Here is a 71,218-nt window from a genome sequence, read left to right as displayed (position 1 = left end):
CACCACCTCAGCCTTGTGGTGTTCATGCTCATGTGTCTCCTCCTCTGGTTTTCTTGAATCAATTGAATGAGCCCCCACCTTCACCCCAGAAAGCACCCGACAGTGCTCTCTCAAGCCCCAGAGAGTAGATTCGTGTGGATATCACTCCATTATGACTCAACGTGCTCATTTTGTCAACAGTGTTGAAAAGCATTGTTTTTAATAAATTAAATAGGAAAAACAGGGCTGGTAATACGCCCTAGGCATTAGGCAACAGATCTGAGAAACCCTAAAAGCACATTTGGTTTTTTTATGTTTGCTCCCGAAATAGGCGACACCCTTTTAGTATAAACCCTCGATGTGTATCCGCTTAAAATCATTCGTTTGAAGCCATCTCTGAAGGTGTCACCTTCTTCTGGAGAACAACCCATTGGCCACCATGAAGCGAGAGAGGAGGCCAAGTTGGGGGCTCCCGCCCTGTCACCCACCGAGCCAGGGGCTGTGAGGGACATGTCTGCAGCTAAGCTAGCCCTCTGCAGGGCCAGGCTCGGACGTGCCGTCTTTCCTCATCCCATCACCCTCCCTGCCTTCCTCCTTCTCTCTGCCTCTGCCCTTAAACCCCTTTCACGCTGTCACCCAGACGCGCTGAGAAAAGTGCACACGATGTGATCGCCCAGCTTGTGGACTCTCTTTCCCTGACCTTCCTTGGCACCGGCCCAGGGCTTGGTCTTAAAGGGGAGCCTCAGGACGCGGCGTGTGACTAGACCCGCGCTGCGCTCCGTGGAGCTGCGTGTGGGCTGGCGTGAGCGTCGCGTGTGGCAGGGCGGGAGACAGGACGCCAGCCGGGGGGACTGCAGAGCCCCCGCACCCAACTCCTCGCCCTGGCTCCCACTGTCACAGCTATGAAGCACATGTGTGTGGGTGCGAGCCTCGGCGGCCCCCACGCCCCGCCACCTCTCCCCAGTCTTCCTTGGGATGCCTGGGCTCCAGAAGGCCAAGAGACAGCAAGTCCTGTTTAGAAAACCATTTGGCCTCCTGTCTTCTCGACTCCACGTTCGGTCATTCCCCGTGAGCGCATGGGTGTCGGATGAGGCCTCACCCAGGGGCAGGCATCGGCGGAGGGCCTGGATTCCTCTTTTTCCAGCCTCTCTCTGGCAAAACAGGAAAAGAGACCCCCTCCCCCTGCCCCCACCGCCACTGGCTGGCAAGAGTCCCCCACAGCTCTAGCTCCTCTCCAGGCAACTAGGATGCTTCTGGAAAGCCAAGTGGCTAGGAGGAGAGCCCAGTTTTTCTCCTGACAAGGCACCTCTCAGAAGCAGGGGAACGTTGTCCGATCACCCCATGCCTGAACCCCGTTGTGCAGAGGAGAAAGATGCCTCCCTTAGCTTGCCTAGGCCATCCGAGACATCTTGGCAGACTCACATCCCAGGAGTATCTGATGTTTCTCGTACGTGCCCCATGCGCTGGGCACTGTGCCAAGCATTTTCCATAATTATCTAATGCTCACAACCACCCTGCAAAGCGGGTTGTCTCCGCCTGCATTCTGTTCAAGAAGAAACTGAGACAGAGGGCTGAAGAAAGCTGCCCAAGATAGGCATCCAGCGACCAGTGGTGGAGTCAGGACTGGAGGACAAGCCAGCTGTCCTCACCACCACACCATCCCACTTACAGCACCATCCTGTCGGGGCCTCGGCCGGACATCCCGGCCGATCTGCTCACACCAGACAGACAGGAGCACCTTTCCGATGGGCTCCCACTGAACCTCTTTACATTTAAAGAGCTGTTTAATACTGCAAAGTCTTAAAAAAAAAAAAAAAAAAAAAAATCAAGTGCCCAGCACAGGCTCCTAGAACAAAAGGTAAATATTAGTTTCCTGCCCCTTCCCTTCCCTTCCTTCCTGCCCTCCTTCTTCCCCATTCTCCATCTTTTCTTATTGAGAACAAGGTACCAGAAGGTTTATCCTCTGCACGGAGTAGCCCTCCCCATCCCCCAAAATACCAGGGCCTAGGACGTCACAGGCCAGACACAATGACAATGGGTCACCTCTCTGCAGCAGTGAGGGACGAGGGCTAGGGCGGTTTGGCTAAAAGCCTCCAGTGAGGGCCCAGGGGAACCTCACCTCTCAGTGGGTGCTCCCAGGCTGCTCTTGTGTCTTCTGTCTCGGTGCTCTTTGCCAGTTGGAAAGGGCCGGTCACTTTTATGCAGGTGGATACGAGGAAATGCTGTCAAGGTTTACTGGGTGGGTCCCCCCCTTGGGAAATTGTTTTTTTTTTTTTTTCTCCCTTGTTTCCTTAGCATCTCATTTCCTTAATTGTTCTCTTTTCTTGCTTCCTTGAGATATAGCTGATTAATCATTATTAAGAAATGCCTGTTTCTTCTGGGTCTTGACAGGCGGCTTCTAGGAAGAATAAACTCCCGATTTCCATGCAAATGAGAATTTCTTGCAATTCTGTGTCCAGGCAGAAAAATCCAAGTTAGGTCACTTTCCTGACTGCTGTGGCATACCACCAACTGTACCCTGCAGGCAAACTCAGGAAAGTTCTCTCCTGATGGCCACACCCTGACAGCAGCCAGTCTCAGGAGACTCTACAGGTGCCCCTGGTCCTGGCTCACTCCATCTGCCAGATGCCTCGTACAGCTGTGGAGCACCTCCTTGTGCGAGACGCTAGCTAAGTGCTCTGCCTGCGTTATCTTGTTTAACTTTATGAGAAACATTTTCTTCCCCTCGGAAATGCAACCGTGTATTTGGACATTACCTCTTCCCTCTTTGTCATTTCCCTTGGAGAGCTGCTTCGTTTTGATTCGTGCAGGGGGAGAAAATGAAGCTAGGACGTAGAGGGGCTGAGCAGCCAGGGGCAGGGTCAAGAACAGAGCCTCCAGTCCTTGCCCTTGGAAGAGAAGAGCCTCCATCTAAATCACTTTATTTTGTACACACTCTACACCATGACTTCTCCAAGGACCAGGGTTTGAAGTGATGGTGAGGGAAAGAAGAGATGTAAAAAGTTCCCTCCCCAAACATGAAATTCCAAACCGAGCAGAACTTGTTTCTACCAAATGAGGCAATTCTAGGATGGGGTGCAATTATAAGAGACCCACTGGGCTCCTCGGACAATGGGCTGGAGTAGACCTTGCACGTAGCAGACTGGGGAGTGATGGGCAGATCACTGGCAGAAAAGAAAGAGTCCCTGGCGGAGAAGAAAGAGGGACAGGGAAGCCTGGGGACTTTTTATGGGGCAAGAGCAAGGGAAAGGAGTTCTGGGGGCTAAAAATCTTGTTGTCCAACATCTTGGACTCAATGAAATAATATGTGCTGTAAGAAACAGTGGATTCTTGTGGCCACAGTGTGGCTGTAGATTTATGTGGCCACAATGTGGCTCTAGATTTAAGTCCTCACTTTCCCTCTTCTCTGTTGGACACCAGACAAGCCAGTTGAGACTTTTCTGAAGCTCAATAAAATAGTTAACATAAACTATGAGGATCTAAATGAGCTAATGGACTTGATCCATGGTAAGTCCTCAATAAATATTATGTATTCTGATGCTGTGTGCCAGGTACCTGGCAAAGGACAAGACACCTTCATTGGGAGTTAATAGGTTTCTCTCTGTTCCTTCCGACAGGGAGAAAGAAGCTCTTCTGAGTCTAGAGCTCTGCCCCCCACACATCCCTGCTTCCCCACAGAAGGGGTGGACAGGAAGGTGGGTGCTGTTTTCCCAGCACAGCCTGAGCTGCCTGGGTCATAGTTCACAGATGGTGACCCAGCTCCACCTTCTAGATGATTGCAAAACTGTCCATGCTGGCTCTCACCCTGTATTCATCCCCTTGTGCTCAGACTGAATGTCCTGACCCAGCTTACATTTCAGGGCAGAGATGTCATATCAGGAAACTTGCAAAGGAAGGAAGAATATGTGATATGTTTATAGCTCCCCTCCGGCACACAGCGTTATCATAGCAGCTGGGACCATTGCTCTGCAGGCAGCCTGGCTTAGGCTGAATGTCAGAATGAAGGCAAGCCAGCTCATCTGTGTGCCTCTGTGTATGCATCTGCAAAGTGGTGTTAATTGTGCCTACTAAATACTCACCATGTGGGCAGGGTGTGGAGATTGAGTGATTAAATATATAAGCCCTTAGCACAGGGTCTGGTACATAATAGGAGATTAAAAAATGATAACTTGCCTTTTAATTTTACGGTCCCTTTTTGAGCCCCTAAACTGGGAGTGAAGAGGGACAATAAGAAATTATTTTCCTCCATCCTAAGCCTTGCTGCCTAACGGTTAATATAAAAAGTAAGAATATAGATTGAAATGGAATGGTATCCCTTCCAGGACAGCAGTCAAATTATAGATTTGATCCATAAATCTAGAGCTATGCCTAGCCTTAGAATTGGGTCTTCTAGAATCAGTTGACTCAACCATTGGAATACCAGAGCTCCATTTTCCATTTGGTACATGGGGAAGCAGAAAGCATGTGAAGGAAGGCTTTTGAGCCAGAATGGAGAATGTTCTGAGTTTGACATGTGCTGGGCACAGCTCTCTCATGCCTTCCAATCCCCTGTCCCTACCCACTATCCACTCCAACATCATGAACCATTCATGGTAATGCAAGGACGATTTCTTCTCCATAAAAGAGTGCAGTCAGCCCACTCCTCTGAGTGCTAAGTCCTGGAGCTCAGACAAAAAATGAGCCAAGCACTGCGCAACTCCAGAGGGCACCATGCCCATTGCCTTTTACGGCAGTGAGGCTCCATGGTGTTGAGTAGTGTGGCCCTACTGAGTGATCTGGACAAAATGGATTAGGTCTGTATGAATAACTTTGTGCATATCGTTGTGAGGACTTTACAACACTAGAAAGAATGATAGAGAAATGATCTGCCAAAGAAAGAAATGTTGATGTTGATGAATAGATATTCCATCTGGGAAGTAAATAAGAACTTAAAAACAGAAAGAATATAAATGCTTAAATGTGTTGATGAATACATTTGGATTGTAAGGATACACTTGGGATTTGTGTATAGCTTTGAAGATAAAACAAACAAAGGATAAATCTCCCAGTTCTTGGGGACTTTAAACCTAAAAATTTTCTCCTTTGTTTGGGATAGAGAAAGAAGAGTGAGAAACGATAGCAGAGAGCACCCAGCTCAGCATTCCCATTATAGCCATGAACAAATGGAGGCATGAACCAGCCCTCCTGCCACATGCCAAGGAAGTGTCCCTCTGTTCTCAAACCTCCATCTCTTGGCTTCTAGCTCAGTGCCCTTTCTAACCCCATGCTGCCCTCTCATTTTAATAGCAGGTGGAGTGGAATAGAACACAAAGCTATGGGGAACCTTAAGCTTGTTTAGCAGGGGAGGTGATGTAACTCTCCCAAGGCAAGCTGTACAGACTTGCCTTCTCCTAGGAAGTCCATGACCTAAGGAAATTTGAACTGGCTGATCCTGCCTAGTGGGGGAAGGAAGGACAAATTGGGCACCTATGCCACAAACACCTGGCCACGCCTTCTTTTTCACCCGCAGGGCTCTCAGTCAGGTCCTGCTGATCTAGAGCCACCTTATGCCAATGGATTCTATGGGTCAAATGGCATGAAACAACCTCTGTAGAGACTGGAGAGGAGAAACCAAGGATGGGTAATGGAAAGAGTCCAAGCATTGCCTCCCCATTCCTTTCCTGGATCACTGATCTGGTCTCATTCCCAACAACCCATCGTCTCCCAGGCAGCCAGATTTTCTAAAATGCAAACCCAGTCTTGGTGCTGCTCAGTCTAAAACTTCCAGCATGCCTCCCACGGGCCACCAGGATAAAGGGTAAGCCTCTCTCCATAGAACTTTAGAACTATCACAATCAGGACCTTGTCCACATTTCCAACCTCATCTCTCTTGAGAGCCCCAGACACCTCACTGACTCCTTTCACCTAGAAAGCACTCCCCTTGCTTTTCTGCTTTGCAAATGCTATCCAGCTTTCAAGACTTAACTCTGGGTGACTTCCTGTGTGAAGTCTCTCCCTTCTTCCTTTCTCTCTGCCCCCTTCTCTCCTCCACCCTGCCTACCTCCACCCTGGTTGAGTTGATTCCTCTTTCTTTCATATTCCCACTGGATGGATACGAGATGCCGAGTTAACTTCGAATTTCAGATAAACACATTTCTGTGCTTTTCCATCTGAAATTCACAGTTAACTGGGCTCCTGTATTTTTATTTGCTAAATCTGGCAACCTTACACTGAACCCTCGATAGATAGATGGTCAACCCCGGCCAGGGCCAGACCCAGTTTGTATGAGGCCTATAGCTCATATGATCAGGGAGGGAGAGTACTTGTGAAGAAAAGAAATTTTAAAATAAAAGTAAACAACTGAGACAAAAGTGAATCTTTATTTAGAATGATAAAAGAGGGGCGCCTGGGTGACTCAGTTGAGCATCCAACTTTGGCTCAGGTCATGATCTTGCAGTTAACGAGTTCAAGCCCTGCATCAGGCTCTGCGCTGACAGCTCAGAGCCTGGATCCTGCTTTGGATTCTGTGTCTCTTGCTTTCCCTGCCCCTCCCCTGCTTGCGCGCGCTCTCTCTCTCTCTCCCTCAAAAATAAATAAACATTAAAAATTAAAAAAAAAGGGGCGCCTGGGTGGCGCAGTCGGTTAAGCGTCCGACTTCAGCCAGGTCACGATCTCGCGGTCCGTGAGTTCGAGCCCCGCGTCAGGCTCCGGGCTGATGGCTCAGAGCCTGGAGCCTGTTTCCGATTCTGTGTCTCCCTCTCTCTCTGCCCCTCCCCGGTTCATGCTGTCTCTCTCTGTCCCAAAAATAAACGTTGAAAAAAAAAAAAAAATTTATAAAAAAAAAAAAAAAATTAAAAAAAAGAATGACAAAAGAAAAAACAAATTACAAATTTTAAAAGTTGACAAGTACCACATACAACGAAATCCAGGAAGATAACTGAACACTTTTATAAATTAACTATGTAACATCTCTTTGTTTGCTTCTTCTCTGGCAATGATACTTTTTTGATGCTTTTATTTATTTTTGAGAGAGAGAAAGCAAGCTTGGAAGGGACAGAGTGAGAGGAGGACAGAGGATCCGAAGTGGGCTCTGCACTGATAGCAGTGAGCCCAATGCAGGGCTCGAACTCACGAACTGTGAGATCATGACCTGAGCCAAAGTCTAACCCTCAACCGACTGAACCATCCAGGCGCCCCAACAATGATTTTTTTTTAGTGTTATTTTCTATGAAGAGAATAAAAAGATAAGTCTGTATTTCCTCTGATATGGTTGTCCAGAATCGGGTTTTTGTTGATGATAGGTGGAATGCATGACGTATGTGACAGGTTTGTACCCTACAAACATGAAAATTCTGATAATTTCTGTTTTACAAGGTTCCCATCAGAAGATAAAAAAGTATGTGATTCATTTCTAATCATATTTATTATTGAATAAGTATTTCTATGTTGACTTGATTTTAACGCAAACCCAATCTTTGGCTTCCAGTCTGATGGCCGGAAGAATTTTTAACACGCTTCCTTCTGTCTCCATACATCTCAAACCTTGTTTCTCTTCTACTTTTTGCATACTTCCAGTAACAAGAGTCGACACTGTGGGTGGAAGGACTGTCTCGGGTGTTGTTCTCACACCAGGATGGCTAACAAAATTTTAACCACACACAGATGTGATTAGAAGCCATGGAAATATATATCGCTAAAAGCCAAATGCATCCCCAAATCAACTGCTCCTTAGCCAGATCTCCCACATACTGTGGCTTCTCTAACATCACCTGCCAGGAGGGGAAGTCAGAATGAACAAGGACACTGATCTTAACTGATTACAGCTAACATACCTTCCTCTCTTGAATTTTCTGAGACCATATGACATGTGAATACATTGCTAAGACTCCTCCAGAGACTTGGAGGGAGCACATGCAAGGGAGAGATCCAAAGCTTAAACTTCCTTAGCTAAGCAGTAAATCCCCACTGACCACAGACTCTAAGATAATACATTTCATTTATTTGTATTTGGAATTTAATTTTAATTTTTAATCAAAGATTTCTGCGTATATAATTTTAGAAGGCATATATGTGATGAAAACTGCAAACAGTTGCCCCAGCTCTCTCTACCCTCTATTCCTATGCCCTGTAGGCAACACCTGTCAACATTTAGCTTCCTCTTCTGCTACACAGCTCCGTAATTCCAAAGGACACGCATTTATCGCTATTTCATACTCTTCATTTTAGAAATGATCTATCAGCTAACTACAATAGAAGATAAAAATGTAGTTCTTGTACAGTACCCCATATAAATATGCTTGCTTCCCTGCCCCATCCCACCAGTATAAACATATCACAATTGCACTTCTTTTGAGGCAACTTGTCACAAAAGTCTACCCAAGGAGGCATGAGCCATTGGGAGAAGGCAAAGTCCTGCTCTCTGGCCCTTCTGTCTCAATTTGCTCCAGGAAGAACCAGAAGAATAGTATCAGATTCAAATGTTTGATGTGCTTTTCATTGCACTACCTTACATTTCTCATGGTCCAGACTCAGAATTCACAGACTGAAGGAGCTAGATTAACAAGAGTAGCTAACAACTATTAAGCACATTTATCACCCCGGGCACGGTATTAAGCACCTATAGGCACTATCCCTTTTGAAGTTCTACCTGTTCCACGAGGTCCATGCTATGTTTGTGTGTCTATTGTTTTAGCTGTGGAAGCTGATACCTGACAAGTGCTTCGCCCAAGGGCAGCTGGGGAGTAGGTGGCGGAGTTGAATGCCATTGAGGCAGCACCCCCACTCTTAACCACTGCATTCTACCAGCCATGAAGAAGCATCTGGTCCAGGCTTCTCATTTGCAGATGAGGAAACAGCTGAGGCTCAGAGAAGAAAGAAGTGTCTTGTCTGCTGAAAAGTGGTGGATTGGGGACCCATATCTCTGAACTCTCAGTCCAGTGCTCTTTTCCTTCACATGAACTTTATCACTTATCACTTCTGGCTTCTTCCTACAAATACAGAAACTTCCTACAAAGAAAGAAGAAAGAAAGAAAGAAAGAAAGGCACCTCTTTCCTCCAAGCAAAGAAAAGCGGAACAGCAAATGGTATACAATATGGCTTGAGAGCACCCTTCCCAACCAACAGATCCAGGCGTGTCAGCAGAAACTGATTCTGTAGAAATCGGATGTGGTTTTTCCCTTATTGGTAAAATGAACCATGTCATCTAAAGACAGCTGTTCCCACAGGCACTGGGAACCAGGGAGTTCCTGGGGAGAGCTTCTTCTCAGGAGACCTGAGGGGAGGAGGAGGTTGGTCTGGTGGCTGTTGGTTTACTGCATAGTTATAGTTAACAGGCAACAAAGTTAACAAAGTTAACAAAGTTAACGGGCTGATGGATCTGAAATACTCTGAATATAGGTGGGAGAGCAGGCAGGCACGAAGACCCCAGCCAGTAGCACTCTGTTGTGGTATTATCCCAACTCTTAGGATCCAGTCTATCCAGAAAGCCAAAGGTTTTGCTTAAACTTACTAATCCTAGAGGATTATTCCAGTGGATGGGTTAAACCTCCGCCATATTCCAGGTATGGATTCATTCCATTTGGCATGTTGAGTGGGAGCCAGCCATTGGTATCTCTTAGAAGTGAGCTAAGATTTTCATCTGAAGGCTCAAATTTAAAGCATGTTGCAATTCCTCCAGAAATCCTCTTGCTGCCCCCCCCCCCCACTTCATTCTTTTCTGCTTGGTCTCCTCTCAGCACTGTTTCCTTCATCAGAGGACTGCATTCCAGCTAGCAACTAGATGGTTCTCCTTTGGTAAATCAATCTTTCAGTTAGAGAACATAAGGTCAAGTTCTTGCTTGGGTATAAATTCCATAATGTCAGAGATCTTGTCTGTCTTGTTCATTATTTTGCATCCAAAACTTAACACGTAGTAGATACTGCATAAATGTCTATTGAATGAGTGAAGGAATGTATGGCAGATAATAGGAACTTCCAAAAGCATACATGATTGCAGAGTTTTTTCGTGTTTCCCCACAGGCACCTATAAGTTAGGGTGAGTTTAATGCAAAGAGCTTGCCCACTAAGTGGGTTGCCCAGTAGGAAAGGGCTCCTGAATTCGTTCCATAGAAACACTTTTCTTTGGTGCCCCTTAGGTAAAGTCCTAACGTAGAAAAATCAGAGAGGTCAGGCCCAAAGGGTTTACATGATTCTCTCCCAGTGTCCATGACAATCAGCCCCTGGGAAGAGGTAGAGACAAGCAACCTTCGCTATGGAAGAGTTGAATTGTATAGTCCTTTCTCTTTCGGTGTGTGCACCTTTCTTGGAGATTAAACCAAATGTGGTACCGGAAGAAAAAAATTGTGAACATGATATTTTACAGATACTAAAGAATTATCAAACAAGAAGAGAAAAAAATTCAATGTAACCAGTCGTATCCAAGTAAAATTAATCGCTTTGTCCAATGCACTTGAAGCACAATAACACTGAAGCACATTGTAAGTGTCAGAGTAACTTGCCATCCCTAAAGCTTGTGGCACCATCAATGTTTAAACACAGAAAAAGTTAATCATGCCCAGACTACAGATCCAAGATGTCTGCTATGTTCCTTTGAGAAATTCATGAAATATATGGAATGAACCCCTCCAATGTACAGAACATACAACCTTTCTGATGCCCACGTATGAACATTCAGAAGTCCATAAACTCTAAATTTTAAACCTTAAAAGACTTGGCTTGGGTCTAATTTTGACAGTTGTTGGCTCTGTAACTTTGGACAAGTGAACCTCTCTGTGCCTCACTTTCCTCATTGGGAGAAATGGGGTTGACGATTCTTGCCCTGTGTTACAAATCATGTGCTGCATACATGTGTAAGGGTTGACAAGGTGCCCAGGGAGGGGCATTCATCTGGAAAGGAAGAATTGCCTTTTCTCTCTACCTATTTATCTAAGAGCAAGCTATAACATGCTCTGTGATGGAAGTCACAGAAACAGAGACACAAGTCCGATACTGGGAGGGAGCCGCCACTTGGCCTCTTGGTTGAGTTCCTTCATGTTAGTCCTACCTGTAGAGGGGTCTTCCCAAGGTGGGGAACTTGAACCATCCCTCCCTCAGGAAGAAGCAGGTGAATAATTTCTGGCTCCCATGGGTCTAAAGCCCCACCAGGAATCAAACAATGCTGAATTATGGAATAAGCCCCGAACTCGGACTGACCAACCATCCCACGTTGCCTGGGACTGAGACTTTTCCTGGGACATGGAATTTTCAGTCTGAAAGATGGAAAAGTCCTGGGCAAACCAACACAAACTGCCCACTCCGAGTCAGACTGAGAAAAACGGGCCAGATTTGAGACCTGGCTCTGTGGCTTGCCCGCTGTACAACCGTGGGCAAGTCCCATAAGGCTGGCTTCTGTTAGCCTCAGTGTTCTCATCTAGAACTTGGGGCAAATGAGGACGAGACTACATAATATATAGGGCCGCTCCTAGCTGAAGGGGGGAACTCAATAGACATTTTCTAATTTGAAAATGCAAGCAACAGAAGCATAACTCCCTAAGGGGAGCCCATGCTTTGCGCTTCTCCACCAACACTCTTCCCCTTCACCAACGGGAGTCTGTCACTGTTTCACACTCTCCAAAGCATTTTCACATATGGTATTGCTTATATTCCAGATTCCTCAGATGTAGGGAAGATGTTCCCATCATCATTTTCCAGGTGGGAAACTGAGGCTCAGTGACTGGAGGGTCATGTAGCCACGTAGAGTCAGCCCTCCAACATGAGCACCCCAACTCTTAGCCCAGGGGCCTTCCCTCCAGACCACTCTCCTTCCTTCCCCCACAGGCAGCCCCTAGTGCTTCCCCGAGCCTGGGTGTCGGGTCTCTGGAAACTAATACTCTATGGCCACCAAGTGGCAGTGTCCTGGTGGGCACCAGGAGACATTTCACTCCTCGCCACACATGTTTATGCTCCTTGCTGAGCACCACAAGATTTAGGGCTGAAAATACCCTTTCCCTCTAAACACATGGAGATTCTTTTATTTATTTTTTTAAGTTTCTTTACTTATTTTGAGAGAGAGAGAGCATGAGCAGGGGAAGGAGGGAGAGAGAGAGAGAGAGAGAGAGAGAGAGAGAGAGAATCCCAAGTAGGCTCCACGATGTCCGTACAAAGTCCAATGTGGGGCTTGAACTCACAAACCATGAGAACATGACCTGAGCCGAGATCAGGAGTTGGACTTTTAACCGACAGAGTCACCCAGGTGCCCCCACAAAGATCCTTTTACAGTCAGATCCTGCTTCAGTCAGATCCTTCTTAAGAAAAGCAGGAGCCTCATCCCCATGGCTTTGTGCTTTGAGAATTCCCTTGTTAGGAAGCAGCTAGTGAGACCTCCGAGGGGCACTGGGGGGCTGAGAGGGTGATGGGCAGGAGTGCAGAAATAGGATCCATTCCCCGAATTACCTACCCACGTGTTTCCTTCAGTCGCTTCTCCGTCTTGTCCCTTCCAGATCTTGTTCAGTGTTAGGTTTGTTTAACAGCATTCTCTCTCTCTCTCTCTCTCTCACCCTCTTTTTCTTTTTTGTACCGCCTTCAGGATTTTATTAACATGAGTTTTTATTTTATTTTATTTTATTTTATTTTATTTTATTTTATTTCTTTTAGGGGCGCCTGGGTGGCTCAGTTGGTTAAGTGTCCAACTTCGGCTCAGGTCATGATCTCACAGCTCATGAGTTTGAGCCCCGCGCTGGGCTCTGTGCTGACAGCTCAGAGCCTGGAGCCTGCCTGGGATTCTGTGTCACCCTCTCCCTCCCTGCCCCTCCCCTTCTGGCTCTGTCTCTCTCAAAAAATAAATAAAAACATTTACAAAATAAATAAAATACAAAATTTCTTTTAATGTTTATTCAGTTTTTAAGAGAGAGAGAGAGAGAGGTTGTGAGCAGGGGAGGGGCAGAGAGAGAGGGAGGCACCGAATCTGAAGCAGCCTCCAGGCTCTGAGCTCTCAGCACAGAGCCCCACGTGGGGCTCGAACTCACGAATCTCGAGATTCTGACATGAGCTGAGCTGAAGTCAGACGCCTCACTGATTGAGCCACCCAGGTGTCCCTTAACATGAGTTTTTAAAAAAACAAGCGTCCTTGGGGCGCCTGGGTGGCTCAGTTGGTTAAGCGGCCGACTTCGGCTCAGGTCATGATCTCACAGTCTGTGAGTTCGAGCCCCGCGTCGGGCTCTGTGCTGACAGCTCAGAGCCTGGAGCCTGTTTCAGATTCTGTGTCTCCCTCTCTCTCTGCCCCTCCCCCGTTCATGCTCTGTCCCTCTCTGTCTCAAAAATAAATAAACATTAAAAAAAAAAATTAAAAAAAAAAACAAAAAACAAAAAACAAGCGTCCTTACCAGTGTGGGCCAGTGAGGGTGGGGAAAGAGGGGATGGGAGAGGAGGGGGAAGACATTCTGCTCTACTGGAAACAAAGCTCTACGAGAATATTCTCTTTTTTAACCATTAGAAAAGTAATCCTTGCTCTGCTAGGGAAAAATTGTGGAGACAACAGAGAAAAAGAAGGAAAGAAAAGTGGTTGCTCACAGACCTTCTATCCAGGAATAACCTCGATGTCTGTTGTTTTTTTTTTTTTTTTAACTTGGGGTCACCGAGAGAAAAATGGAGGGTGCACACAGTGACCTATAACCCTGTGCCCCAACCCCCACAAGGGCCCTAACCTGAGCTCACCTTAGTCACTTATGCAGTCATTCAACAAATACCCACTGGGCCCCTGTCATGTGCCAGGCACTGTGCTAGGTTCTGAGGATACGGTAGCAGACAACACATGCAGCCCTGGCTCCCCACAGGCCTCTCAGTGGTAGAAGAAACAGATGGTTGACCAGTCATTGCCATCACGTTGCCCTTACCACTCAAGAGCTGACTTCTGAGCTAAACACTTTCAATGTATTGTTTTATTTCCTCTTTATAGCCCTGTGAGGAGATACCATTCTCGGCCACATTGCACAGATTGAGGGAATTTAGGGGAAAAGAGCTTAAATATTTGGACAAGGGCCATAGAGCTAGTGATGGAGAAGCTGGGGTCTGCACCCACAGCGTCTGACTCTGGCGTGGGGTGAGGATTAGAACAGTGTTGCCCTGGGAGACCCTGTGTGATCAGAGAAGAGCTCCTGAGAAAGTGAGGTTGACCTGAAAACACAAGACAGAAGTACCAAATCCCATTCTTTCCTCCAGATCACCCACCAGACTCTAGCATCCGTCCTCAGGAGTCTCCCTCTATCTTTGCCCCTAGCATGGTTCTTTAAGACCCTCCATCTGCCATTCTCACATGCCTTCCTTCTCAGCCCTTCTCTCCTGGGGTGTTTCCCCATCAACCCTTCTCAGACCCCCTCTCTGCACTCAAGCTTCTTACCCAGGACCCTGTCCTCTTTCCTGTCAGGGCCATCTTGGAAATTCCCCTTTCCTCCCCTCATCCCCAAAATTTCAAGCTTAGCTCGGAATTCTGGCTTTCCCAACACCAAATATTAATCACATTTCGGGCTAAAACTGCCATGCTCAAGTTTCCCCAAATTCCTGGGAGGGTGGGGCAGGAATGGTATGAGGAGGAATCTGGGACTTTTCAGCACTCGGTCACCCCAGAAAGGCAGGGCAAGAGTCAGGCCTGAGGAAACTTGAAGAACCTGGCACTTCTTCCAAAGTGAGGTGCAGACCAAGCCTTCTCTCCAGGGGTAACTGGCTTTCATTCCAGAGGGTCCACTGGAGAAGGTGGGTGCTGATTCCAGGGTGGCAGATACCAGGGACATGTGTCACTGACTCGCACCTGCCTCTCCTCAGCGCTGCCAGGCCTGGGGAAGCTCAGAAACACCCGGCAGGTGGAAATGCCCGCATCCACCTGCTGCAATGGAAGCCAGTAGGAGAAAGAAGCCGACGGCACTGGCACAGGGACTAAGCTTTTGCCAAGAGAAAGACACACCCAGACTGTAAGCCTTGAATACTTCCTCTTCCAGAGGATTCCTCTTTCGGGAATTCTAACCTCAGGGAACTCCCAGAGCCTGAGGAGGAAGAGTAACAGGTGGAAAGGTGCTGAAGTCACTCACTCAAGGTCTCATTCTAGGGAAACGCTTAATGGAGGAGCAGAAAGAATTTTTAACAAGGTCAGCTCTTCCTCTGAAGACCTGCTTACCGCACATGAAGCACTGCTCAAGAATGCTTTATACACTTGAACTCAACTCATCTTGGGTCCAGGAGAACCTGCTTCACTGTGGCCTTTTACAGGTGCTGGGCGCTGCTGCTAATCTGGTATTTTGACACCATTTTCATTTACAGAATCTCTTTTATAGTCACATCCTTCACTGATTCAGCATACTGAGCATTTACCATATCCCACACACTGAGAAGACAAGTTTCTTCTCTTAAAGAGCGGAGAGTCTAGTGGGAGAGACAGGGAAATAAAAGGAATAATCCATTACAGAGGGAGAAGTGCTTTAAAGAAGGGAAACACATGCTGTGGGAATATAATGGAGGGTTACTTAATGCAAACTGAAGTGTGTGGGGATAGGGGGTATCAGAGGAGGCTTCCTGGGGGAGGTGACACCTTGACTGAGTCTTCAAGGATGCATAGGAGTTAGTCAAGGAGAGAGAAGAAAAAACCATGTTAGACCGAGACCTGGAGATGCCTGAGAATGGTAAGTCTGGGAAATACCTGTTGATCAACATGGGTAGAGCTTGGAAGTGGGGTGGGGCGGAGGGTGGCAGGATGAAATGAGGCAAGATTACGAGACCCTCAGAGTTTGTACTTAATGAGCTTGTGTCAGAGGACCCTCACTGTGCCAGTCCCCAGCTGTCCTTCAAGCCACCCCAGCTGATGCCACGTGGAGTGAAAACACTACTGAGCCCCTTATTGGGCCTATTGCAACTGAGAAATGGAAATTTTAATTGTAATTAATTGTATTGTATGTATGGACATATATGCTTTCTTTTCTCTTGGGAAAATGGTTGGATCATGTTGTAGATGTCTGTTTAGTTTTTAAAGAATTTTTGGTGAAGAATATGTTCAAATTTTATGCTCTGTTTTTAAATTGAATGTTTCTTTTCTGTTTTTTTTTAAAGATTTTATTTTTTAGAAATGTTTATTTATTTATTTTGAGAGAGAGAGAGAGCTCACCACCGAGCCTGATGCCGGGCTCAATTTCACACCTGTGAAATCATGATCTGAAGCTGATATCAAAAGTGGGACACTTAAGGGACTGAGTCACCCAGGCGCCCCCAGTTTTTCTTTCTTTTTTTAAATATGACATTTACCGTCAAACTGGTTTCCATACAACACCCAGTGCTCATCCCAACAGGTGCCCTCCTCAATGCCCATCACCCACTTTCCCCTCCCTCCCACCCCCTCATCAACCCTCAGTTTATTCTCAGTTTTTTAACAGTCTCTTATGGTTTGGTTCCCTCCCTCTCTAACTTTTTTTTTCCCTCCCCTCCCCCATGGTCTTCTGTTAAGTTTCTCAGGATCCACATAAGAGTGAAAACGTATGGTATCTGTCTTTCTCTGTATGGCTTATTTCACTTAGCATCACACTCTCCAGTTCCATCCACGTTGCTACAAAAGGCCATATTTCATTCTTTCTCGTTGCCAAGTAGTATTCCATTGTGTATATAAACCACAATTTCTGTTTTTCTCTTTTAATGTGAACCCTTTATTGCCCTGTGAGGTCATGGCATAAAAAAAAAAAAATGGGACACTTCACAGATTTGCATGTTATCCTTGTGCAAGGGCCATGTTGATCTTCTCTGTATTGTTCCAATTTTAGTATATGTGCTTCTGAAGCCAGCACAAATTGTTTGTTTCTTAATATAAAATTTAGGGGGCACTTCATGTTTTCTGGATACAAGTCTTTCATTAGATACGAGCTTTGCAAATATTACCTCATGTTCTGTGGCTGGTCTTCACATTCTCTTATTAGAAGTGACTTCTGAAAAGCAGAAGTTTTTAATTTTGGCAAAGTCCTATTTATCAACTTATTCTTTTTATGGACTGTGCTCTTGGTATCGTATCTATGGGATCTTGGTTAAGCCAAAATCACAAAGACTTTCTGCTATGTTTTCTTCTAGAAGTTTTACAATTTTAAGTTGTATACTTAAATTTATGATCCATTTTTGTGTATGATGTGTAGTAGGGAACAACATTTATTACTTATTTATTTATTTATTCAAAATGTTTATTTATTTTGGAGAGAGAGAGATAGAGAGTGAGCAGGGGAGGGACAGAAAAAGAGGGAGACAGAGAACCCAAGGAGGCTCTGCACTGACAGTGATGTGGGGCTTGAACTCACCAATCGTGAGATCGTGACTTGAGCCGAAATCAAGATTTGGACGCTTAACCAATTGAGCCACCCAGGTGCTCCTCCCCACCCCCTGAAAAAACAATGGATATCTAATTATTACAGCCCCATTTGCTGAAAAGACTATCCCTTCTTCACGAAAAGACTTTACGTCTTTGTCGAAAATCAGTTATCCATATGTATATAGATGTATTTCTAGACTCCTTAGTCTGTCTCACTGATCTGTTTATCTCTACACACTGCCTTGATTACTATAGCTTTATGATATGTCTTGAAGTCAGGTTATGTTAGTCCTCTACATTTATTCTTTTGCAAAGCCATTTCAGTTACTCTTAGTCCTTTGAATTTCATAAATTTAATTTTAATTTTATTTATTTAAAAAACTATTTTAAATGCTTATTCATTTTTGAGAAATACAGACAGTACGTGAGTGGGGGAGGGGCAGAGAGAGAGGGAGACACAGAATCTGAAGCAGGCTCTAAGCTCCGAGCTGTGAGCACAGAGCCTGACGCGGGGCTTGAACCCATGAACTGTGAGATCATGACCTGAGCTGAAGACGAATGCTTAACCAACTGAGCTACCCAAGTGTCCCTGAATTTCATAAATCAGCTTGTCAATTTCTATAAAAAGTATCTATTGGAATTTTGGTTCCAATCTATTGGAATTTTGGTTGAATCTATAGATCAATTTGGGGAGAACTGCTATATTAATAACACTGAGTCTTCTGATCCACAAACAAGGTACATCTTTCCATTTATTTAGGTCTGCTTTCTAGTTTTCACTGTAGCTTTTCATATCTTTTGTCAAATTTAAACTTTGGTATTTCACATTTTTATGCTATTGTAAATTGCAGTTTTCAACTTCAATTTCTGATTGTTCATTCCTGGTATACAGAAACACAATTGATTTTTGTACATTTAGAAACACAATTTTTTTGTGTATTAATCTTGTATTCTGCAGTCTTGCTTGACTCACCTACTAGTTCCATAGCCCTTTGTAGATTCTATAGAATTGTCTATGTAGGCTATGAATAAAGACAGTTTTACTTTTTCCTTTCCAATCTGGATGCCTTATTTTATTTATGTTTTTGCCTTATTGCAATGGCTAGGATCTCAAATACAATGTTAAAGACATGTGGTGAGAAGGAATATCCTTGTATTGTTTCTGATACTGGGGAGAAAGTATTCAGTCTTTTTTCATTAAGTATAATGTTAGCTGTAGGTTTTTCATAGGTGGCCTTTAGTAAATTGATGAAATTCTCTTCAAATAATCACTTGGTGCTATAAATTTCACCCTAAGTATTGTTTTATTAGCATTCCACAAATTCTGAGATGTGGTATTTTTGTATTCATTCAGTGCAAAACACTTTCTAATCCCTCTTTTGATTTCTTCTTTGATCCAGGGTTTTGTTGTTGTTGTTGTTGTTGTTGTTGTTGTTGTTTTAGAAGTACCTGATTTACTTTCCAAATATTTGTGGATTCTTCAGATGTCTTTTCTTACTGATTTCTAATTTAATTCCGTTGTGGTCAGAAAACATATGCATGTGTGTGTGTGTGTGTATGTGATCTTCAATTTACTTTTTACTAGTATTAGTACAGTATATCTGTGTGTTCCTTGTGGACAGCATATGGTTGGTGTTTGTTTGTTTGTTTTAATTTTTTTAACGTTTATTTATTTTTGAGACAGAGACAAAGCATGAATGGGGGAGGGTCAGAGAAAGAGGGAGACACAGAATCTCAAGCTCCAGGCTCTGAGCAGTCAGCACAGAGCCCGATGCGGGGCTTGAACTCACGGACCGCAAGATCGTGACCTGAGCCGAAGTCGGACGCCCAACCGACTGAGCCACCCAGGCGCCCCTTGTTTGTTTGTTTTAAATCCAATCTGATGAGTACTCCCTTTTAACTGGAGTATTTAGACCATTTACATTTCATGTGATTATTGATATGGTTAGGTATAAGTCTACCCTTCAGCTATTTGTTTTCTATTTGTACCATCTGTACCATTTGTACCATCTGTTTGTTAATGCTTTCCCCCCTCTTTTTCTGCCTCCTTTTGATTTCATTGAGTTTATTATTATTATTATTCCATTTTATCTTCTTTGTTGACTTATTACGTGTAAATCTTTGTTTTCTTATGTTCGTTGTTGCCTAGATTGTAGCATACCTCTGAGTTATTACATGCTTCCTTCAGATCATATTATATCACTTCATGTAAACTATAAAACCATACAGTAGCAAACTTTGTTTCTCCCTTCCCAGCCTTTATGTGATTATTGTCATGTTTTACCTGCACTGATGTAATGAACTCTAAAATAACATCTTTGCTATTTTGTAAATAGTTATTGTTTAAAGAGAGTCTTAAAAAAATAATCTGGGGGTGCCTGGGTGGCGCAGTCGGTTAAGCGTCCGACTTCAGCCAGGTCACGATCTCGCGGTCCGTGAGTTCGAGCCCCGCGTCGGGCTCTGGGCTGATGGCTCAGAGCCTGGAGCCTGTTTCCGATTCTGTGTCTCCCTCTCTCTCTGCCCCTCCCCCGTTCATGCTCTGTCTCTCTCTGTCCCAAAAATAAATAAACGTTGAAAAAAAAAAAATTAAAATAAAAAAAAAAATCTGATACATTTATTTATGTAGTACCATTTCCATTGCTCTTTATTTCTTTGTGTACATTCAGATTTCCATCTGGAATCGTTTTTCTCCTGCCTAAAAGACTTTAACAGTTCTTCTAATGCAGGTCTTCTGGCAATGAATTCTTCTAACTTTTGCATTTTTGAAAAAAGCTTTATTTTACCTCTGTTTTGAAAAATATTTTCACTGAGTATAGAATTCTAGATTGACGCATATTTTTTTTTTACTTTCAGTACTTTAAAGATAATGCTCTGCTGTCTTTTCGCTTGCACTCTTTCCAATGAGTGACCTGCTATCATTTTTATCTTTGTTCCTCTGTACATAATTTGTCTTTTTCTTTTTCTTTTTTTTTTTTTTTACCTGGTTCCTTTTAAGCTATGTTTGATTATGGTTTGCCTTGGTGTCAATGTTAAGACTATTTTTCCATAGGATTTATGCTATTCCCATTTTGTTGTCTAATCCCCCAAATCATGTTGATATTCAGGTAGGACTGATGTCACCAAGAAAGCCGTGTATATAACAATTAAAAAGGGGGTATACTTTTAAAAAATGTTTTATTTATTTCTTCAAAGTAAGCTCCATGCCCAATGTGGGGCTTGAACTCACGACCCTGAAACCAAGAGTCACATGCTCCACTGACTGAGCCAGCCAGCCATCCTTAAAAAAGGGGCTATACTTTAACCAGTTAACTTACCAGTAGGTAACCAGTTACCTTGGCCAAGTCACCAGTTAACTTGGCCAAGTAGGTATTCTTAATAGTAAAATTTTGATTGCTTCTTCTACTATTACTGTTTTAAAACATGACCCTGCCCCAGATTCTTTGATATTCTTCCCACTGAGAAGAGAGGTCTATATCTTTTGTCCTTGGATCTGGGTTCTGTGACCACTTGACTAGTGGATTGCAGCAGAAGCAACACTGTACCAATTTCTGGGCTCAGACTTTCAGACCCTGTCAGTTTCTTTTTGTTTCTTAAGATGCCTGTTCTTTGATCCCAGCCACTCTGCCATAAGTAGCCCTAAACTGCCTGGAGAGAGGCCCATATGGAGAGAAGGCTCACAGCCCATCACTTTGGCTGAGCTCCCAGAGAGCCAGCACCAGCCATACGAGTAACACATTTTGAAAGTTGATCTGCCAACCCCAGGCTAGCTGTTATAGCTAGTATGGTGTGGAACAGAAATAAATTGTCTGCACTGAGCCCTGCCCAAACTTCAGATTTGTGAGCAAAATGAAAGCTTATTGTTTTAAGCTTTTATGTTCTTACATAATTTGTTACATAGAAATAGATAAAGAGAACGTCCTCCCTAAAGAACTGGATTCTAAACCAGTGTCTCAGACAAGTAGCTTCTGCTCCGATCTACTGCTGTTTCCTCTTTTCCAACTTCTAATCTTTTATATGACCGAAGGTGTTCTGCTCTTTTTTCCTTCTGCTCCAGAATAATCCTGTCCTTCTAGAGAACTCACACGATTTGTAGAAAGCACTTGTTTTTCAAATCTGTGTGTGTTTCAAGTGTATTCTAATTACGGCTCTATTAACTGGTTTTTATACAGCTGTTTCCCTCCATTACACTCCATGGGCTCTGCATGTTCATCATTGTCTCTTGCTAAGTTTTCTAGCCAACGCATTCTACGTTGTCGTCTATTTTCTCTGACTAAGCAATGTTCTATTTACTGGCTGTCATATTTACCCACGTTAGCTTTTTAAACTCACATTTAGAGTAGGAGTCCTTATTTAAAACTTGCACCAATTCTGCATCACTGAATAAGTTAAGGTTCCCTCAGAAGATCAAAACCATGCCAGTTATTTGGATCCAGAGAGGCTAATACATTTTTTTTTATTTTTTTTAACGTTTTTTTATTTATTTTTGAGACAGGGAGAGACAGAGCATGAACAGGGGAGGGTCAGAGAGAGGGAGACACAGAATCTGAAACAGGCTCCAGGCTCTGAGCTGTCAGCACAGAGCCCGACGCGGGGCTCAAACTTACGGACTGTGAGATCATGACCTGAGCCGAAGTCGGCCGAGGCTAATACGTATTAATACATCCAAAGATCCTGACTTGATAACTGTATCAGTATGTCTCTCCAGAGAAGTAGAACCAAAACCTCTTAATAGATTTATTTCAAGGAACTGACTTACATAATTATGAGGGCTAGCAGATCTGAAGTCTGTAGAGCTGGTCAGCAAGCTGGAAGTTCTCCGGCAAGAGCTAAGGTTGCAGTCGTGAAGCAGAATTTCTTCTGCCTCCAGGAAACCTCAGGCTTTGCTCCTAGAGTCTTTCACCTGAGTGGATGAGGACCACCCACATTATTGAAGGTAATGTCCTTGATCTAAAGGGAACTGATGGTGGATGTCCACCACATCTAGAACATATCCTAACAGCAACACCTGCATTAGTGTTCATCAGATAACTGGGTACTATAGACCAGGCCCAGTTGACACATAAAACTAACCATCACAGTAAACAAAGGGATAAAAGAGAGTTGTAAAATATCATGGAAGTTGCAACTGCAGGGCTCTGAGGAAGCAAAACAAAGATTAAATTATTAAAACTTAGAAAGTTAGTAGATAGGCCATGAGGCACTGAAACTCAGACCTCTGAGTAGGAGGCATCGCTCAGCCGGTATTAGTTGTCTGAGTTCAGAAGAGGGGACTTAGGTCACTGGGACCCAGTTCTTTGTGGAAGGGCAGTGGCTGGCTGTTGTTGGTGTCCCCAAGGAGACACGATGAAGGTGATTCCGTAGGTGTTAGAATAACTGCAAAGCAGATTCAGTTGCCGTTCCAGGGAGAAAACGCTTATGCTATGATGACGAAGTTTTGCTGGGGTAATACTTATAGGAAACACAAGCAAACAAAAAACCCTCAGCAAATATACAGCAAGGAGCACACTTCTTGTTCCTCCTCCAGCCTTGTAGTCTCCATCTAGTGACCAAATGGCAGAGCCAACTGGAAAAGCAAAATATGGCTTTAGGAGTCCCAGCTCTAGGATCCTTGGTGCTCAAGGTTACCAAGGCTGCCAGCATGAAGAAGCAACCCCAGAAGTTCTGAGACCAGATGCCTGCCCACTTCCCCAGACAAAATAAAGTCATTTTCCCATTTTAAAAAATGGTTGGAAACCGAGAGGCAATAACACAATAACTGATACAGTCCATTCCTTTGGCTGGCTATTCAGCATCCATAACACTACTCTACAAATTTTGAACTTTGACATTACCCCAAAAACCTTTGTTCTCCCCCCGAAAGGCAACTTTTCTGCCTACAAACCAAGACAATGTTGCCTTCTTACCAAATTCAAATCTGTAAAGTCCTGACTACCATTGCACCCCTGTCTCTGAGCAACATTTGTTATTTTTCAAATTCAATTTCATCTGAACATACGTTTTCTAAAAACCCAATTAACTTCCAATAACACTTGAGAAAATAGTAAGGATAAGAAGGAGAGAGAACAATAAAATAATATATACAATTATATATACACACACATATATATGTAATAAGCAAGTAATTGGGCATGAGGCCACAAATGATGTTTACAACTTCCTTCTTTCACTATCCATTTCATATTTCCTTTGTCTTCATCCAGTACCTCAGATAGTTGGTTTTTTGTTGTTTCTTTGTTTTGTTTTTGTTTTTATCGTGGGGTAATCCATCTTGCCTAAAGGGTCTGAATCATCACTGGATATGCCTTTGGCAGGGGTGGGTGGGAAAATTGTCATCTTCTATTAACTTTTACTGTTGGCATGAAAATACTAAAATCACCCCTGAGAACGCCCTGGATTCCAAATATAATCCTCCCCATCGAGACGCAGTACCTGATTTTTCTTTGTTAATCAATATCAATCACCCCAGCCAGTAGAGTAACTCTCCTCTTCGCCTGTGGGTTTAGTAGCATGAGGAACACAAAATGATCAGGTGGCAGTCTCATTTTCCAAATCAACGCAGGATTGATATATGCTCTAGAAGAAGCGTTTGATTTTTGGGAATCAAGACTCCAAACGAACAGAGGTCAGAGTCACAGGGATTGGAAACCAAACGTCTGTGGGCAGGCTCTGAGATCTAGTAGTGAGAAGAGCCAGTCCGCTTCTACCTCTCATTCCCAGACCCATGTAGATAGGCTATGGGACATTCAGAACTACGTATTTATCTATGGTCCTAAGTATAATCTACGTCTCTTGAGGAAGAACTGTCCTTTCAGGATATAATCTCTCGACTGGTACCATACCTTCAGTAGGCCATTAAATCTTCCTACAAATCAGCTGCTTCTGGGTAGCAGGGGATGTGGTTATACCAGTGAATTCCATGGGCATGAATCCATTGCTGAAATGACTTTCTTGATCAGAAGCAATCTTGCATACAGTATGCCCTATCTTGTAACGCAGATGATGCTGGCAGAAGATTGTTGGGCAGGAAGCGTGTACTCAGAATACATATCTCCTCCAAGGAGGAAAACATTTTGCTCTCCTCCATGACAGAAGGGAACAGTCAACTCACCCCTGTGGGCTGGTTGGGCTCATTAGGGAATGGTGTCGTATCAGGGGCTTTGCGTAACTGGCAAGTTAGGCATTCAGCAGCATTGCTGGTCAGAAAAAGCTTGATTAGGGCAAGTTCCTGTTGTTGAGCCTACACATACTCCCATCCCTGCCATTACAGCCACTTTATATACAGATCCATTAAACAGGCACTGGAATAACTGGAGAAAGATGTTAACTGAAGTCCACAAGATAGGTCATTTTGTCCCCCTCCAACCAAGGGACTCTTCATCTGTAACTGACTTGGGTCTAGAAATTGGATGAGAGGACACTCGAGTTAAATTTTTGGCCACCAGTCTTTTTATATAGATCAAACAGCATTCTGGTAGTCTATCCATCTTTTTCATTCCTAGGTGCACCGTGATCAGTTGTCCAACTGAAGATTCCTAGTCTCAAAACAGTTTGATTACCACTATGTTCATGTTGTTTTTTATGGTAAATGTCCCCTTGTCTTTGGTGGCTAAGTTCTGTCATTTGGCCTCTGCAATGTGGGAATCCCTTCATTCCCATTGACATCAGCGGGCCCAATTCAGTGTAGGTATCTTCACCACTATACCTGGCTTAGAGAAAACAGCCACCACTGTAGAGTCTTTTATTTAAAAAAAATTTTTTTTAATGTTTTTATTTATTTTTGAGACAGAGAGAGACAGAGCATGAGCAGGGGAAGGGCAGAGAGAAAGGGAGATAGAGAATCTGAAGCAGGCTCCAGACTATGAGCTGTCAGCACAGAGCCCGACGCGGGGCTCGAACTCATGGAGTGTGAGATCATGACCTGAGCTGAAGTTGGACGCCCGACGGACTGAGCCACTCAGGCTCCCCTAGAGTCTTTTAGAGATGCAAGTGCTAATATCAGCAATGCATTTCTCAATGTTTTGTCCTCTGGGCCGTCTGGTTGATGTGCTTGGGGGGTAGGTGTGCAGATCTCATGCGATAAGGTCACTTTATCATTCCTTTCTTCCTGTCCTGAATGCCTTCTTCTATGTCATGTCAGGGAAGTTCTAGCATTCCAACCTTATTAAGCACATTCCACCATTGAGTCCAAGGTTCTGTCAGCCAACCAAAAAATTTTTGCCACTTCCAGTTGCAAGAACTAACACATTCAACAGAGTGTCTGATAAATGCACCCAATAAATTTGATCTGGTCCAGTTCTATATTCTATCATCCTTGGTCTAGAGCCCGTAGAACACACTTCCACATATATTTCCCAGGTTTCTGCCAATTTGTATTATAAAATCTTGTATTTCTTTTAGCAGATAAATTACTTCCTCTGAGTCAGATTTTGTACTATTCCCCCTTAAAGAACGCTATTTGACTCCACTAATAAGTCTAGTGGCAACAAAGAATGGTTGTGATGGGTCTCGAGAAGAAGACCCCTTGAAGGCAACTGCCCCAGGCGAAGTAGCTATAAGGTTTCTAAAAACATGGATGGGATGGTTGATTCCATACCTGGCAATTGCTGAGCTGCAACCCACCAACCACCAATTGATCTGGGGAGATTTCTCTCAATATAGAAACAAAGGGAAGTATCCTGAAAGTCATTTAAAGGAAATATATCCTTCCACCACCCCCATCCCAGTCCTACAGTTACTATATTTTAAAAAATTGAAGTATAGTTGACACGTACTTTTACTTTAGTTTCAAGTGCACAACATAGTGATTCAACCAGTCTATACATTACGCTATTCTCACCACACGTGTAGTGTAGCTCTGTCTGTCCCCATATAATGCTATGATAACACCATTGACTATCTTCCCTATGCTGTATACTTTATCACTGCGACTTATTTATTTCACAACTGAGAGCCTATACTTCCCCCTCCCCTACATCCATTTTACCCATCCTTCCACCCTCCTCCAATCTGGCAGCCATTAGTTTGTTCTACGAATTTATGGATCTGTTTCTGCTTTTTCTTTGTTTATTCACTTTTTTTGTTTTGTTTTAGATTCCACATATAAATGAAATCATGTTATTTATCTTCCTCTTTCTGACTTATTTTACTTAGCTTAATACCCTCAAGGTCCATCCATGTTGTTGCAAATGGCAAGATCTCATTCTTTTTTATGGCTGAGTAATATTTCATTGTGTGTGTATATATACATACCACAACTTCTTTATCCATTCATCTATCCATGGATACGTGGGTTGCTTCCATATAGCTACTGTTTTGGTCTAAAGCAGGTCTCATGTGATGCACCGAGACTCCTATGGTGCCATCTAGTGGCAATTGCTCATTGAACCTTATCTTCTCATACGCTACTTTTAACAGGTGGTAAACAAAGCAAAGATTCACGTTTTCTAGTGATTCTCCTAAAACTAGATACATATTCAGAGGTTGGGAATGGGTAGGTTGCAGAATTTCTCAGAGACAAGGTGAGGCTCACACCCTCCCCGCTACACCCACATTCGCCAGGACCAAGTAGAGCTGACATGACAGATCCCAGAGCTTGCCACATATGGGATCACACATAAAGGTTTGGGGTGGGGGGGGGGTCATTCATCATGCCTTCCTTTCAATGAAAGCAGCCTTAAGATATTGAACTAGCTTGAGGTTAAATAGATACAAAATGGCAGTGACGGGTAATCCAGCCCAGATCTTCTGCCTGAAGATGCTACATCTGTTTCTCTTCTCTATTCCTTAAGATGCCCTGGTCTGCAGGCAGCAGCACCCATGGAGCCACCTTGAGGGACGTCTTTATCAACATACATAAAGATTGTGTGACTCTTGATCTCCGGGTCATGAGTTCAAGAACCACATTGGGGGTAGAGTTTACTTTTAAAAAAGCACACATAACGATTGTTTTTCAGGAACAGAGAGCAGCTTTGTTGCTCCCCCTAAACGAGACCCTACTCCTGGGTTCATAAGGAGTCATGGAAGTTTGTCTCCAGAACCTTCTGCCTTCCTTTCCTGTCATCCAGGATGACAGGATCATCATGCACCCTTTGACTCACGATACCCATGCCCCCTGCCTTTCTTTCTTGGGCAGCACCTCTAACACCTGTAGCCTCTTTGTTACATATTTCTTGCCTCTTCCTTATTGTGCCACAAGGTGTCCTTGTTGTCTACAGCCCAAAGGTCCTAGGGCTGATGCAGGTACACATACAGAACACCAAGAGCCTCCAAGGGAAAAGCTTTGTCCTTGTGGCAGCAACTTCTGGATTGCTCTAAATTTTAACCCATGGTGAGTCCTATGGTAGATGGCAACCTTGTTGTATTCCTCACACCCTTACTTCACTACACTCTATCCATCTTAGTTCTAGACCTCTGCTTATTAGTCTTTTCCTAACTTTCCTCTACATCAACACCAACACACACACACACACACACACACACACACACACGTATGCGCACACATACACATGAAATGCCCTCTTACCTCTCTTCCTACTCCACTGAGTTCTATCCTTCCTTCAAGGTCACAATCACTGTACGTGCACAACTAATTCTGCTTTCAGAGATTCTACCTCACATCATTTTATATTAATTTTTATGGAACTAACTCAGGAACTGAGAGAACTACATTCTGGACTTGCACATTTAATCTAGAACTTTAAAATCTACCCCGCCCCCCACTCCATTGTGTTAACATTGCGGGTCACTGCTTAGACCTGGAAATTCAGTGGTGAACAAAATAGGTCCCTGCCTTCATGGGGTTCACACTCTAGGGCAAGACAGATCTAATACAAGTGAACACAGGTAAATATATAATTACAGGCTGCGATGGTGGTTTGAGTTAAGGGTGCCAAGAAAAATAGAAGGAAGTCTATTTATAGATTGGTGAGACCAGAAAACATCTGAGGAAGCAATGTAAATAAACAGACGCAATAAAAGAGAAGGAACCAGACAGAGAAAGAATCGAGAGAAGATAGTTACAAGTGGAGGGAACTGCACGTGTGAAGGCTCTGACAGAGGGAGGAGTGTGGCACCCTCCCAGAAAGAACTGATAGGTAGCTATGGGATTGTAGTGCAGTGAGCAAAGGACAGCGTAGCTGAGAATAATGTGCAGAGGCTGAGTCAGGCAAGGCCTCAAAGGCTATGGTAAGGAGATTGAATTTATTCTACATGCCATACAAAACCATAACTTATTTTAAGCAAGGAAGTAACATGAGCTGGTTTATCAGGAGACCATTGGATGGTACGTAGAGAACGGCTTAGAAGGCTTGAAAGTGGAAGAGGAAGGCAAGTTAAGGGGCCGTGGCAATGGTCCACAAAAACAATGATGGTAGCAGTAAAAAACATGGTGGAAACGGACCAATTTCAGAGGTAGAATCACATTCCTGGTGATGTTTTATGCCTGCTTTTATCCTTATTCTGGGACAGATTTTTAACCAGCTTGCTCAAGGAGAGTCCTGGGAATTGTGTTTTCTGAATACATATATTACGAGTGACAATTTGGGTAAAAGATTTTTAGGTCACACAACCTCTTTCCTTTGCAACGCAGAAGACTGTGCCTTTGTCTTCCAGGCTGTAGGATTCTGGAGGAGAAATCTGAGGTAAATGTGACTTTTTCTTTTCTTGCTGCATATTTATTTATAGGGTTTGGGTTACCTTTTAGAGATCAGAATTCTGCATGAGTAGGTCTGGGAGTAGTTCTTTTATTAATCCGCCCAACATGATGTTATTTAGCCTAGCCACATCCATTCCCCTTTCTTTTGGTGTCAGCAGCCCCGTCATCCTCCGGGAAACCATCTCTCCCTTACTTGCAGGTCATGTGGACACTGGATAGAGCTGACAGGCACTCATTCCCTGAGTGAGGGCATACGGCCAATGAAACCAATACCGCCATCCTTCTCAGCTGCCCAAGCTGATTCAATGGTGAGTACCTGACCCAAGCCCAGCCAATCAGAGTCTGAGGATTAACCCAAGGTCAATGTCACTCAGGTATTAGAAAGGAAGAACTCTTTCCTCCCACTGGGCTTGGAAAGCTGGAAGAATATCAGTATGGAGTGACTGGGTGCCACCCCATGGGAACAACCTACCCAAGAATGAAGCCACCCAAGAGAAAGCCAGAGCTGGAGAAGCGGATTCCTAGTGAAACTTTGAGCTTCATTAGGTGAGCCAATAAGATCCCTCTCCTCTTTTGCTTAAGCCAGTTTGAGCTGGGACCCTGGCACAACCCAAAGGTTCCTGACGGAATACAGCTAGCATATTGAATTTTAAAAACAGGATTTTACTTTAAGCCAATAAATGTCCTATCTATGGCTTATTCTACAAATAATTTTGTTCATTATTTTAGGAGCTCCTGTTATTTGTGGGTTGGCTTTTTGATATCTGTCTTTCAAAATTATTCTATTCTTTCATTTTCATTTCTTTGTCTTTTGCTTTTGTGTTCTAGGAAATTTATCTTCATCTTATCTGTTACTAATTTACTTCCCTGCAGTGTCCATTTGCATATCATGGCTTCCATTTTAGAGCTGAATTCAATAACCATGTTTTCCAGCCTAATAACATTTTTCTTCCACTTAGATTGTTTCCTTTTTATAATGGCTTGTTTTAGTCACACAGGTGTAATTTTTTTTTAGCATCTAGCATATGACGTTCTTTGTTTTTTAATTGTTTTTAATGTTTATTTATTTTTGAGAGAGAGACAGAGACAGAGACAGAGCGTGAGTGGGGGAGGGGCAGAGAGAGAGACAGAGATACAGAATCCAAACAGGCTCCAGGCTCTGAGCTGTCAGCACAGAGCCCGACGCGGGGCTCAAACCCACGAGTTGTGAGATCATGACCTGAGCCGAAGTTGGACGCTTAACCGACTGAACCACCAAGGTGCCCCTGGCGTTATTTGATAAATAAAAAAAAAGTGAACAGAACTGTCATTTATTTTCTTGATCAATGATTTCCCTTATTATATTATTTAACTCCCCTTAGTCTACTTTGTCTTTATAGCATCTACTACCTGAAATAGAAAATAGATAGACTGTAGATGGATGGATGGATGGATGGATAGACGATAGATAGATAGATAATCTCCCAGGACCTAAAACAATGCTTGGCACAAGTTGGCACTCAAGAACTATTTGTCAGATGTGTAGATGAATGATGTAAGTGCATTCATTTGCTCACAGCATCCCTGAGAAAGTTAACTAGCACAAAAAGATAGGCAACAATCCAGGGTAGCTGAGAGCTGTAAGAAATACATACATGATTAAAATCCAGATAAACTATTCAGATACAGTTATACACTGGAATGTGAGCCAGGTGTGGGCACAGAATATCACTTAGTGCTTTAAATGATCAGAACAGTTTCCACAGAGACACCAAGGATTGAGTGGAATTTGAGGAAGGGATACGATTTGGAAAAAAAAGGGGCTGGTGAAGTTTTCTTCTGAAAAGGATTCCTCTGGGACTCAGGCCAATGCACCCACTGCAGTCAGTGCCCATTCAGTCCTTCAAAGTCACAACTCCCATAAAGTCATGAAATTTCAGGGCCCAAACAAATAGACGCTTTTAGAGTGAAAAATCCCAGCCCATCTTCTTTTCCTTCACTCCCAAATGAAGGTGCAGAAAGCAGCCGAGACTGGTTGAGAGAGGTTTGTTTGCCAGGGTTCTTCTCTCTTGTGTCTCTGATTCTTGGGTTGTTATGACAGGCATCTCTGATCAGGACCTTTTAGGCACCAAATCCTCTCCTTATTGGGCCCTATACTATCCCTGGAAAGATGCTGACATCAGTAAAAGCTTACTGAGAGTAAAGATGCAGTCTGTGACTCAAATGATGCATACCTGTTGTGATAAATGTGCTTATCATCATTAATTACAATTTGAATGGTGCCTCTAGAATCGTGCAGTGTACAATTGAACAGCTGCCCTGGGCACTCTTGTTATGACTAAAACCTGCCCTAATTCCTTCCATCTCTAGTCACTTTCAGCTTCTCACTACGCATATGATTCAAGGCACCCAACCTGGTGGGGACTGTAAGGAGACATAGAAAACAGATGAAAATCAAGAAAAGAACAAGTTGAAATGGTTAACATTGAAGCCAAGGAATGTCTGTGTTGGGAAGGACTTCATTGGCCTCAACTCTCCCAGTGCCGGAGTTCTCTATTGCCATGACTTGGACAGATGTCATCCAACTCGGCTCCGTGAATTCCAGAGTCTGCGATCGTCATCTGCAAACTCAGCGGGCAGGTGTAAGTGACAAGCAACTCATATTTAAAGATAATGAAAATAAATGTATGTAATATAGTTAAATTCACAAATCACTTCTGGATTTCATACAGTTAGATAGGTTCCTGTGCTGCTCTACAAGACAGATGAGAGGGGAACCTTTCTGAGCCTCCTGCCATGAAGGGAAGGGAGAGACAAAGATGACTTGGTATTATAGTGCTCAGACTGGTGTGATTTTTCCCTCTTACCCTGGTGGAGTGGCTCCCAAATGCTGATCCCTGGAGCAATGCTGGACTGGCTGCTCCAAAATCCCCAAAGAGCTTGATACAGTTTCCCAGGTCCAACCCCCCGAGAGCCTGAATTTAGCTGATCAGGGGTGAGGCCTGGGCATCTCTATTTTTTTAAAGCTTCAAATTATTTTGAGGTACATCCAGGCTGAAATTCACTTCCTTAGAGAGCTCAGCCTGGATAACCCCATTCCTGGTGATAAAAAACAAAACAAAACCAAAACCAAAAATGTTATGATCCCTAAAACTCATACAAGCAGATAGTTCTTATATCTTCTGGCAGCGTTTTCTGAAATCATGTTTTTCTTTTTTTTTTCTTTTACTACTGAAGGCAGTTTGAGTAATGCTTTCCTGCTCTCCCCAACCCAGCCATGCCCCAAAGCATCACCTGTCACACGCCTGTGACTGGGCCTCTCCATCTCAGCTTGCCCTCTTTGTTGCGGGCCAGCCAAGATGCTGACAGGAACAAAACTGACTTGTTTTTGAGAATAAAGATACAAGCGATGGCTGAGATGACGCACACATGTTCACGGAGGGAGACTCTCACATCCGACCTGCCTTCTTCCGTCCACAGAGAGTCACGTTGCTACTCTAACCACATCACTAATTCCGAAAGACGGGGACTCCTACACACAGCCTCCAGGTCAACGCTCCTAGTTGGGGCAGGCATCGGGAAGACATCCAGTCCCAAGTTCCTAGCACCTCAAGTTATCTCAGCACTAACTGCTAAAGCCCATGGGCGTAACTGCATTGTGGAAAGCAGTATTCTCAATTTGTAGAATCTCTGGGGTGCTTGTTGAAAAATGCCAACCCTCGGGCCCCACAAAAAACCTTCTGAATATCTGAGGTGGGGCCAGGAAATCTGCCTTCTGAACAAGCAAGCCCAGGTAATTCTGAACAAGGCTGATTTTGAACTTCACTCATTCAGGAAGGATGAAGAAAAAAGGAAAGGAAAAGTATGTAGAAAAAGGGAACAACTTCTTCCCTGCCCTCCCAGGGCCATTACCATCTCATTGTGAGATCTCGGCCAGACATTCCCCTCCCTTTCCTATGCATTGTCTTCCTTAGGAAAAGATCTTACCAAAAGATTGGTCTTTTTTTTTTTTTTTTTTTTTTTTTTAAGGCTAGCTTGTTAACCTTGCATTGGGATCCAGTTCTAGCCATTTGGGCAGAGGGGACAGAAAAAGGAGAAAGGAAAGTGGGTAGGAATATACAGGGAGAGAAGGACAGTGTTGGAAGAAAAGCCCAAGCTTGAGACATGCCTATGTAAAAAAAAAAAAAAAAAAAGGAGGAGGAAGTGGAGGAAAAGAAAAGATAAGACAAAAGAAATCCATACCCCTATTATGTTACTTAGAATCAAATCATTAAGTGACGATTTATCCATTAAGTTCTTTCCCAATGAGCCTGGGTTGTAAAAAATCAAGTAAAAAAAAGTCACAGCTCCATCACTTATTGGGTAGGTGACCTTGGGCAGATGACGGAACCTCTCTGAGATTTAATTCCTTTATCTGTAAATTGAAGGTAATCACCTTATAAGGCTGACTGTTTATTTTAATGAGGTGATATATTTAACGTGCCTAGAGGTGCCTGGGGGGCTTAGTCAGTTAACCATCCAACTCTTGATTTTGGCTCAGGTCATGATCTCATGGTCGTGAGATTGAGCCCCATGTCAGAGATTGAGCTCTGTGCTGGGAGTGGAGCCTGTTTAAGATTCTCTCTCTCTCTCTCTCTCTCTCTCTCTCTCTCTCCCTCTGCCCCTTCCATGCTTGTATTCTTTCTCTTGAAGAAAAGATAATGGAAATAATTAAAAAATTAAAATAAAATATCTAGCACAGGTGTTGGTCCACGATAGGCCGTCAAAACCCCTAGATATTATTAACAATATAACTCTGTAATATACATCTTTCTGCACTTGCCTCCCTTTGTTTCTTTTCACTTACTCCAGGCTCCAACTTGAATTGCTTACTTTTCTCTAAAGCCTTGATAAGCATGGGCTTTAGAGTCTAACAAAACTGGTCTACTCCTGTCGCTATCACCAACTTGAGCTATATGACTTTTGTGGGCCTCCGTCTCTTTGGTGAGGTGAATAGTAGCCACCTCACCAAGTTTCTGTAAAGGCTTAGTGCAACAATGCATGTAAAGGAGCCCAACTCCATGCTTGGCACTTAGTATTCTCTCTCCTTCCTTCTCTCCTCCTTCCCTCCAGGCTTCCGTATTCGTCCATGCTCTCCACCTCAGTGCCTTTGCTCATACTATCTCTTCCATCTGGAATGCCCTTTCCCCACTTTCTGCTTGTTGGAATTCTTCCCAAAGCCATACTCATACTACCCAATCCCAACAGACAAGATGCCCAGATAAACCACCCTCTATTAACAAATAGAGCACTCACTGAGGTCAGGCACTGTCGTTAGTGCCTAGGAGTGCAGAGATGATTGAAGTCTAATCCTTGAACTCAAAAAAAAAAAAAAAATTCAGTTGACTAAACATAAGAACAAAAGTAATATTAGGTGAGAGTGGTAATAGAAGTTAAGTCTAAGGTGCTAGGAGAATACAGAAGAAGAGGCTTTGGGGTCAAATGGATCGGGGATGTCTTCACAGAGACAGGACCTTTGGGTTTGATGTGGATGATAAGTGATGTTTGACAGGCACAGAAGAGGAAAAATGTTGTCTAAGACTGTCCTGCAGATAGGAACATCTGAGAGAGGCAGGAGGGCCAACATGGCTGAGATAAGGCTCATCTGGAGTAGGGAGAGGATGGACACAGGGCTGGAGAAGTAGGATGGGACCAGGGTATGAACAGTATTGACTTCGACCTGGGAAAGCTCCCAAGAAGTTGGCTCCCTTCTACCTCTGCTTGGCATCTCAGGGCAGCAGAGAACAGACGTGCAGTTCCATGAGGAACAATATCCCAGGACAAAGCAGTCTCTGGAAATCACTCATCTCTAACCCTCATCATATCATCGGCTAAGAGGACATGGGGAATAAGACTGTAATTCAAAAGATGTATGGGTATACAGATCCCTTTCTGCTGGCCTTTTTTTTTTTTTTAACTACAGATGTATTTTTCTTTTGATTTCTTAAATTCAATTGCAAAATCTAGAAAATCCCACTCTACTCACGAGGGAGTGAAAGTCGGAAGATTCGGTGCTTTCTGAGGAAGATTGCAATTTGAGAGTGAAAATGTCATCTCACCATCCAGCCATCTCTCTCCATGAGCCAGAGGTCAATGACCGCAGCACTGGTGCAATGCTTCATCTTGGGACCTTCTAGACTATGTTCCTGACCAGGTATTTTTGTTGGTCTCCAGGCTCTGCCTGGCCCCATGCCTAAAGTAGCAATCATTGCCTTCCAGATGCTGACTCTTGATACTTATGACCTCCTGGGTTTAGCACACAAGGCCAGGCAAGGTCCCTGGCCAACTTTACCATTATTTTCCCTCATGTTCCTTGTGCTCCAGACACACCGAATGCCTCACCATGTTCTAGACACAGTGGTGGTTTCACAGTGCTTGAAATCTGCTTTGTGTGTGCCTATCTGGAAGGCTCTGACCACCATCACTCCCAGCTCCTTTCCCCTGTTCCCAACCCATCAAACACACTCACGTGTATAACTCACATTCTCCCTAGCAAATTTATACTCACCCTTCGAGTTCAGTCATGTGTCACTGATCTCAGTGAAACCACCCTTGGCAACCCCCTTCTCTCCTAGTAGTAAAACGACTCTCTCTTGGAAGTCTTGCAACTCTTCTCTGCCCTGGAATACAGTAACATATCTGAGGACTTCTCTGTGATTCCCAGGGAAGCTGGGCTCCTTGGGGCAGTGCTAGAGACTTACACATCTCTAGCCGAGCACCCAGCATGAAGGTTAGTTCATAGTAAACACTGTTTGTTGATGGTCTCCACCACTAACTTGGAACCTCAGTGGGGTAAGGACTCCCTTTGTCTTGTGTAGTAATATAGCCTCTGCACAGCCAAGACAGTGCTTGGTATGTAGAATGCACTCAATTAAAATTAGTTGAATTAATTAACTGGGTGAATTAATTGTATTTAATGAAATTGTGAGTGAGATTAAATGAAAGACTTGAGCAAGTTAAGTTTCCTGAAAATTGATTTATTTGGAGATTATCATGATTTAAACTACTTATTGATCACATGTTCAATTTTTGGTTTGCACGAGCTGTGAGATATATGAAGATAAATGAACAAGAAAGTTATGGATATGTGGGATGGTGGATAAGATTTTTATAACAGCAATATTGACACAAGGTAAGAAGCAATAAGTTCCATGGGAGAGGGGCAGATAAAGTGCTATGGGAACCCAGGGGAGAGGGGACTTCTCCCATAAGATTAGCTAAGGGTTTTCAGGGAGAACAAACCATTTGACTTGGGACACCATTTATGATGTGTTCCCAGTGTGATTCTGGTCCCCTGGATGTGGCTAATTGGAGGGTGGACACCTGACCTGGACTGAGCCATTAGTCTCTCTCCCAGGAACTGGGATTAGAGACTTCAGTGCATTAATCAATTTTTTCTGATCCTTTGAATTAAAGACAAGAGCCTCTGGTGCTGTGTAGTTGCAGTCTTTTACAAACCGCTCAGAATGCAGAAAAATCAGGCCTGGGGAGAGAGCAGAATGCAGGAGTGCTGAGGAAAGCAGAAAAGAGTGGCCATGTGGCCTCAGTGAGTGAGAGACTGAGGCCTGGCTTTCTGATGACTCACGTTCCTGGTACCAGCCCCTCAGTGATCTGCAGCATCTCGGTCCATGAATCTTCTGCAACACTCCAAGATCCTTGCAGTAAATACCCCTTCTCTGCTTCAGCTAGCTGAACTGTATCATTACAGCCAGCAACCTTGGTGAAGGCTGAGTAGGTGTGAAGAAATGGGCCACGTCCAGGATGGAGGCTAATGAGGAAGGGATATGAAGGCATAATTTATTGGTCTTCATTTCCACTTCACATTCCCTCATTCCCCTGATTCCCCTCAGTCCAGAGCCCCCTCCGCGTCCTCTAAACCTGTCCCACAACCTAGTAGTGAAGAACCTGTGTGCCTCTAGCTAAAACAGCCCTGGCTGTTCGTGGATGTCTAGAAGCCCAGTTCTATGGACCCCTGGAATAAACTGGGTATCTTTGGTCCCAGAGAATGACTCTACCTCCAAGGTCCCTATAGCAAAAGTGACTCACTTGATGGAACAGATCTAAGAAGCGTTGGCACACAGGCATGCTTACGTATGTCCACACACGTGGATGGTCAGGAGCTCATGGACTCGTATGTAAATAGTCACTTTGTATGTCTTTGTGGAATCATATCGGTGCCTGCAAGCTTCTATCTATGGATAGAAATCATAGAGAGTCATCGTTACAAAGAAAGTACACTAAGCTCCTACCTTCTGGTGGCTTTGAGGTCTACTAAAGTGCACACCCGGCAACCTCTTTACAAAAACTTAACCCAGCTACTCCGAGCTGAATCACACCTTCAATCAAGGCTCATACTGTGTGGGAGGGCTCCAGGAGGAGAGGGTTTCACTGGTGTTTCTCAGGGGGTTGTGGGACTCTGACATTTAGCTGATTAGAGGGGAGGGGAGGGGACAGGTTTGATGGGGTCCTGAATCATATATGGTTGGAAGGGGAGCTCTCTAAGAAAAACATATCTAAATGTGCATGTAGTTACTAATGTAATACTAGGTACGGGGCTTTGGGTAGGGCTGGTGCCAGTGAGAGACTCTGAAGCTTTAGTTTTATAGCTTCATAGGAAACTGACTTGGGAGTGGGGCAATGGGAGCTCAAACCTACACTTTCGTCTGTGCTTGTCATTCCCATACAAATTGAAGTCCCTGGAGGACTGTAGTTCTGCAAAAGTACCACGTTGCTCACAGAGGTGATGTCAGGGCCATAGTGTGGGCTTGCACAAACCTTCTGCAGGCTGGAGAGGGTGAGCCTCAGTTACACTTGTCCACGTGAAGAACAGGAGCTGAGTAGCTTGAGAGGAAGAGAAACGAGCAGTTGCCACCACTCACATCCAGCAGTTCCTAAAGTCTCTCATCCCGACCCCTTTAGTTCTTCCTCTCACGGATCTTCCCTCTTACTCTCCAGGTCACACAGTCCCTTCCTTTGGGGAGGGGGAAAGACTCACTTTCGTTTTGTACTGCCACTTCAAGCTGGGGTCTAGGGAAGCACCTTAGCTAAGAACTTGAGCTTGGAGTAGGGCCGCCTGGGCTTGAAGCCCAGCTCCACCACTTAGCTGAGTGACCTTGGGCAAGTTATTTCAGCTTTCTCGCTGACTTCCCGTTTCTTCTCCATAAAACAGATAAAATTAGACCCCACACCATAGGGTTATTGTGCAAATAATTCAAGAGAAATATCTAACACAGTCAATACTCATGAGGTTGACTCCCATGCATTCTAACTGACCAGCACTGTAGGCCAACAGCTGTTGGATTTTAACGCGCTGGTCTCCCCACCTTCATAAGAATCACACCCTCTTGTTGGAGCAATCTCTTCCCTCACCCCTCCCTTTGAGGAACTCAAAGTATTTCTTAGATGTACTGCCTTGGGGCAGTAGACAAGGCAATTGGGATGATTCTCCCCATTTTATAGCCAACTAAGATAAGGCCCAGAGTTGGTAAGGGCAGAGCCAAAGCTTAAGAAAGAGCACAGGCATATCTACAAGTGAAACCAAAGCCCCATGGCCCCTTAATACAGGTCTCCGAACTGGAAAGCAGGGTAGGACTGCACCTGTGGAAGCTTTGACTCTGCCTGGTACCTTGTTGGGGAGAAAGGAGTAGGCAGCAAGTGATCTATGGGGAAATCATCTGTCCCCACAACTTACAGCATGTGTGTTTTGTTTCCTCCTTCAATTCCAACACAGCACAACCAAACATAGAAGGTTCTGGTTTCCCTGAGCAGTCAAGAGGTCTGTGGCCCTGATCAGTCCTTAGCTTTGCCGCTAGCTAGCTCTGAGATTCAGTTCTTTGTTTCTAAAATCAGAGATTGGGCACGATGACATCCAGGTGCTTACCTTGGTGCTTAGCTTAAACCTCTTCAGAAATTGCTTTATCTTAAAGTCATTTGGAAAAAGTCCCAGAATGTTGCACTTCCTATAAACTACTGCATCTTCTCTGGGTTTTCACTGTGTCGCAGAGAGCCCTAGTCCCTGAAGGGCCATGGTCCCAAGTGGCCAGCTGCTGTCTTCCTTTGGCCATGGAACCACTAGTGTTTGTGAGTGATAAGAAGAGATGGGTCTGGACTTGGCAGCAGGAAGTTGGGCTGGGCCTTGAGCAAGGGGGAAAAAAATCAAGAAACCATGGTACTTTAATTTGGAAAGTAATTTTTCAAGTAACTTTTTTAGGCAAATGAGCATAGACATCTGCCCATTCCCATATTGGCAGGAAAAACAGAGTGAGGGGCTCAGAATCAAACTACAGTAGCAGAAATTTAGACATTTGCAAGAATAGCTAAACTGGGTGTGGAATGCTGAAATGGGTGACCACAGGTAAATGCACAACCCCTTTGGTGACTCTGACTTCCATGTGTTCTGTTTAGGAAAATGTATGACATGACTCCACCCCACCTACCCCCACCATGGATTCCCTCCCTGCCTGAGAATTCTAGAATTCTGCATGGGTTGAGCAAGAAAGCACATAGGAGGACTGACTTGGCAAAAGGAACAGGTTTGGCAATGAATGTGTCACAGCGTGACCCCAGACATGTTACTTAACTTGACCATGAGAAAATCAAGGATGTTCACATCCTGTCCAGCAACAAAACCTCTGCACTGCAGGGGGTGAACCCCGGCCCTTAGAGACTGATTCCAGCATAGGACACAGAAAGTTCTTCTTCCTCAAAGTCTTACCCCAGACGCACCCTTGACACAAAAAGGCTTTGTGACCTGGGTCATCAGGCAATGCTACCAGCCTCTTGCACTAAGCATCCTTGAGTTTATAGTTCTGAGCTGGACAAACGATGAGGATCCAGAAGAAAAAGATGGTGGCCTTCAAGTATTCCTAGAATGGACTCTACCCCCAGGCGCTGCCAGACTAACGGGGATGACAATGAACACATTGAAATAATCCTACAGGAACTCATGGAGAAAAAAAAATACTAAGTGAAAATTAACAGAGCACAAACCACCCACTAGTAAAGGATGAACAATGAGCTGAATTAATCAAAAGAGGCTTCATGGAGAAGGTGATTTTTAAGATTGGTAGTAGAAGGAATAATGAGAAGGGAGTCACTGATTCAGACACAGCGAATATAAGAGTGGGTGATGGGAAATAACCTGAGGGTAAGCTCTGATCCTGGGGTAGGCAAGCACACAGCTATTTATGTTCAGAGGCCATATGAGCACACACCAAGTTACTCCCAGGCCCTGGGTCTCTCTCCCCATCCATGGCGAGAGAAACAAGGTAAACTAGGTAGTCTTTCCAGCTCTAGCATTTTACATTTTACAATCCTGAAGTATAGGGAAGAGTACAAGGGTGATTTGGTTTGGGTAGAGTAGAAAGCAGATGGTAAATAGGAGGAGATAGGTCAGGCTGTTGAGGCATCCAATCTGAGCATAATACAGGTGTATCAGCTTGGGCTGAACAAACTCAAAGCCTACACCTGACCAAGTATCATCCAGGATTGGTTCTTGAATAGCAGCCCCAGAGCAGAAGGCAAACTGTGTAAATGACAGAAAAAACCCAGATGGATGAAAAGAAAGTAAAATGTGTCAAGAAAATGGTTAGGGTCTCATCCTAAACAACAATCACCTCTAACAGCAGACCACTGCTCACAGACTGTTGCTGGATGAATAATCCCAGCCCTGGATGCCAGAGCTGTTACTCTAATTCTCAGATTCTTCAGCTGGCCCATGTGTCTGGGTCTAGACTGTCCCCCTATGCCTGAGCTGTTTGCAGAGAGAAAAGAGAGTTCTTCCCTGCGCCCCTCCCCCACCAAGAGAGATGCCTAGTCCAGAGCAGGACTGGCAGGATGGGGGTAGGGCTTGGGAAGCCTTGAGAGATCTGAAGAGCATAAGATTAAGGGCCCTTCATCCTGCCTGTGAAGGATGTACTCACTGGCCTATGTCTTGAGATTCCCAACATTCTCCATCCCACAGCACCTTTGCCAATTCAAAGAGGCACCATGGGAAGAAATAGGTATAGAAAATAAAGGGTATGGCAGGATTACAAAGCAAGGGGCTTGGTACAGGTCATGGTCCAGGGAAATCCCCAAACAGAAGTGCCCCAGCTGGTTTCCCCATCACTTTGGGTAACTTTCCATTGCCACACACCCACCCGTACCCCCAGGTCTCTTCTAAAACACTATTGCTCACTTAGTGACCTGTTGGGAATCATACAAAACAATGAGCCCAGTTTCCTAAACTTGAGAAACTACAGTCTACATGGAGGACAAATCTTACACCCAGTGTCCTAGAAGGGAGAATCCAAAGGGGATACAGTGACCAAGGGCCAAACTGAAATCAACAGGCTCAGAAAGGGGTGTATCAGTGAGAACGAAGCCGTGGGAGGCAGCTTCCCTGGGGAGACACAACTAGGGCACCATCGCGTGGTAATCTGTGAATGTACAGGAGACAGGAAGGAAGGAAGAGTGGTTTAAGAGCAGGGAGCAGAACATTGGGGTATTTGAGGGGACAATCCATAGAGAGAAACTGGAGTGAAATGAACAACCATTTGTTGAGTGCCTACTGTATGCCACTGGCTATACCAGGCACTTTCCATCTTTTATTTCATGTTATCCTCCCCCCCAAAGTGACAGTGTCTTTATTTCCATTTGGCAGTTGGGGGAACTGAAGTGTTTGTATGAATTTAGACTTGACCTGGTGGTCCATGAGAAGTGTCTGCCAGTGACTGGGGACTACCTTGATGGTAATGATGCCAGGGTAAGACTGGCTTGGCTGTGGTCTCCGGGGTGATGGAAAACATTGCCTATCTATCACCTAAAGGGTCAAGAGGGGCTATGACCCTGAAGCCCTCTAGATGGCTTTGGGACATTGAGTGATTGATCTCAGACCTGGGGTTTCACCCTCATGACTCAGGTGCACTAAAATTAGCCTCTGCCCCAAGGGCCTTTTACCCACACCTGGTGTCCCACTCTCCTTCCCCTGGTGCTCAGCTTCTCTGTCTTGTGAACAAGCACGCTCCTCCCTGGCCCGGCAATTGGATGAGGTAATTAATCATCACTAACTGTTAATGAGGCCAACGAGGTGTTATCATCACAGCCACCAAATTGCGGCTATGACTAACGGACTGGTGTCAGAGATTCAGAAAGCATTGATAATTATTATAATTATTTTTTCCAGTCTTCATGTTTTTTCCTATTTTTGAGGTCCCAGGTGTGAGCTGGAGAGTAAAGGGAAGACCCAACCTTTCCCAGAACTGAAAAGGCACACCATTTTGTTCAGCCTCCCACCCAGCCTGTGGCGGGACAGGGGAATGCCTGCTGCCGGCTGGGGTCCTATTTGACTCTCCCAGCAGCACCTTGATGAAGGCCAGCTTCACTGAGCAATCTGGAGGCTGGGGTGAGTCAGGCCAGATGGGGGAATCGGAGGCATTCTACCAGAGCATGGCCGACCAGGCATACAGCTGGGGAATCCCTCAAGGGAACCGTGGACCCGTGCTGACCAAATCCGGCCCGAAGGAAAACCCTGTCTTGCTACATGACTCCTGATTCATGGCTTTCCCCTCCTGGAACTTGGCTCACATGCTATCCCTGAAGCAGCCATCACCAGCTGCCTCACATTATTTTAAAAATAGCTACCCCCACACCCCCAATTCCTCAGACAGCAAACTCCACCTGAAATAGAGACACTGAAGTATCAGCAACTATCAAAGTCATCTTCAGGAGGCCTTGTCAGATGCAACCCCAGGACCTCCCCAGCTGATTGTCAGTGGCCTGCTTGGTTGAGTATCCTACAAACACTATCCATAAATGCTTCTAATCCATGCGATTGATCCTGAATGCCATTTGTTCCACGGTTAATAAAATGCAAACCATTCTCTAGGGAGGGACAGAAAAAGGAACAAGGGAACTAACCTTCAGAGGGTACTTTCTTCATTCTGGGTACCATGGGGTGGACTTTAAATACTTCATCTCAGTTCAGGTTTGCACAGCCCTGTGCGATGTAGAATTGTGACTCGGATTGGAAAGAGGCTCAGAGGGTCCTGTTTGGCCAAGGCCACTTAGAAGTTGGCAGAGCTGGAATTAGGACTAAAACGTCTTTGATTCCAAAGCCCCTGGTTTTCCTAATATGCCACTGGCTGCTCCAAATCTCTACTAAGGGACAACAGAGGGTGTGGTCTCTGCAGCCATGCTGCTCAGGTTCAAACCCTGCTTCTGATACTTACCAGCCGTGTGAGGTTGGATTGGGCACATCCCCTCTCTTACACTCAGTTCCCTCGACTGTAAGATGGGCCAGTGGAGATACCGCATCAATTACACAGCTCCGTAATAGGACTGTTGTAAATATTAAAGGAGTTAATACACACACACCTGATACATTCCAAGAGTTAGCTTTTGTTTTGTTGCTATTACTTGAAGAATACGTGATGCATATATTAGGCTCTGTCCTGGAAACAGCTCTTTTTCAAATATTTTTACTTTTTATTTTTATTTTTGAGAGAGAGAGGGAGAGAGACCAAGCAGGGGAGGGGCAGAGAGAGAGAGGAAGAGAGAGAGAGAATCCCAAACAGGCTCCACACCGTCAGCGCAAAGCCCGATGCGCGGCTCGAACTCACAAACCATGAGATCATGATCTGAGCTGAAAATCAAGAGTCGGATGCTGAGGCAACTGAGCCATCCAGGCACCCCTATGAAAACAGCTCTTAAAAAGGGAAGGAACATGCATGTGCTGAACCCCAAAGGGGCAATGAGGGCAATCATGTTTTGTCATTACCCAGTTTTTCCTAGGGTGACCCTGTCTGAGAGCATAAACTACTACTAACAAATACAGCCCTTATCGTGATGGGGAGGGGGCCGAGGCCATGCCCGGGTTGGTACTGGGGAAGGAGAAGATGGCTTGAGGAATTCAGATCTGTCCCCAAGCTCAGGAATACTCAGCCACATTTATTCAGGAAGTGGGTAGGCGGTTGGTATGCTTGTATGTTATTTCCAGGGTGGACCACTTCTGCTCCTCCCTAGGCTTCCCAGTAGCTTAGGACAAGGAGAAGATATCTCAAACCCAGCACTTGAAGTCACACTATTACTAGGATGGGGTAATTCCAGAGAAGTGAACATCTGCCCGTGACAGGCACTATTCATCTGTCGGCTTGGAAAGGACAAGTGAGACGAGAAATCCAATCAATCGGGAAAGGCCCAGAGCCTGCCCCCACCCTGTCCTCAAATGCACGCATGCGTACTCACTCACACACACACACACACACACACGCACGCACGCGTGCACAGGGGAGGGGAGGCATTAATGCCCTAGTGTACCTAGACACCCTGTCTGCAACATAACCAGTGAAAACTATAGAAGTTTTCTTGAGAGAGTGGGAAATTGCAGTTACGACCTACTTTTTAGTATTCAGTTGACCAGTCACTTTTGAGAAAATGGTGTTTTTCCAGGGAGTGGGGAAGAGAGCACCTGGTAAGGGTAAAGCTGTGGGTGAAGGAAACCACACTGAGGCTTTAGAAGCCAGACAGCCGATGAGAGGGCCCTGGAGGGCTGCGCCTGGGGTACAGGAAGAGACGGGGCTGGGCACAGGAGGCAGAGAACCAAACTCAGATCCTGGGGACCCTCTGGACTCAGCCAGCGGCAAGGCCCCTGGGAATTTTCCCAGCCTTGCCCCAAGTATGAGCAGATTGTGTTCGCTGACTAGCCCTCTCTGTCCGTTCCTACAGCCACATCCCTGGAAACAATCTCCTTCCCAAAGAGGAAGTGAAAGAAGCCACTCTGGGCTTGTGATTGGAACCGGATTATTAGTGGACGTGACAGGCATTGTTCATCCTTCACACGGTGATCAGCAGATGAGACAGTAAATCTGAGCAGTCCCGGGAAAGGCCTACTGTCCACAAATGCCTCACACACACACGCGCTGCACAAGAGAAGACAACTTAACAAGAAGGAATGAAGAACAACATCAAAGGTCATCGATGAAGTCACCCTAAACGTGCTGGAATTTGTTCTACGAAAAACCCCTATGAACTCCAAGATCTTGCCTTGTGTCCTGCCTGCTCTGCCTTCAGACTCCAGGCGCATGCTAAGGAGATTCTGGGGGCGGCAAAACCCCAGCTCCCTACCTGCGCCTCCAACTGCTGCTGCCCCAGCGGGTCTGGCCATGTCGGGAAGGGAAGGGGGAGGGGGAGGCGAGGAGATGAGGTGTCAGAGGCCCGAGATGGGCTTGTAAACCCCCAGACACCTGCCAGAGGCCTAAACCTGCGTCAGCGTCTGCACTATCAAAAGGAAAGAAAGCAAGTGTGCCGCAACAAAATCACAGTAGCCAGAGTGGAAAATATAGCTCTGACACAGGCCGTTGGCTCTGGGGAAAATTCTGCCAATGAACCACATTGAGAGTCAACGTTATTTATCTTCTATGAGTGCCAAGCTTGGGGAAAATTTTCTCCTCGTGTCCCATTTGGGAAGTGGTGGGTATTTTCCTCTTATTGCATGCCCTTAGGAAGGCCACAGACAGGAAAAGGGGCTAGATATCAGCAGTGATGGGGTCTCAGGGGGCTCGGGTTTCCTTCTGGGACACCGAGAGGATGGGGGGAGGACCACGCCCTTATAGCATCTTTTTTTTTTTTTTAATTGAGTTATAATTTCTTATTACGTTAGTTTTGGGCGCACTGCCACCTTTTAACATCGTAAAAGTTCTTGAAGCCACATTGTTCATCTCGGTATGGTGACGTGGGCAAAGAAATGAACTAAGTAGCAGGAGACCCAAGTTCTAACTCTGACTCTGCCACTCAGGCAAGTTCTTTAAAGGCTCCGGACTTCAATTTCCTCATCGGTAAAAAGACAGGGTTAATACGGAAACTACCTGAGAAATTACATTCCCAGATCCCTCCCAGTTCCAATACTATCTGGGACTCTGGGTGCTCCCTGAAGCTAGCAGCAGGCTTCGAGCCAAGCAGGATGGAGTTTTTGTTGAAGAAAATTTTCTGACCACCAGGATCATTAGACATTCCAGACCCTTTCCTGAAAGGCTTCAGGGCAAACTTGGTGCCAGGTTGTGTAGTCGTGTCTGGAAAGCAAGGACTTGAACCAGATGACTGACTTCCAGTTAAGAAGTCTTCTGGGTCTCCTATGTAGGAGCTAGACTGAGGGAATGAACTACACGGACAACAGCCCCTTGGATTTGAACTGGACCATTTCTGAGTCCTGAGGCTTCTTGGAATCTGGCGGTGGCCTCCTAGAAGATGCTTTTAGAGGGTGAGTGCGTGGCCGAAGCAATGGGTCGGGAGGAGGGAGTTCGGAGCGAGCGAGGTATAGAAGGAATGTAGAGGAGTAGTGTAGCAGTTTCCAAGAAGGAAAGTTTAATGAACAGGTATGGCTACTTTGAGATGAGTCTTGCACTTAGGGGAAGCTATATGGCACAGTCTTTTGAAGGGTCCAAGCTCGGGGGTCCAACGTGGCACATGGTAAGAAGTCGAAGAGTCATCAAGGTAAACCATCCAAGCTAGGTAGTAGTCGAACGTGGTTATCAGCACAGGCCTGTGGGCTCGCAGCCTTGGGCTGGGCAATGGCAGGTCCATGGCATCAGTTATTCATAGAAGAGCTGCAGAGTCACATACACGTACACACACGAGCGCCCCCTCACACTCACGACAGATCCCATTGCCTAAGTTTGCCATCTCCGGATTAAGAAGATGAACGATAGATCTGCAGACCAGTGTGTTAAGTCAGATACTTAGCCAGCTGAGCCACCCAGGTGCCTCTGTAGGGTGTTCTTACAAAAGAAAGCAAGCTCCGTGGGATGAGACTGATAAAGAGAGGCTCGGAGAGGAGGCACCCTGAGGGATACGCCGCATGGAGGGGAGCAGGTGGGTACGGCCACTGCAGATCGGTAAAGCCACGAATGACGGAAGCAGAGGAGTTGCGAGAGAGCAGGGCGTCTTCTGACAGGCGAGAGAGCCTTCTCTTTGGGGCCAGAGACCTTGTGCAGAAAATCTGCGGGAAAGAAGGCAGCGAAGACCTTTGGGAGTGTGAATGCCCAGCTTGGATGCAGGGATTCTGTTCTGAAGGTTCGTGCAAATGGGAGATGGGTGATGAAATTGGCGCCTCAGGGAGACGAGCCTACGGTCTGGAGAAACCGGAGACGACTTAAAGAATGCCTTCTGTTGTCTGGTGGGCTGGGGTTGAAGGGAACAATCCACGTAAAAAGTTAACTTGGTTAGAAAAGTAATGCCAGTAACCACCAGCTAGGGCTGAAACTGCACGTGGGCTTTCACTTGGCCAGTGGCGGGGTGGGGGAGGAGTAGCATAGGGGGCCAAGGGTGGGGTCGATGTGAAGAAGTCGGCACCCCTCACACCATTTCCGCACCCCCTAGATCTCGGCTGCAGCGCCCCGGTAGCCTCAACCCCAGCTTTCCTGCTGCTGCGGCCTAGACGGGCAGCCTCTGGCTCCGTGTGGCCTCTCGTGTACAACCCGGGCCCTCCTCCTCACCCCCGGTTTACTCGAAAGCCCTTTGATTTTACATGAAATGAGACAAAAGCCCCAGCTGTGGTTAGAGTGACCAGAAGCTCCTGGGTCCCGCTCCCCCCAGCCTAGGCCTCCCCCCCGGGGCCCTGCCTCTTTATTCCCCTGCAACTCCCACCCACGCAGGAGGGGCTCGGCGAGCAGACCAACTCTTCCTCCACTGGTCCCACCCTTTGGGATGTTCAAAGTCATTTCAGGATGCCCAGAAGGGAAAGCGAAATTGTGGTAGCATCAACAGTCATAGCTGTTCTGATAGTAATAGCCGGGGTAGCTGTTGTACCTGTAGTATAGTGACGGAGCAGTCTGGAAGCAGTGGGTCTTGCCAGGGAAGAGTCACAGAGTCCTCGTTATGTGCCAGGCACCACGGCAAGCATCTATCCCACATCCTTCTCACAGCCAGGAGGCGGCTATTGCTCTAACGGATATGATCAGTTCTCCTCGGTGGAGGCATATGTGGGGCTCTAGATGACAATGACAGCGCCCCATCAAAGCCAGCCAGCCGGTGACACACCGCTGAAGATATGCTATTATCCCTGTCCTGCCTTATCGCAGGCCCGAGCCCCACCCGCACCCCCTTCCCCAACACACAGTAGGACCTTGCAGTTCCCTTGATCGGGTACCTGTTGGTTCACTGCGGGGCAAGGAGCTTATGTATGGCTTACGCACAAGTGTCTGAGTCACTTTTTTGGAAACTGGAATGAGGTCTCCATAGGAACTCATTTTACGAATGCTGATTTGTCATAGCATGTGATGCAACTGGGTTATTCTATATAAACAGCATCAACCTCAGTTCAGGTTTTTGGGAGCTGGGGTCTACAAGATTTACAAAAGATAGTCTCTTCTGTTTTAATTGAGGTAAAATTGACCTACAATGTCCTATTAGTTCATGTTTACTACATTTGTACACACTGAGAAGGGGTCACCACGATACATCTAATTATCATCTGCAGCCATAAAGGTTAATACAATATGGTTGACGATATGCCCCATGCCGTGCATTATATCTCTATGACTTATTTTATAACTGGAAGTTTGTACCTTTTTTCGTTAATTTTTTTTAACTGTTATTTATTATTGAGAAACAGAGAGAGACAGAGCATAAGCACGGGAGGGGCAGAGAAGGGGAGACACAAAATCCGAAGCAGGCTCCAGGATCTGAGCTGTCAGCACAGAGCCTGATGCGGGGCTCAAATTCACAAACCGTGAGATCATGACCTGAGCCAAAGTCAGACGCTGAATGGACTGAGTCAGCCAGGTGCCCCAGGAAGTTTGTACCTTTTGACCCCCTTCACCCATTTCACCTACCTCCCCACCCCCTATCTCTGGCAGCCGCCAGTCTGTTCTCTGTATCTGCAAGCCTGGGTTTGGGGGTTTTCGTTTTTGTCTCGTTGGGCTTTTTGGATTCCACATATAAGTGAGATCGTATGGTGTTTGTCTTTCTCCATCTGATTTATTTCACTCAGCATAATGTCCTCAGAGTCCATCCATGTTGTCACGAATGGCAAGATTTCACTTTTTTAAAGCCTGAATAACACATCTACCACATCTCCTTCGTCCATTCATCAGTGAACGCTGGACACTTAGGTTATTTCCGTATCTTGGCCGTTGTCAATAATGCTGCAATGAACATGGGGTGCGGATATCTTTTCAAATTAGTTTCGTTTTCTTCAGATAAATACCCAGAAACAGAATTTCTGGGTCATATGGCATTTCTATTTTTAGTTTTTTGAGGAACCTCCATACTGTCCTCCACAGTGGCTGCACCAGTTTGCATTCCCACCAACAGGACAGGAGAGTTCCCTTTTTTTTTCACGTCTTCATCAACACTTGGTATTTCTTGTCTTTTTGATGCTAGCTCTTTGACAGGTGGGAAGTGATAGCTCATGGTGGTTTTGATTTGCATTTCCTTGATGATTAGCGATGTGGAACATCTTTTTATGTGCCTCTTGGCCACCTAAGGAGGATTCCTTTCTCTTACTGCACACATGACCAGCCTTAGGCAACATTCAAAATAAGACAAAATGATCTCGGGACACTTCCTATCACACTGGGACCCCTCTCTGGGAGGTATCCATCCACTTTCTCCTCGGAGGGGACCCTCTGTTGAAACCCCTGCCTTCTGCCCTGCTTGATCAAGAGCTGCCCAATGACCCGTTCACCTTCCCACCTATCCCAGATCACCACCCAGCCCCGCACAGAACTCAGCCTCTGGGGTGAACACCCAAGGGATTCCTGCTTTATCTTCCATAGCTTCTCCCCCACCTCTGAATCCGATCCACTCCATGCCTTTTCTTCTTTTCCCCATGGAACACACCTGAGGGCTTGAAGGACTCTCACTCATTGCTCCAAAACCTGTGGCAGCCGTCAGCCACCCCACCCCGGGACTGAGGCAGGACTCTGACAGGCTTCGTTGCGCTCTGCCATGGGAATCTGGCACCACACGGCCACCTCCACCAGGAAGACCTATTACCTGAGACTCATGGCACGAGCCAACGACACCAGGAACACCTCCTCCCCAGCACTGGCCTGCCTCGCAGCAGATACCAAGATGACACAGCCATTTTACGGCAAGGTGCAAATAATTTCTTGAGAATGTGAAGGCCCTTCTGAAAGAGACGTGAAGCGATCTCTCAGGCTTTCCAGTAATATTCTTTCTTCCCAGAGACAGTCAATGTGAAAATCCACTTCCTGAGGGTGATCACCTCCCTCGCACGCCCCCGCCGCCCCCCAGACCATGCTCTTGAGGAAAAGGCAGCATCTTGTCATCTGGTTTCCACTGCGCTCAGCAGACCTGACTCACAATGAAACTGCAGCCTCAGGCACGCTGGGGGCCAGGATTGCGAGAAGGAAATACAGGTGAACACACGCAAACGTCGCCCGAGGAAAAGGTTTTGTTTCTATTACAGAATGATGCTTCCAGGGCGGGGTAGAAACTATGAACCGGAAGAAGGGGCCTGGCATGGAGCTGACTCGTGGGTTTGGCATGTGTGCATTAGAAGCACGTGTGGTGGCTAACTCCTGCCAAGAAGGACGGGGAGGGAGGGAGGAGTACCACAAAATCCTAGGATGTTCGATTTGGAAAGGACCTTAGAGAAACAACTCTGTCAAGCCCCCCAATTATCGATTAAGAAAGCAAGGCCAAGGGGTGGAAAGGAATGGGTCTGGGGTCTCATGGAGGAGGCCCGGGGCTGGTTGCCATTCTCCTATGGGGCGGACATCTGTGTAACGTCCTCAGAATGTTGGGGTGGAGGCCCTGTCCCGTTCTGAGGTATCAGGTCCACAAAGAGAGAGATCTAGCTTTAGCAGCTGTGCATGCCGATGGAAAAGCATCAAAAACCACCGCTCATTCCGTGCTGGGCACGCACGGAGCACTTGCGTCCACACACTGTTGCGTTCAGTCCTGGCAACAGCCTCATAGGGCCAGGCACCGTCTCTGGTGGTAGATACGACAGCATGAGACAGTGCAGCAACTTGCCCGAGGTCACACCGATGGTAAGAGGCAGAGGTGGGTGGCAAAGTTAACTTGACTCTAGGACGCACACACTTAACCAACCACACTCTACTGCAGAGACCAGCTCAAAGGCAGGGCGCATCGTGTGGTTTCCAGCAACTGAACACTTGGGCCCAGGGCGTGGGTCTGGCAAATTGGGGAAGGTGGGTGTTTTGCTGTCAAAGATCCAGCCTTTGCCGTCAGAGGAGACATAAGGTCTGCCACGTAAGAGAGGCTTGAGTGCACCATCCCTTAACCAATCAGGGAATCTTCAAACCGATCAGTCAACTGTTTGATGCCAATTTATATCCAACCTCCTGCGTGAGAATCCTGACCTGACTCCCAGGAACAGTCTGAGATCACCCAAAAGTCAAGGCACGAACAGATTCTCGTTACCGTTTTTAAAGAACAATATATATTTTTTAAAGTACTGATATAATTGCAAAAGCATTGATACATCAAAAGTATCAGAACCTTGGTGGACTTCCTTAAATATATTGTATAGTTTAGTGATATGTCATTTTGAACTTTTTAAGAAGTTTATTCATTTATTTCGAGAGCGAGAGAGAACACAAGTAGGGGAGGCATAGAGAGAGAGGGAGAGAGAGAGAGAATCCTAGGCAGGCTCCACACTGTCAGTGCAGAACTTGGTATGGGGCTCGAACCCATGAACTGTGAGATCATGACCTCAGTTGAAATCAAAAGCCAGGGGTGCCTGAGTGGCTCAGTCGGTTAAGCGTCCGACTTCGGCTCAGGTCATGATCTCACGGTCTGTGGGTTCGAGCCCCGCATTGGGCTCTGTGCTGACAGCTCAGAGCCTGGAGCCTGTTTCAGATTCTGTCTCCCTCTTTCTCTGACCCTCCCCTGTTCATGCTCTCTGTCTCAAAAATAAATAAATGTTAAAAAAAAAAAAAAGAGAGAAATCAAAAGCCAAGACCCTTAACCAACTGAGCCACACAGGTGCCCCTATTTTGTTTTTTTTTTTTAATTTTTTTTTCAACGTTTATTTATTTTTTTGCGGACAGAGAGAGACAGAGCATGAACGGGGGAGGGGCAGAGAGAGAGGGAGACACAGGATCGGAAACAGGCTCCAGGCTCCGAGCCATCAGCCCAGAGCCTGAACGCGGGGCTCGAACTCACGGACCGTGAGATCGTGACCTGGCTGAAGTCGGACGCTTAACCGACTGCGCCACCCAGGCGCCCCTTTTTTTTTAATTTTTAAAAAATGTGTACTTATTTTTGAGAGAGACGGAGAGACAGATCATGAGCGGGGGAGGGGCAGAGGGAGAGGGAGACACAGAATCCGAAGCAGGCTCCGGGCTCCGAGCTGTCAGCACAGAGCCCAACACGGAGCTGGAACTCAAACTGTGAGATCGTGACCTGAGCCGAAGTCGGACATGTTACCGATTGAGCCACCCAGGTACCCCAGCTCCCACTCCTTCTACACAGAGTTTCCCACGGTCAGATGGGCAACTAGGAATCAAGCTTTAATTTGAACCCACAGTGTCTGACCCAGTTCCTAAAAGGGTGCGCACCTCGTTGAAGTGATTTGTCAGTTAATCAGATCAGGAAGAGCTCAGCAACTGTGTACGCCCCTTGACTTTGCATGGGGTAAGAAGAAAGTGGAAAGCAAAGCGCATTGTTTTGGGTGGATAAATCCCGGCCATCAGACTGGAAAACATCTGATGGTATTTTCAGTTTGTTCTGAAAACTGAGAAAGCACAAGGCTAACCAAAGAGAAAGCAGAGAGAGCAAGAAAGAGAGAGAAGAACTAAAAGTGGAAGTGGAAAGTAGAACCCCAAATAAGCCACAGTAGAGTCCCTCTGATAGCCCTGTGGCCCCTGACCACGCCCAGCCCCGACAACCTGGGCTTCAGCCTGGGGCCCCTTGGAGAAGGGGATTTACAGTAATAGGTAAGGCACTGCAAATCAGCCCCAAAACTCCCATGGGTTCTGACTTGAAACCACAAACCCCGCGTGTGAGGCACTTCAGCTTCCATGACATACGTTGATGGTCGCAGGAGCTGCGGTGCGGCAGGACCACGCTGGCCATTTGGAAACTCTGAATAAGGAAGGCAGCAGTGAATCGGTGGGCTTCTCCCTCTCCACCAAGGTCCGGTGTCCTGCTGCTATATCCTCCCCTCCCCCCCACACTTTTCTCTGAGACCAAACGTTGATCACCCTCCTCCCACTCAACGTCAGCCAGAGATTTTTACTGAACACTTAGGCAAGTGGTTCTCAAAGGAGGGGGAAGTCCAAGGACCACTAGGGGGTCCTCCCCTTTCCAACTGTATATCTTTGTGGCGCTGGATTTTCTTCATACGCTTCAAGCTAAGGCAATGGATTGCAACAGATTGAATGGAGAAGAGGATGTAAGAATACGAGCTCTTCTATTAAGCCGGATATTTCGAAAAATTTGGAACAAATGTCAGACAGGGTCCCTCTTCTCACCAAAGGTGCTCTGACTTGGAAAATATAGTTATTTCTCATAAAAATATGTTATTCGTGTTAATGTGTAGTTTTTATTACGACTTGGAAAACTCATAAATAGGTATTTTTAATATCCCAGTTTTAGTTACCAACACAATAAATATTGATGGATAAAATCCACATAAGTAAAAGCTCTTTGGGATCTTCGGTAGTTTTTAGGAATATAAAAGGGTCCTGAATCCCAACAGCTTGGGGACAGCTGACTCAGGGAAACTGGGACCACAGCAGACACCACAGCCCAATTCCACACCCTTCCCCAAAGAGTTTATTACCTGAGGCTTCACGTAAATGACACAGTCACAGCAGAAGTGTCGTGAATCCAGTATGGAGGAAGCATCTGGCTCTTCACACAAGTAATACAGTTGTGCATCTAAAGCACACATCAAAATATGTGGAGTGTGATAGAGGATTTAGAGTCAGGGGTATGTTTTGGAGATCAAGACCAGAATAAGCAAGATGAAGGGGCATACTCAATTCTATGCTCTCTTAAATAAGGTTTCTGGAGAGAGATGGTGTTGGAGGGGTTCCTTGGTGGGAGGGCATGCCAACCTATGCCTCCTAATACTATTGCAGTCACGTCTCAGATAAAATACAGTAAGAAACCCTCTTCTGTTTGTAAATATCCTAAGGCTTCAAGTATTTCCCTAGGATTAACTATCGCAGCAACCCTCGCCCCCATCTCTAGGTCCCAAGCACAGAGCTACATACCTGGAGAGCACATAATAGATTCATAGTTGGTTTGTAAGGGGAAACTTATTTCCATGACTTTCAACTTCTCGCCATTACAACTACACACAGTGCTCGCATCTTAGTGCCCTCTAGTGTTGGTGCTGGCCATGAGAATTCAGAGTGATTTCATGCTCCTCTGAGTCAAGGAATTAGATGCCGATTTGAGAAGAATAATGCAAAGAGAATTGAGGTCAGATTCCACCCTTGCCATTGACTATTTCAAGTGCCTGGGAAAGTCACTTTCTTCTCGGGGCCTCAGTTTGCCCATCCATAAAATGAGAGGAATGGGTTATATAATGGCTAAGGTCCTTCTTCTGATACTCTGTGACATAGGACACTTTAAACACTCCAAGAATCATGGGGGATTTGGTTAACAACATCTTGCCTGGATGAGTGTTGAGTAGTAATGAGACTGATTTTTCAAAATGGAAAAGCTAAATGGGAATAAGCATGTAGTTTGTGAGGGTAGCTATTTCCCCAAGGGAATTCATCCTCTACTTTCTGTGAGATGGGAGACAAAGGTAGCCAGTTATAACTACAAAAAGTTTAGGAAGCACATAGTCACTCAACAAATATTTAGCGATAACCTTGGATGTGCTCAGCATTGTGCTAAGTACTAGGCAAACAATGGTGATCAAAAACAGACACGAGTCCTGCCCTGTGGAGGACAGTCTAATGGCAAGTATGGAGCCCAAGAAATGGCCACAAAGCCACATGTATAATTATAAACTGCCATAAGTACCATAAAGGAAAGGAGCAAGATGTTCTAAGAAGATATACCCAGAAGATCCAGCTGAAAATAAGTTAAAACTCATCTGAGGAAGTAACATCTGAACTGATAACTGAAGGATGAAGGGAAGGGAATGAACAATCCATAAAGGGGAAACTACATGTGCAAAGGCCCTGCAGTAGGAGAGAAAGCATGGACTATTTGAAAACAAAAAAAACAAAAAGAAGAAAGCCAATGAGGCTGGAGGGCAGGGGCAGTGGGGAGCGCTGAAAGTCGAGGCAGAAGGAGGGTCAGATGATAAAGGAGTCCTAGACAGCGTGAAGAATACAGGTCTTTGTTTTACTAAGAAAGAGAAAGTGGAAGCCATGGAAGGGTGTAAGCAGAAGGAGAATCATGATCAGATTGCTATTTGCAAATAATCACTCTGCCTACAAGGTGGAGAACAGAGAATCCATTGGACAATGGATATTGGAATTTGAATTAGGCATTTATTTTAGAGCCCAGGAGAGATGAGATGGTCGTTTGAATCAGACAGTTGTTGCTGCTGCTGACGGAGAAAAGTGAGCAGATTAGGAAGATGTTTGTGAGGAAAAATCGAGAGCACCTGATAATAGATTGGTCAAAACTTGGCAAGGGAGAGAAAGGAACCAGCAAGTTATTTTTAGGTTTCTGGCTTGTGTGTGAGGTTAGAGGGTCATGTCACTCGCTGTGTTAGGGAACACTAGGTGAAGGGGAGGCCAGAGAAGGAGGATGGCTTCAGTCTCATATACAGAATCAACTGTATAAATTGGGGGCCCAGTGCAAAGTGAAAATATGGGGCCACTTGTTCAATAATCGCTAAGCATCTCAAAGCAGTAACAGCTGTTTGGGACCTGGGTCCAGACCATGGGACCCTGTGCAACTACACAGTTGTTCTACACTAGGACTGCTAATAACTACCCTAGTACTCTATTAACTACACCAGTTATTCTAGGTAGTCATACAAACGGATCAGAAACAGCTGTGTCCTGGGGTGGGGGGGGGGGGGGGGCAAAGTCTCTAACACCTGGTGTCCCAGCCCCTGTGCACCAAATTTCTCATGTGAGAAGTTACAGATCACAGAGTCTGTCCCCTAAGGAAAATCCAAATTGCTTGATTTGGCGCCCCAGTTGCACAAAGGGGAACTCCACGTTGGCTGTCCAAAGATCAGCCCTTCCGCTGTGGTTTGCAGCGTCTGTGGGCCAGGCTCCTAGGACGGGCACCCGATACAGTTTGCATAACCCTTGCTTGATTTGCCCCAGGGGCCAGCCCTACTCAGGCTCCTTTGAAACTTCTGATCCACCTGGTCCATATTCTGAAGCACCCCAGTCGCAAGGCCAAAGTCAGAGAAGCCCAGCGGAGGACAGTGCCACAGAGCCCTGTCCCCTGCGGCCCCCGCCCAGCACAACTTGGGGTTGTGCTGTCAGCCATTGTGCTGTTGACCAGGCCTGTTGCGGCATAGCAGCTGAGGAAGCTTCTGTCCGGGATGCTAAGGAAGGTTATTCAAGGGAATACTAGAAATTTCAAGCTGGGGAAAGCATTGTGCATACTAGATGTCCCAGATAAGAAGAAATGAAACTCCCATTATCAGCCTTAAAATAATAACTACTCATGGGTGAGTAGAAGCCAAGCCCCAAGGGGATTCTTCATCAGGATAGTCATTCCCCTGTCCCTGGTGGGCACCATCCCCCCTTCTCTGCCTGTATCACCAACCTGCCTGCTCCCTCCCAAGTGGCTCTGGTTGCCAGGCAAGCTAGTTAAACCCTGCAGCAAGCCTACATTCTTAGCCTTCCATCTGTGGCTCCAATGGAGGCCCACAGGGCTGTTATAAAATTTCGGCAAGACTCAGAGCAACAGTGCCAGGAAGGCTTCCATTTTGCTGAGTGTTAGGGTAGCTGGAAGATGATTCCTTATGAGTTCTTGTGCTCTTAGACAGGACCTCAAAACCTATTTACATAGCACCCAGCGCATACACACCCACACACACACACACACACACACACACACACACACACACAGACTAGCAGTGCTTGCTTGCCTGGACCCCTCTGCAGCTAAAGTGGTGAAACTCACTGAGGGGAGCTTTTTGGAAAGATTGTTAGGATCTTCTGGGCTGACATGCCTTTGGACCTTTGGGCTTTACCCACCTCCCTTCTCCCCAACATCTTCAACAACACTGAGGAGAGGAGGAAGGCGAGAAAAAGCAGGTTCTAGATGATGTGGGTGCTGAACCGGCCCCAGACTGCCTGCCTCTGACTTCATGTTAAATGAAACCAAAAAAATAATATCCTTTTCTTTTTTAAGCCATGATTAATCAGATTTTCTTTCATTTGCAGCTGAATACAGAAATTCGGGAATATTCTGGAGGAGGGGTGGAAAAGGGGAGGTATTTCCTCTCCCACAATATTCCTCTGATTCTCCCAGAGTCTCCTCACTGGGAAAAGTCATTTAAATTCAATTTAATAAGCATTTATCAAACCCTGCTATGCATCTGGACTTAAGGGAAGATTGGACTCAGGCCATTCGCCCTCATGGAGCTCACGGTGATCAGTGGCCTTTGGGTCCTCATGAACTCCACGGAACCAAATGGTGCCCAGACTGACACTTCATCATCCATAGTTGCCCACTCTCTCACTTCCTCCCCTACATGGGCTCTTCTCTTGTACTAAAACCCAAACTCAAACTCCTATAACATGCAGACTGTTGACCTTTATGTCTCAGATGTGACTGTGAGTTTGAGACTTGTCCCAGTGGATCCTAACGACTTTTCAAATGAATGGATACCTTCACGGCCTTGAGAAATAGAATGATGCCTACTTTTTGATGTTTATTTATTTATTTAATCGTTCACTTATTTATTTTGAGAGAAAGAGACAAACAGAGCATGAGTGAGAGAGGAGCAGAGGGAGAGGAGGACACAGAATCCGAAGCAGGCTCTGGGCTCCGAGCTGTCAGCACAGAGCCCGGCACGGGGCTTGAGCTCCCAAACTGCGAGATCATGACCTGAGCCAAAGTCTGACGCTCAACCAACTGAGCCACCCAGGTGCCCCATATGATGCCTATTTTTATGGTTCTTATTGTTTTGTCCACGTAAAAGCAAGGGCTCTTACCTTTTCCCAAAATATTCATCCCCATTTTCTCCTATCAGCCTGACGTCGACCCTCTATGTTGATAGAAAATATATTGGCATCTCCATTTGTTAATTAAGGAACTGCATCCAAAAACTTGCTATGGTTATCCTCAATCATTTAGATTCTGAAGTTTTGAAATGAGAGAGGACAATGATTTCAAATGAGTAGGGGAAAGATCAACTATTCAGCAAATGGCTTGAGGTAATTGCCTACGCGTTCCAAAAGAAATAAAGAAATCAGAGCCTAAACCTAACCCTACCTAATGGATTATGGATTAAAGAAATGGATCAAGAGTCAGTGTTTGACTCTTGATTTCGGGTCAGGTCATGATCTCACGGTTCGTGAGTTCGAGCCCCACTTCAGGCTCTGTGCTGACAGTGTGGAGCCTCCTTGGGATTCTCGGTCTCCCTCTCTCTCTCTGCCCCTCCCATGCTCGTGCTTTCTCTCTCTCTCTCTCTCTCTCAAAATAAGTAAATTAAATTAAAAAAAAAAAAGAAAGATAGAAATGGCTTTGCCTACCTTCCCCCTGCCATCCTGTGCATGTGTGTGTGTATGCGTGTGTGTGTGTATCTCAAATTATAAGAAGAAATTGTAAAAGATGCTGGACTGCCTCTCTGAGTTGCTTTCCTATCCTTCTGAGAGCCCAGACCGGCCTCCTGCACGTTACTTCCTGCAGCCCTGGTATAGGCTCATCATGTACTCTGCTATGCCCAACACAACACAGAAAAGAGAAAACTGTATGGCCAGGAGCCTTCTTCCATGGACGAGACCCTGTGCAGGGAGAGGGGCTATGCCTGGGGTTTGACTCCTCTGACCTGACTCCTCCACCATGCTGAATCTGCACCCAGAACACCCAACTCAGAGAGGCAGTCAGCAATATGGGCTAAAGCAGGCACAGTCCAGAAAACCCGGAAGGGAAGAGTGAAGGAGAAGGGTAGGAGGGGGTGAAAACTCAGCTCCTGACTTCTTTGCTTCCTGGCAGCAAAATTCAGTACTCCAAAGCCCAGTGTAAATCAGCAGGAGCCAAAATTCCTGCATGAGCTCCACCCTTTACTCCCTTCACTATTCTTAGGTTTTTGCGCTGACACTCCCCAAAGTGTTGGGAGGAGAGGCCGCAGCCTCCTGATCTTGACGCACAAGGTACATCCACAGGTTGGGCATGGACCCCCTCGTTTCTTTCCCTCGGGCTCACTCCAGACTGGCCTGGCCCCAGTATGTCTGCCCTGTTTGCTCTGCCACAGTGACCTCCTCCACTGGAGCCGACTCAGGAGGTGTCCCGGGTGCCATCTGAGGTGTCGCGAGCGCAGATGCGGGAGGGCCAAGGCGTAACAGAAACACTGGAGACACCCTATATCTGAGTCCACTTGTGACTCCCCCAAGCCCCTCCCATGTGTAGCCCAAAGGAAGGCTGCTGGCGGGCAGGAGGGCAAGTGCTGCTTCTACCTTGGGACAGAAGGGATATAGACAGAGGGAAGCCAAGTGACTTTCCCTGGTTTTAAAGAGAGACAGAACCAGGGAGAGCCCAGGCCTCCTGCCCACCCAGGTCAGTGGTCTTCCTCATCACTATCTTCGCTGGGGAGGTGGGAAAAGCCCCTGTAGAAGGACAAGATCAAGGCATATCAAAAGACTTTCCAGATATCCGAAGAAGCGATGTCACTACCCCTGTCCTTCCCTTATTAGAGGCAGAGCAACCTTCCTCACTACGTCTGGCTACCCTACCTGCTTACCCTCAAAACCCCACACGTGCAAGTCAAAGATGAGACGGCTAAGACTTCTTTGGAAGGCAGGGGAAAGGAGAGTAGAGACAGGAAAGGGCCTGCTGTCCCAGTCTTCATGGAACCCTGACTTAATCTCCTTGTTGTTTCTACCTTCCCTCCCTCCTCACCCCCCTCGATCTTTCAAGCGTAAGTCTCCAACCACAGAAGCTCACAACTAAAAGAAACCTTAAGGATTCTTGAATCCAACCTTTTCATTCCACAGTGTAGAGAAGAGTAAGAAGCGTGGACTTGGTGTCAGGCAGGGCTGGGTACAAAGTCTGACTCTCTCACTTAGCCTCCGTGTAACCTTGTGCAGGTTACTTCACGTCTCTGTGCCTCCGTTTGCTCATTACAAAATGGAGATTGATAAGGGTCACGGTGTCGGGCAGGTGCCAAGCTATCAGTCGAGGGGAAAACTCTTGCTAACGTCCCCCAAGCATGGGGCCCACCGAGGAGGTAGAGACACGGATCTGAGAGTCGAAATGAACTCAGGGCTGGAGAAGGAGCGTGGAGCACATCCCACGACCTTGCTAGTTCTGTGGGAAACTGGCCTCCGCCAGGGGCCTTCTTGGAACATAAAACAAACGAAACAGAGGGAATTTTGAGGCTATTTAGATCACCCCAGTTCTCACTTGGGGAAACTGAGGCTCTTTCCAATTCAGCAAGGAAAAGCCTTGGGTATTCGGCTCAGGTTGGGGAAGGGATCCAATTATTTCTCAATTCCAGTGCATTCTGGAATGGCCAATGTGTTCACGTCACTGTGACCTAGGAGCACGCGAATGGAACCCACAACCATGGGCCTCTCTGCACAGAACAGCTGTTCGCCCCAGGAAATCAACTTCTTTTTTTATTAAGAAAAGCTGGAAAGTTATTTTAAAACAGAGAGAGAGAGAGAGAGGTAGCTCATCCTAAAAATAGCTGTAATGCAAAAGCTCATTATTCAACAATCCGTGTTGCTTACGATGCAAAAAAAAAAAAAAAATTAACAACTTTAAGTTCAGAGAATGCAAAGTTGGAGAGCTCGAGGGAAGGGAGGGGCTGTTTGCCAGGAAACCTGTGACTGTGGCTTTTTATGAATGGGGAGGCTTCACTGAACCCACAATATAAAAGGGGGACACAGTAGGTGAAGGTCTGCACACCAGGGGCTCTCTCTTGTGACACCAAACCACAAGGCCAACTCTCAGAAGGCAGAGCTTCGCCATGCCCAGCCCAGCACTTCTGTGTTTCCTGGTCTTCCTGGCCGGGGTAGGAGCCAGCCGACACCAGAGCACCCTGTCTGAGGACAACTGCACCCACTTCTCAGTCAGCCTGCCCCACATGCTCCGAGAGCTCCGAGCTGCCTTCGGCAAGGTGAAGACTTTCTTTGTGAGTATGAATGCCCTCCTGTCCTTCCTTCCTGGCCGGGACCACCTCAGCCAGGCATTCTGCTGGAGCTCCGAGAACCCTCCTTCTCATTCACCTCCATCCCCGGGATCCATTCCCCTCAGACTTCAATTCTTAAGGAGTCCCAGGTCGGGCCCTAGATGGAGTGAGTTAAGCTAAGCCCAGGTGATGCAACAAACGTGCGGGGGGGAAAGCCACCTCCCAGGCAAATGCACTGGGACTCCTATGCTTAGAGACATGGGAGAAATCACAAAGGATCTGACTGAAGATGAAGATGTTCCCCAAACCTTGTGGCAGGGAAACAAATGGCCTCAGCCGAGCGGGCTTCCAGAACCAGGCAAAGCCTGATGGCTTGGGCCAGAGCCGTACAGAGGGGAAACCTGCATGAGGGGATGCTTCCCATCTCCAGACGGCTTTCAAAGCTGCCGCAGGATGTCCGCAGCGAGGAGAAAAGAACAGCAAAGAGCACCGAAGGGGGTGTGGGTGGCCCCTTTGAACCTGATCCAGCTCTGCAGAAAGGAGAGCAGGACCGAGTCAAGCTTCTGCCTTGGCTTCGACACCTGGCCGAATTTTAAAAATAACTTGATCCTGATGTAACTAAGGGACCCGATTTAACTCAGGGTTCCAGCACTGTTGAACGTCCTTGTTTTGAAAATCTCCTTTCCTGCACTAATGAAAACTCAGAAGCTCTATAAATAAGAGGGCATCAGAAAGACATTTATTTCAGTTATTTCCTCAAACCTCGGGTTCACTCTTCTTTTGTTCTTCTTGCAGCAAACCAAGGACGAGCTGCACAGCATATTGTTGACTAGGTCCTTGCTGGAGGACTTTAAGGTGAGGGCCCGGGGGGGTGTGTGGGAGGCGAGCTTGCAGCGTGACTCAGAGAAGGGAGGCCGGGAGCTGGGTCTGCTTCCTTTGCTTTGAAAAGGAGAAGTGGAAAGATCTTAACTCAGCACACAGCCAAAGGGCTGGCCCTGGGGGAGGTGGCTGGTTAAGAAAGGTCCCTGGGGACAGAGTTGTCCCCTCGAGCCGAGCCGAGCGGGGCAGCCGTGCTTCCTCCCAGTCACCGACCGCATGCCCACCCCCACCCCCCCACCCTTAGGGTTACCTGGGTTGCCAAGCCTTGTCCGAGATGATCCAGTTTTACTTGGAGGAGGTGATGCCCCAGGCTGAGAACGAGGACCCAGACATCAAACAACACGTGAACTCCCTGGGAGAAAAGCTGAAGACCCTCCGGCTGAGACTGCGGCGCTGTGTGAGTGCGGATCCGTTCTTCCCCTCGGGGCTCGGCAGCCTCTTCCCACTCACACCCGGAGAAGCACAGACAGCCTGGCGGGAGGACTCTCTGAAGGCGCTAGAGTTCTGTCTCTTGCTCATTTCTTTCTGAGCGGGGAGTGGGGGAGGCTGTTAGGCATTTACATGTTTGCAAACAGCTTTCCTGTTATTTGTGAGTCATTTGTGGGTTATTAACTATTCCCCTCTCTCTTTACGAAAGGGACCCAGAGCTTCAGTGTGGGCTCCCTTTTTCCTTTGCATCTAGACCCCGAGCCCAGCCAGATGGGCCAGGAAGCAAGAGTCCCTTGGAGAAGAAACTCCCCTTGCTTCTTAGTCTCCACCTTTGGAAAGCAGAGCCCTTAAGCGGGGCCCAATTGACAGGAGTTTCCCTGGCATTTTAGAAGGCCCAGGGGACGACTCGTCACCAGGCGAGTGTCTATGAACAATTCCCTAGGATAAAAATTTCTCCAACTGAAGTGATACCCTCACCTCTGGTTTCCTCTGTTCTCTCACTGATAATTGGGGAACCAGTTGGTCTCTATTTGTAGGACGGGACCATGCGAAGGTTTTGGTCGGCCTGACTGAGTCTCTGCACCTCTCTTCCTTGGAGGACTTAGAAATGGTCCTTGGTGGCGGGAACTGAAGAACAGGGACAGGACAGGGAAGCAGGAAAGGACAGAATGGCTGGCTCAGCACTCGTCAGCACTGTGGTGTTCGAAGAGGAAGCTCCAGGCTCCATCCCCTGGGTTTTCATGCGAGCTTTGCAAACATCTCAGAGAGGCTCCTGGAGAAGCACTTTTCATCTCCCTGGGCTGTTTCCTCTGTGTCTAGTGGGCCAGGGTGACGGAGGGCTCAGTTCTCCCCAGGCGCTGTGGGGGTTAGGTATCCAAGATGAGTCTGACTCCTTCTTCGTGCTTCCAGCTTGTCCCCCAAGTGCTGTGGACACAGGAGCTGGGGCCCCACGGCATTGACACATTCTCTTTTCCTCCACAGCATCGATTTCTGCCCTGTGAAAACAAGAGCAAGGTGGTGGAGCAGGTGAAGAGCACCTTTAGTAAGGTAAGTGGATGGCAGCAGAAAGGGTTTGGGGAACGTGACCTCTACCCACTCCCCAAGTCGTCGGGTGCTGAGCAGGCCCCGTCCTTCTCTCAAAGGGGGTGTGGGAACCCCACAGATGGTGTGACCTCCCCAGCCAGTGAGGAGCTGCCGCCTTGGTTATATTTGTTTTCTGTGAAGTGTCTTTGGGGGTTTCTAAATGACTGCTCCCCGCCTTTGCAGGCGGGTTGAGGGTTGAGACAGCCAGCCAGCCTGCGAACGCAGTGAGCTAGATGCTGGGGAGAGTGACAAAGGAAACAGAAAGTAGCTTGTTGGGAATCTAGACTCAAGCCACACGTGCAGGAAGCCAACACGTGAATGCGCACACACAAACACACCCAGGGGTTCAGCCTGGACTCCCCAAAACTCAGAGCAGGAAGTAGCATTCTCATCGACCTGGAGTTGGTCCATACTCACTTTCCAGGTGCTGTTCACACCTGCCAAAGTGCCTGAGAATGTCAGCTCTCAGATCGAATGGGGTTTCACGCTTCCAACTGTCGGTGAACTCTTCAACCCCACTGCCCAGAAGCCATGTGGTCTCATCCTCTTTGTGGGCTGGGGACAGACACTGGGCAGGGTTCTGGCGTCAGGGGACATAAACCCCCTGATAATAGGCCAGAGGAGCAGGGCAGGGCCTGCTCCGTCCAATGGTGGGAGAGCATCAACATAAAAGGGCTCCCTTCTCTCTTCTTACTGTCTTGCTGTCAAAGTTGTTCCCCTAACGTCTTTTCTCCAAATTCTGAATAAGCGTCATATGAGCACATGACCTCTAAAATTGTTGAAAAGGCATCATTTTGTAGACTGTGCCTTATGAAGTGAATGTTCCTCTTGTTACTCGCTAGTCATGCTTTAGGTAAACATGTAGCCTTTCCCAAGGCACTGGGAATAGCCGTGGGCTTCTAGGGTCCGTCCTTCACCTCCCAACACATGGGAGCAAGGGTAACTCCTGGGTCCCTGAGTCATGCCCATCCAAACCAGAGACTCATTTGCTCACTCAGATGGGGCTTTCACTAAACATTTTCTATCTCCCTACACAGCTCCAAGAGAAAGGTGTCTACAAGGCCATGGGTGAGTTTGACATCTTCATCAACTACATAGAAGCTTACATGACAATGAAGATGAAAATCTGAAACATGGTGGGGAACGAAACATCCAGGATGCAACTCTTCTGGACTCTAGGACATACATTGGAGATCTACAAAATCCTACTCAGGGATATGGGAGAACCAAACAGCTCCTTGGAGAACCCGGTCATACCTCTCTCTTAGAATATTTATTACCTCTGATACCTCAACTCCCATTTGTATTTATTTACTGAGCTTCTCTGTGAACTATTTAGAAAGAAGCCCAATATTATAATTTTTTTCAATATTTATTTTTTTTCACCTGTGTGTAAGCTGTTTTTGTAGGGTGATACCCTATGGTATTTGAGTATTTTAAGAGAAATTGTAACTTATATAAGGAAAAAAAATGTTTCTTGGGGAGCCTACTGATGCTTCCATTCCAAGCCTGACCATACTTCATAGCTGTTGAGCTATTGTTCCTGACCTCCCTATAATTTCTCTGGGCCTGGGGCTCCTAGAGTATTGTAAAGACCCTTACCCTCTTAGGAGGAGAAACTAGGGAGCCCCTTTGATAATTAATATTCCAGTGGCTCAGAGGGATTCCCTTGACCTCATTCCCCAACCTCTTCATTCTTGAAAGCTGTGTCCTGCTTGTTATTTATAACAACCTAAAGTTGGTTCTAATAGAACTCAGTTTTAACTAGAAGCAATTCAATTCCTCTGGGAATGTTACATTGTTTGTCTGTCTTCATAGCAGATTTTAATTTTTAATAAATAAATGAGTCTTATTAAAATTATGTTATGGCATCGTTTGACTTCTGTTTGACTAAAATTATTCCCTCAACGTTTCCAAGATAGAAGAGCGTAGGGAAATGAATTCTGCATTTCAGGTAAAGAAAACCAACTACACTCTCCCAGAGAGGAGGCAAGTTCCAAATCTGATCAGAGGGGGAAAAAAAAGTTTCACTTCAAAAGGCAATAGCAAAGACCGCCACAGTTTTCCTACAAACTCAGTCCTTTAAGAAATTATCCTTAAATTCTTAAAGATCATGTTGATTTTCAAGGCTAAGGATAAAGTTCTGTAGATACCAAAATTAGAAAGACTGGCAGAGGACTTTTTTCTGTTTTGTCTTTGTTTTCTGGGGTCTTGTTTTGTTTTGGTTTGGGTTTTTGTTCTGTTTTGTTTTGGCTTCTTCAAGCCCCAAAGGTCTGGGTGAATACTAATTGACCAGGGCTGTTGAGAAAATTAAGATAAAGAGCTAACATGGCTCCTAGGGCTAAGAGATGGTCCCTATACACATGTTTGATTGTTATTGGTATTCACAACTAGAAACCCCTACCAAATCCTCCTTGAGCTGAGATCAGAGGCCCACCCAACCGAGTAGAATATAAGCAGATTAGCCCACTTGATAGAACACCCAAGGATTCAAGCGGCTGCAGTCCCTTCTCTTCCCTCCTTAAGCTACCAGACAAATGTGAGGTTGGCTTTTGACTGCGGTCTGTTGGGAGGGGTGTGGTGGCTGGGGAAGCCCTACTCAAGGCCCCGTGACTTGGAGGAGAGGGAGGGAAACAATGGTCTGAGTAAACACTGATCACCCTCATACTCTGCCCAGGCAGCCCTGGTCCGGGGGAGGATAGGGGCCAACTGGCTGTGGTCAGTTTTTCAGTAAGACCTGACTCACTTTAGTTAAAGTAACCATAGGAAGGAAGTGGGAAGCATCAAAGCTGAAATTCTGAGATGAAAGGTTAAGAATGGAGGCCAGCTGAAGACCAGGAGAGAGGAGTGAGGCTCTCTACAGCAGGGCTGTCTGTACTAAAAAGGAGAAACTGAAGTTTAGGCTGTTAGGGCCCTCTGCTAGGCAATGCATACTAACTTAAGGTTGAGGTTCACACCTCATGTGAGGGAAGCGGGCATCTGAAACCAAGAGACAGAAACTCACCTAAAGAAGCCACATGGCTGATAAGATGTTGACAACAGCCACAATTAATTGAGTGCTTTTTTTTGAGCTAGTTGTTGCTAGGTATATACGTATCGGGCATGCTATGGGGTATTATTATTGCTATCTTCTGTAAGAGGAAACAGACGTTCAGAAATGTTGGTGTGCCTTGGCCGCATGGATTATATGGAGAACGGAGAACTGAGAATAGCGTCAAATGCTTTTCCCTTCGTATTAATTATCTATCAATGCCTCCAAAATTTAGCAGCTTAGAGCAGCACACATTTTTTGTCTTTTCCTGTAGGTCGGGAATCTGAGAATGACAACTAGGGGTTTTGGTTCAGGGTCTCTAATGCGGTTGCAGTCAAAATAACACGCAAGGCTGCAGTCATCTGAAGCTTGGCTGGGGTTGGACAAAACACATCCAAGATGACGCACTTACATGGCACGAGGACTTAGTTCCTCACTGGCGACTGGCAGGTGGCCTTGGTTCCTTGCTACGTGGTCCTTTCTGTGGGGCTTCTTTGGTGTCTCCACAACACAACACAACACAACACAACAGCTGTCTTCCCCAGAGCCAGTGATCTGAGAGAGAGCAAGGAGGAAGTCATGGTGTCTTTTCGACCTAATCTCAGAAATCTCACACCACACTTCTGGCACATTCTGTTCCTTAGAAGTGAGTTGGCAAGTATAGCCCATATTGAAGGGGAGATAAATTAGATTCCACATTTTGAAGGGAGGTGTCTCAAAGAATTTGTGGACGTCTTTTTAAACTACCACATCTTTCTAAGAATTTAGAAAACATAGCTCTGTGCTCGAATGGCACATCAGGCTCCTGGGTTGGGAGTGGGGGTAAGGGGAAGAGTCAGGTAAGCATCTCACCATGGAGAGGGCATCATCATGGACACAGCCCTCCTCCAGTCCTCTCTCGTGGGCTCAGTCTAATATGTTTACTTCTTTGAGCCTCAGTTTCTCACCTGGAAAACTAGCAGAAACTTTCTTCCCAAGTGTTATCTACCGAATGTTTGTGTTCCCCCAAAATTCCTATATTGAAGCCCCAACCCCCAGTGTGATGATATTTGGAGATGAAGCTTATGGGAGATAATTTTGTTGAAGGAAGGTGGAGCCATCCTCCTATAAGTGCCCTTATAAAAAGAGACACCAAAGACCTTGCTCTCTCCATCTCCCTCTATCTCTCTCCATCTCTTTCTTCACATGTGCCCAATAAAAATATCCTATTGAGCACACATAGAAAGATGGCCGTGGCTACAAGCCAGGAGAAGAGGTCTCAGAATGAAACCTACCATGTTGGCACCTTGATCTCGGACTTCCAGCCTCCAGAACCGTGAGAAATAATTTTGTTCGTTTGTTTAAGTCGTGCAGTTTACAGTATTGTGTTATGGTAGCCTGAGCTGGCTAATGGACCAGACTTGATATAAGGGTCCAATAGAATGTCAGGTATGAAGGTACATATGTCTTATAGATTGGAAATCTAGAGATGAGAAGATGCGGTTTAGATGATCGGGATTTTTTTTTTTTTTTTTTTTTTTTGCAACAAGCCTTTATTCTCTAAAAAGAGCAACCACCTCTTCTTCCATGGCCCTCTTCACCTCCCACCAGAGTTTAGATAGAAATGAAGAATGAGAATCCCAGTCTATGGCCCAGGCTGCTAAGGTGAGGAGGGTGGGACCAGGGAGAGAAGCTCCCAAAATTTGTGATGACAGTGTGGTTACCCTACCCAGCCACTGAAAGAAATCCAACAGATCGAAAGGTTCTGGAAGGAAGGGGTTGATATCAGAGATGTGAAGAAAGAGGAAAGAGAATTGGCTCAATGGCAGAAGCTACTCACTCTATGGCTTGTTGACCCTCAAAATGCTTATAAGAGTGGATCTAATTGTGGGACACGGGGACCAGCTTTAAGCCTGAGGGAGAAGCAGGCATAACACTCCAAGAGAATGAGAGCTGTATCCTAAGAGCAAACACTCAGAATTAAAAATGAAACGAAGATCTTTAAACTTTCACAAGCTGCAGAACTGGCTACAGAATGAACCAGACAACTCTACCTTGGAGTGGGTAGTGGGTCCCAGGGGACACAGGTATTCTATTATTTAACCATCCTTTTACTCATCAACTCAACTTGGTGACTTTGGAAATTTTACTTCCCCTCTCTGGGCTTCTGTTTCCTCAATGATGAAACAAGGAAGTAAGTCTGAATCAATGATTTTCAGCTGGGACCGCTAGAGTCACGCACGTTCCTGAAAGTATTCATGGTGGAGAGACTGTTGGAACAATTTCCCAAATTTGAAAAAGTCTAATGAAATTGTACGTTTGCTATCCCCACCTCCTGTAAGTCTGCACAGTTTCATTAAAAAACACTCGTATGTGCTCGGCTGAAGCAAGAGCCCCTCGGTATGGAAAGGCAGGTCACCTCATGCTGGCCAGAAGCTCTATTTTTCTAGTCGTCTATTATATCTTTGATTAATAAAAACAGAAAATAGAATTATTTTTGTAAATTTTTTTTAACCAGCCAAAATATTTTAAAATAGAGAGTCTCTGGAGGAAATTAATAACGGCAGTCCTTTGTGGTTAGAAGCTTCAAAACCACTAAATTAGATGAACTCCAAGTGCCCTCTGAGCCCATAGTTCCTAATTCCAGTATCTGATTCCTCCAATCAGCCAGGGATATTCCCAGGGATATTCCCTTTTCTGGGACACATTCCTGTCCAGAGAGTCTGCACTGTAATTTTCCAGACAGATTACCAGTCATCTGTGTACTATCAACAGCTCCCATCTTCCAGCAGGGTTGAGCAGCCACAGAGCTCTGAGTTTCCAGAAGCCTCCTTGACATTCTCTCTGGAGAGGATGGAGGAGACAAAGACCTACGGGAAAATAACACAGCTTGTTTCTTACTCCACAGCACAGGCATGATGTGCTCAGCCTCTGGAATCTGCCAAACCTCCAAGCTGTGTGACCTTGACACATCGCCTTCTTCGGTATTCTCCTCTGTGACACGGAGAGAATAATCATTCCTTCCAGGTGTTGTTGTCATAAGAAATAGAGGTATAAATACATGTAAAGCACAGAGCAAATACTTAGTAAAACCAGCTTTTCCGTTAGGCATTTGGAAAAATGCTCACCTGAGACCAGATGGTGAGATCACGGCCATCACCATGAGAAACAGCCAGACACACCCTGTGTGCCCATCACTGAACCTGGACTTTCCTTAAAATGTTTTCTGCCTCTCTACCCACCACTTCCGGATAGGAAGAGAAAACGGACCATCCTGGCACTTGGGAAGGACAGAAAGGAAATGACATTTTCTTGAGTGCCTGAAGAACTACTTGGCTTGATGAAGTGAATATATACATCAGTTATAGCTACTAGAGTTACATTGGTTCAGTGAGCAGAGGCTTACTAGAGGTGCCTAACTGCCATCCAAAGCCATAATAGTTACACATACCATTAAATAAATATTAGGTTAATTACGTCGAAAGTTTTTATTGATCACAGCCCTGGCCTTTGTTCATATATGTTCGTTATCCATCACGGTTACTAATCTGTTAGCACCCTAAAAAATGAGACAGTCTACCACACTGCATCTTCCCTTACCATTATTCAAGGAAAAAAATACATTTTTCCCCCAAAGTCAAGAAGTCATTGTATAACAGAGCCCATAGTCCATCAAATATGCAACCCAGAATCTCACGCCTATGTGAAAAAGTCTTTCTGGACTATTTAGAAGAAACGGATGTCATGCCCCCAGCTGAACCCTATCATACCTCTACCAGAACTGAATTAGTAACCGTGGCTAGTATGCAGTGTAAGTAACTAATCAGGTCTTCTCGCAGAATATTCTCTACATTCGTATCTAACAAGGATGAGATCAAATCAAAACAGGGGCAGACTGGCTTCTCCCTGGCCTTTGTCCCGAGTCAGAGTTTTTATGAGATGCACATTTATTTACTCAGAACCTATCATACTCTAGGTACTATGTTGGGTGTTGGGGAGAAAATAGTGATCAAAACAGACATCATGCCTACCTTCATGGATTTAGCAGCTAAATCCATATGGTCGGAAAAAGACATCACAAGTTAACTACACAATGTTAGCATAATTGTGAAAACTAGTAGATGAGAAGTGGGAGGTGTCACTAAAGCAACTAACCCAGACTCGGGGGAGGGAGGGCTTCCATGAGAAGGTGACATCCAGCTGGACATGAAGGATGAGTGGGGCTGGTCAAATAAAGGGGGAGGTGCTGAGAACCTTCGAAAGAGCCACATATTTAAAGACCTCTTTGAACAGCAAAGAATGAAGGGAAGGAATGTCTCTGAAGCAAGGGTAGATTTGTACTGATACTCAATATAGCTGGGCCCTGGGCCCTCTTCAGAACCCTCTGGCTTCTCCATCTCCTCTCATATCCTGAGTCTCTGAAGTAGGAAGGGACCTAAACTGTTTAAGGAGCTAAAAGATGACACATAACAAGTGAGGCATATTATACATGAGGGAGAGAGATTTAACATGAACTGGAAGAAAAGGACAGACTTTAAGCAAAGAGAAGCCATTAAAGGCTATTAAGTAGACAGGAGAATATATATCTTCTGAATGAGACCCTATAGGGTCTGTTGGCTTCCAATTCAGACAAGAGGAAATTCTAGTATGGACTATGGGGGTAATAAATAGGAATTT

General features: G+C 45.8%; 1 protein-coding gene, 1 long non-coding RNA gene and 1 other non-coding gene across 6 annotated transcripts; 1 reads left to right on the top strand and 2 right to left on the bottom strand.

The window, feature by feature from the left end:
- Positions 1 to 16,644: 16,644 nt before the first annotated feature.
- LOC123587031 lies at positions 16,645 to 16,751 on the bottom strand. The gene has a single exon (XR_006707102.1). It is a non-coding gene; the product is annotated as a U6 spliceosomal RNA (small nuclear RNA).
- Positions 16,752 to 60,925: 44,174 nt separating this feature from the next.
- Positions 60,926 to 65,392, top strand: IL10 (interleukin 10). Its single transcript, XM_045456689.1, has 5 exons — positions 60,926 to 61,143; positions 61,936 to 61,995; positions 62,264 to 62,416; positions 63,430 to 63,495; positions 64,569 to 65,392. The coding sequence occupies exons 1-5, from the start codon at positions 60,979 to 60,981 to the stop codon at positions 64,659 to 64,661; spliced, it is 537 nt and encodes a 178-aa protein (XP_045312645.1). The 5' UTR covers positions 60,926 to 60,978; the 3' UTR covers positions 64,662 to 65,392.
- LOC123586992 lies at positions 61,858 to 69,725 on the bottom strand. Of its 4 annotated transcripts, XR_006707056.1 has the most exons (5): positions 69,293 to 69,416; positions 68,382 to 68,501; positions 66,975 to 67,117; positions 62,270 to 63,443; positions 61,858 to 62,079 (listed from the first exon to the last, which is right to left on the bottom strand). It is a non-coding gene; the product is annotated as an uncharacterized LOC123586992 (long non-coding RNA). The 4 variants fall into 4 exon arrangements; XR_006707057.1 differs by lacking the exons at positions 68,382 to 68,501; positions 69,293 to 69,416 and adding an exon at positions 69,443 to 69,725; XR_006707055.1 differs by having other exon boundaries at positions 68,382 to 69,416.
- Positions 69,726 to 71,218: the final 1,493 nt, after the last annotated feature.

The sequence above is a fragment of the Leopardus geoffroyi genome, chromosome C3 (assembly GCF_018350155.1).
Source record: "Leopardus geoffroyi isolate Oge1 chromosome C3, O.geoffroyi_Oge1_pat1.0, whole genome shotgun sequence".
NCBI lineage: Eukaryota > Metazoa > Chordata > Mammalia > Carnivora > Felidae > Leopardus > Leopardus geoffroyi.
This window is presented reverse-complemented; position numbering and strand designations above follow the sequence as displayed.

Bases quoted from the DNA above. Each gene is read 5' to 3' on its own strand.
- IL10 (XM_045456689.1), top strand. From the start codon at position 60,979: ATGCCCAGCCCAGCACTTCTGTGTTTCCTGGTCTTCCTGGCCGGGGTA. The intron at 61,144-61,935 runs GTGAGTATGAAT...TTCTTCTTGCAG, and splicing joins GCAAGGTGAAGACTTTCTTT to CAAACCAAGGACGAGCTGCA. The intron at 62,417-63,429 runs GTGAGTGCGGAT...TTTCCTCCACAG, and splicing joins GGCTGAGACTGCGGCGCTGT to CATCGATTTCTGCCCTGTGA.